At 44.9% G+C, this 72,089-nt stretch overlaps 1 long non-coding RNA gene across 1 annotated transcript; it reads left to right on the plus strand.

Annotated features, from left to right (window-relative positions):
- The first annotated feature begins 7,656 nt into the window (after positions 1-7,656).
- LOC142829204 (uncharacterized) lies at positions 7,657-44,775 on the plus strand. Its single transcript, XR_012903618.2, has 3 exons — positions 7,657-8,310; positions 11,558-11,748; positions 44,093-44,775. It is a non-coding gene; the product is annotated as an uncharacterized LOC142829204 (long non-coding RNA).
- The last annotated feature ends 27,314 nt before the right edge of the window (positions 44,776-72,089 follow it).

Consider the following 72,089-nt stretch of genomic DNA (forward strand, 5'->3'; position numbering starts at 1 on the left):
TGTAATTTCTACATTTAACAAAATTTTGAAACCTTTTGATCTATGTATCCAGATTATCAGTCATCTCTCTCAGGGAATTTTCTGGGAAGTTTTCTTTCTATCCTCCTGCCTCTTGGTGGTCCTTAATGTTGTTAGTTAGAGTCTGTCTATATATCAGAAAATGTACTCTAGGTTCTGCAGATTTACATATTCAGCTACAACATAATGCGCCTTTCAATTACTTGTGTTACTTGTTTCGGTGGGATTCACTCCCATAGATTTCATAGTTAGTGATGGGTGAACATCAAAGACTGATATTCTGAAATAAATCAAATATTATCTAGATTTTTTTGACCTGGAAAATAGGCTGAAAATCTCACGTGTTCAAGGGGTTTTTTTGTTTTTGTTTTTTTTCTAGCATTTATTGGAATATTTATTAAAGGCTGATAATTCAGAAATGTGGCACTCTTTTATAAAAGTTGTAATATCCTGGCTTGTATGTTTGATGATTATACAAGTCCTCATTTACATATTTTTGTCTTTTTTAGGAATAGTTGTTTTCATTTTCTATTGCTACCAGCTCTCACCACAGTATTAGCTGCTCTGTTACAGTGGTAGGCATGCTATAAATATATAAAATATGGGACTTTTATGTGGCTCTTAAGTCCTAGTGAAATTGAAATATGAATATAAATTGAAGATAAACACTTATGTTTATGATTTTAAAGTATTTGCTGAGAATTGAAGGTGCTCTCTAGTATTAGAAACTCTAGCAGCTTCTAAAGGAAGTAGAATGACAAACCAGACAGCCTGGGGCAAAATGTGCTGTCTCAGCTAAACCAAAACCAGGGAGATCCAAGAAGAGAGCCATGTTAACTTCACTAATGATACAGACACACTCCACTGCCTTAAGTCACAATCAGGAAGAGATCCCTTGTACTTTGGGAAGACTCATGTGCTGAAAGTTGTAATGGACAAGGTTTGGCTGTTTATGGTTCAATAAGACATTTCGCAGGGTACGTCTACACTACAGCGCTAGTTCGAACTAACTTAGTTCGAATTAGTTAATTCGAACTAAGCTAGTTCGAACTAGCGCATCTAGAACTAAAAACTAGTTCGAACTAGCGTTTTGCTAGTTCGAACTAGCGCGTCCACACTGATTGGACGCAGGGGGGCATTTAAGGGCAGCTGAAACCGGTTCTGGCAGGGCATCAGGTCAGCAGTTGCTTTGTGTGGCTGCTGTCTGAGGCTATCTGAGGCTCGTGCTTAAAGGGACCCCCCCTGGACAGCCGGTTCTCAGCTTTTCCTGCTTGCTTGCCAACCTCGCCGAGGGACAGCAAAGCGTCGGTCTCTGTGCCCGTCTGTGTCGGTGCTTCCCTTCGGGGGGGCCGCCGCAGGTGGCAACATGGAGCCACGGCTCGCCCTGCACCTTCTGGTGCACGTTCTGGACTTGCTGCTGCAAGCCTGCCAGCAATGGCTCGAGGCTGCCTGGCACCACCTGGGGAACGTCAGCCCCCTGCCTCTCCGCCTGGCCGCCCTGGGGGCCGTGGAGGAGCCGCGGCGGCGCCCCGGCACCGGCGTGCCCCGCCGCATCTGGCGTCTGGACACCAGCAGCGACTGGTGGGACCGCATCGTCCTGGAGCGCTGGGACGACCGACAGTGGACCCAGAACTTTAGGATGAGGAGGGACACCTTCCTGGAGCTCTGCGAGTGGCTCGCCCCTGCCCTGCAAAGAAGGGACACTCGCATGAGGCCCGCCATCCCCCTCCAGAAGCGGGTGGCCATCGCCCTCTGGAAGCTCTCCACGCCGGACAGCTACCGATCCGTCGGGAACCAGTTCGGCGTGGGGAGATCCACTGTCGGAGCAGTGCTCATGCAGGTACGGCGCTCGTCGGCCACCGAGCCGGGGGGGAGGGGGGCTGCGAGGAGGGGATGGGCCGCCCCAGGGACAAAGGGGGGGGCGGGAGGAGGCGAAAGCGCCCCGCACCGGAGGGGTCGGGCTGTCCCGGCCGTACTACACGCCGCCAGGGGGGTTGCTTCCGGGAGTGGGGCGCGGGGCACTGCCAGGGCACGCACGCTCCCAGCCACCCGGGCGCCCCACTGATTGACGCTTTGCTGTGTCTCTCTCCGCAGGTGGTCAAGGCCATCAACCGGGTGCTGCTCCGCAGGGTGGTCCGCCTCGCCAACCCGGATGCCGTCATCCGGGGATTCGGCGCCCTCGGCTTCCCCAACTGCGGGGGGGCCATCGACGGGACGCACATCCCCATCCGTGCCCCAGAACACCAGGCGTCCCGGTACGTGAACCGCAAGGGGTACTTCTCCGTCATCCTGCAGGCCGTATGTGACCACCGGGGACAGTTGACGGACATAAATGTGGGCTGGTCCGGCAAAGCACACGACGCCCGGGTGTACCGGAACTCCTCCGTGTGCCAGCGGCTGCAGGACGGGACCTTCTTCCCCGACCGCCACATCAGGGTCGGGGACGTGGACATGCCCGTCTGCCTGGTGGGGGATGCCGCCTACCCACTGCAGCCCTGGCTCATGAAGCCCTACACGGGACACCTCAATCCCTCCCGCCAGGCCTTCAATAACAGGCTGAGCAGGGCCCGCATCGTGGTGGAGGGGGCCTTCGGGCGACTGAAAGCCCGCTTTCGATGCCTCCTCACCCGTCTGGACCTGGCCGAGCACAACATCCCTCCCGTGGTGGCGGCATGTTGTGTGCTCCACAATTTGTGTGAGCGGAAGGGGGAGGCTTTCTTGCCAGCCTGGATGGCTGAGGCTGACCGCATGGCTGGACACTACGGTCAGCCCCGCACCGCAGCCGTCCGGGAAGCCCAGCGGGGGGCCATCCGGATCCGGGAAGCCCTGCGGGAGAGCTTCCAGGTGGAGGAGGAGGAGGACTGACCTCTCCCTGCATGCCCCACCGGGGCCTTCTTCCACCCTACCCCCCCCTTCCCCTTTCCCCTCCCTACCTACTGTCAAATAAAGACACCTGTTTTTCCAACAAAAACGTCTGTTTATTTCACAGAACTGGGGTGGGGGAGGGAGGAATGAAGGTGGGAGAAGGGAGGGGGAAACCTGGGACGAGGGAGCTGGAAGGGGAGGGGAGGGAAGGGAGGAAGGGAAAGGAAAGCTCAGGGGTGGGAGTCTGGGTGCCTCTCCCGTCTCGCCACACTGCGGGTCCGGGGGCGTCGGTGGGGAATGGTTGTGGAGGGGGGGGCAGAGAGGACAGGGGGTGTGGAGGAAGCAGGAGCGGAAGCAGGAGGAGCAGGAGGAGCAGGGGGAGCAAGAGGGGGAGCAGGGGGAGCAAGAGGGGGAGCAAGAGGGGGAGCAGGAGGAGCAAGAGGGGGAGCAAGAGGGGGAGCAGGAGGAGCAAGAGGGGGAGCAAGAGGGGGAGCAAGAGGGGGAGCAAGAGGGGGAGCAGGAGGAGCAAGAGGGGGAGCAAGAGGGGGAGCAGGAGGAGCAAGAGGGGGAGCAAGAGGGGGAGCAGGGGGAGCAAGAGGGGGAGCAAGAGGGGGAGCAGGGGGAGGAGGAAACGGGAAGCGGTCTAGCAGGCTCTGGAGGTGGCCTCGCAGGGCACGGCCCTGCTCCTCCAGGGCCTCCAGACTCCTCTGGCGCAGCCTGAGGTCCTCCTGGACCCAGTGGTCCTGGAGACGGAGCTGTCGGTCCAGGAACCGGAGATGCCGCCTCTGGTAGTCCTCCTGGTTCCTGGCTGTCCTGCTTGCCCGGGCGCGGGTGGCTGCTGCAGGCGGTGTGGTGCGCCCTGCAGTCCCCGGTGCTGCAGCTGTGGTGCAAGAAGACCAGCGGTCAATTTCCCCAGGGGCCCAGGTGTGTGAAACCTAGCTCCCCTCTGCAAGGCCAGGGCCCCTGCAGGATCCCCAGCTGCTGCTCCGTGGTGGGCAAGGCCCAGGCGCACGGTCCCAGGGCTCCCTCTCGCCCCAGCCCCCCGTACACATAAGGGGAACACGAGGGTACTCACAGGTGGACGCCTCCCCGGCCTCTGATGATGCAGGCGAGCGGCTCTGTGGGGTGCCTCGGGGGTCCCGGGTCCTGGGAAGGCTGGCAGCAGGCTCCTGGCTCTCAGAGCCCTCTTGCTCCTCCTCGGTGTCCAGGAGCGGTCCCTCTGCCCCGGGGTCAATCACGTCCCGGGGGGCAGGGACGGCATGAGGCCCCAGGATGCGGTCCAGGGCATGGAAGTGGGGGCAGGCCTCCGGGTCAGCCCCTGGCAGGCAGGCCCGGGAGTAGGACTGCCGCAAGTCCTTTATTTTGCAGCGCACCTGCTCCCGGCTGCGCTGGTGGCCCCTGGCGGCCAGGCTGGCAGCCATGCGTCCATAGACGGCCGCGTTCCGGTGGCTAGTGCGGAGATCGTGGACATTTGAGGCTTCCCCCCAAACCTCGATGAGGTCCACGATCTCCGCACTTGACCAGGCGGGCGCCCGCCTTGTGCGCCCCCGGGCAGGCTCCCGGGAGCCGCCAGGCTGGTCGTGGGGAGCAGTGGAGGGCTGGGAGCCCTCGGATGGCTGGCTCATGGTGTGGCAGGTGCAGGCTGTGCAGGCACGGGTGCTGGCAGCCTTGCAACTGGCACAAAGTGAGTAGCCAGCCCGTGGCCCTTTAAGGGCTCCGGGGCCGGGAGGGGGGCAATAGAGTTTCCCTGGTGTTGGCCAGAGTGGCCACCAGGGAAACCTGGGAAGCCTTAGCCTCCCACTAGTTCGAACTAAAGGGCTACACAGCCCTTAGTTCGAACTAGCTAGTTCGAACTAGGCGTTAGTCCTCGTAAAATGAGGTTTACCTAGTTCGAACTAAGCGCTCCGTTAGTTCGAATTAAGTTCGAACTAACGGAGCGCTAGTGTAGCGCATAGGAAAGTTAGTTCGAACTAACGTCCGTTAGTTCGAACTAACTTTCTAGTGTAGACATACCCTAAGCTATTCCCATACAGTCTGCCCTATCAGTTTGTCCCTCGTAGCCTGAGGTTTGTCTACAGAAGGAGTAGCACACTGGTATAGGAACAGCAGTGTACCATACTAGCAAAGTGCTCCCAGTGTTGCACTTTGTACTGGTTCAGTAAAACTCGCCTCATTCCAAGCAAAACAAGCTCTGAGTAGGCCAATACACAGTTTTGCCCGTATAACTGTGTCTTCACTAAGGCTCTCCTGGCACTGATTTATCAATCAAAAATCACAGCCAAAACCAATGTCACTATGCTGGCTGAAGTCTGTAGAGTAGACCTGGCTTGAGAATTATGAGTGGGGAATATACTTGGAAACTCACTCAATCCTGAGCTTTAGCCTCGCTTAAAGGAGAAACTCTTTGGTGGTGGAGGATGAGGATGAGGATGTTTCCAGTGGCACTACCCAAGTCTGTGGGGACTGGAATCTCAGAGCCATTCCCAGGCCCGGCTACTCCACCCCAATCCCCATCAGCTTCCTCTTTGAAAGTCCCACCCAGTGTGGAACTCAAGCTCCCCAGTTTTCCTCAAGGCCTCCTGAGGCTAAAAGTTCCAAGCCAAGCCAAGTTAGGGGGAGGAGGACACCAAAGGCTGCCATTTTTATACTTCTAATTAATGTTGTGTTTATTGCTTGTCTTTGCTCGAAGACTCTCTCCCATAGTGAAATGTGATTTATTGCATGTCTCTTCCCCTAGTTTGCGTAGAGACCACAAACCCATCCATTCTCTAATTCAGTATTTTACCATAACAAATACAATTGAATACAGTCACAGGGTACGTCTACACTACAGCGCTAGTTCGAACTAACTTAGTTCGAATTAGTTAATTCGAACTAAGCTAATTCGAACTTACGCGTCTAGAACTAAAAACTAGTTCGAATTAGCGTTTTGCTAATTCGAACTAGCAAGTCCACATTGAGTGGACTCTGAACAGGCCTTAAGGATGTCCGGAAGCAGTGCCGGCAGGGCATCAGAGGAGGACTTAGAGCGTGGAGATGCTGTCTCAGGCTAGCCGAGGGCTGCGCTTATAGGGTCCCGACCCCCACCCCGGACAGACAGTTCTAAGGAGTGCCCCGCTTGCAAAGAAGTTCTGGCTTGGAGTGCCCGGAGTACCCACACTGGGCACATCACAGCACTCGGCCATCAGCCCGGCTGCACTTGCCGCAGGCTGACATCTGGGGAGAGGGGGTAATTGGGGGGCTGCAGGAGAGCTTCCACCCCCAGAAGCCCGCAGAGCCAGCCCAGTCCTCCCCATCGGGGGCTCGTACCCCATTCCTCCCTCACCTCCTTCCACTTACCCTTCCCTAGCCCCCCTTCTTATTGATGTACAAAATAAAGATAACGTTTCTTCCAACATTGACTCTGTCTTTATTGAAAAAAACTGGGGGAGACTGGGAAAAGGAGGTGGGAGAGGGGAAGAGAAAGGCTGGGAGAAGGGAGGGCAACTAACATGATCAGGGGTTGGGAACAGGTCCCAGATGAAGAAAGGCTACAGAGACTGGGACTGTACAGCTTAGAAAAGAGGAGACGGAGGGGGGACAGGATAGAGGTCTCTAAAAGCAGGGGTTGGGTGGAGAGGGTGCATTCAGAAAAGTTCTTCCTGAGTTCCCATAAAGAAGGACTAGAGGACACCAAAGGAAAGGAATGGGTAGCAGGCTTGAAACTAGTAAGAGAAAGTTGTTGTTCTTGACAAAGCAAATAGTTAACCTGCGGAACTCCTTGCTGCAGGAGGCTGTGAAGGCTGGAACTAGAACAGAGTTGAAAGGGAAGTGAGATCAAGTCATGGAGGTTGGGTCCATGGAGTGGTCTTAGCCAGGGGGTAGGAGTGGTGTCCCTGCCCAAAGTTTGTGGAAGGCTGGAGAGGGATGGCACGAGACAAATGGCTTGGTCACTGTCTTTGGTCCATCCCCTCCAGGGTCCCTAGGGTTGGCCGCTGTCGGCAGACAGGCTACTGGGCTAGATGGACCTTTGGTCTGACCCAGGACGGCCATTGTAAGCTCAGGGATCAGTGTCTGGGGTCTCAGTGGACCCCCTTGATTTTCATGCACACCTGCTCCTGGGTGGCCAGGCTGGCAGCTCTCCTGCCCTAGACGGCCACTTTCCTGTGCCTAGTGCGGAGATCGTGGACGAGGTCCACGATGTCCGCACTAGCCCAGGAAGGTGCCCGCCTCTTGCGGTCCACGGCAAGCTCCCGGGAGCCGCCAGCCTGGTCCCGGCAAGAGGGGGTGGGCTGGGGGGCATCGGGTGGGTGGCTCTGTGCCGTGCCAGGTGCAGGGTCTGCTAGCTGGGTGCTGGCAGGCTTGCACCTGGCACGGGCACCGTAGCCAGCCCGTGCCCCTTTAAGGGGTCCGGGGCCGGGAGGGGGGCATAGAGTTTCCCTGGTGTTGGCCAGAGTGGTCACCAGGGAAACCTGGGGAGGGCTAGCCTCCCACTAGTTCGAACTAAAGGGCTACACAGCCCTTAGTTCGAACTAGCTAGTTCGAACTAGGCGTTAGTCCTCGTAAAATGAGGTTTACCTAGTTCGAACTAAGCGCTCCGCTAGTTCGATTCAAATTCGAACTAGCGGAGCGCTAGTGTAGCACCTATTAAAGTTAGTTCGAACTAACGTCCGTTAGTTCGAACTAACTTTGTAGTGTAGACATACCCACATAGAAGTTGTCCTAAATATTTTCTTTGTGAGATTTTAAGAGTGGGGTTTTTTTTTCAAATAAGGACCTGTTGCTGTAGGTTGTTACTGGTGTCTTGCTGATTTCAGTGTGCTAATCGGGATAACTAAAGGCGATTCTTCAGTAAGAGTTGCAAGATTTTCATTCTGATCCTGATTCAGCAAAGCACTGAAGCATGGAACATACTCATAAGCTTGCACTTAAGTGCTTTGTTGAATGTGGGCCTTTATCTATTACTGAATGTGAACATTTTCTTTCCTATTCCTTAAGAAAAATTATAATCTGAGTATAGCTGAAATAGCATTTGTTATAAAACATGTTGCTGATTGTCTGCAAATGTATCCCATGGTATGTATCCGTCTCCTTTTAGGCTGAAATTTAGGCTTAAAGCCTGGATGTAGCTATTCCTGTGTTTTATGAATTAAACATCATTCAGCAATAAAATAACTCAAAGTAACAATGAGCCATTCTAAAAACATTCTTTTTTGGTGGAAATATTTATATAAATCCTATTCGGACATAAATATTTCAAAGATTGCCTAATACTTAAACAAATGCTATTATTCACAAGTTTCTCTGGTCACCTTTTTAACAGTGCTGAACAAAGACACATCAGTCTATCATGCTGGAACGCTGGCCTATAGGAGAAATCTGTCCCAAGATTTCATGAAGCTTTTAAGAGGCACCTCTGGATAAAAGTACTTCTACTATTTCAGTGAGGTATGTCTTTATTTAATTTACAATAGCATCTAGAGGCCAGAGTTCAGTTGTGCTAAACATTGTACAAATATATAATGCACAAAAGACAATCCTGCTTCAAGGAACTTACTTAAGCACTTGCCCAGCTTTAAGCATGAGTCATTTCATTATGAGACAACTCAGAGTTGGGAAGTTAGGCATATGCTTAAAATAGCTTGCTGAATCAGAGCCTAAAGGTTTGGGAGGTGTAAGTGTCTAGCAAAGGAAATTAAGTTTTTCAGGCTGCAGAGCCACAAAGGGACTCAGGGCAGATTATAGTAAAAATGGTTTGTACTAGTGATGCATATTTGCACATGCCTCAGGGCATATAAAATATTTATTCCTCACATGGATGGAAAAGATTAGAGGAAGCACTGAGTGATGATTGTGGTGTTGGAAGATTTGCAAATCTTTGTAAGGACAGAGAAATAATATAAAATAATTTACAGCAGAGAAATTACCCATGTGCAGACAGATTAAAAGCTGAGATTGAATGTGAAGAAACATGCTCAAAACACAGTATTCAATGGGAAGGAGAAGCCAGGGAAAGAGTAATGTTGACTTCAGTGGAGTAACTCCAGAATTACAGTTTCGAAAGATCAAAAATCATGAGTCAGACCCCTAAAAATCATGAAGTTGGTTCCAAAATCATGGCATTTGAGAGATTTATAACAAAATCATGAGTCAGACTTAACTTTAATTGGAAATTGAAGCTCTTGCGATTAATGCAAAAGCTGGCATGTCTGGTCTGACAATAGTAGTATACATGAGAGTGGAATCTAACTATAATGTGCTAGCGTGTTCTGTCACCAGGACTGCTAATTGAAGCACATTGTGAAAATGACAAGCTTCAGTTCACACAGAGCTCTTCTTCAGATCTGTGTAAGTTTGAAAGATTGCCTCTTTCACTAACCTTAGTCTAGTAAAATATATTAATTCACCCACATAGTTTTTTCTAGTATCCTGGGACCAACACAATTAGAACAACAGTGCAATTCTAGCACACAATTTTAGCCATCACGGGTTATGGTGTGTTACAGTAAGTGTGTCCAATTAATTCAGTGAGGAAACTGTGTGGGAAATAATAAAGATATATTATAACTTGAAATAAAATAAGATAAAGGCTAAACAATGTGTTTAGGTTGTGTTTGTGAAATTAACAAGAGTATTTGGTAAACTGCATGTTAGCAAACCATTCTTCAGAAGAGATTATTCAAGTAGAGTGTAAGGTAGAATTATTCTGCTAAATTAAGGATCCAATCCTATCACATTAAAATGAAAGGGAGTTTTCCTGTTGACTTCAATGGGACTGATTCTGGCTCTGTGTGTATTCTTGAAAAATGGATAGAACTTGAGTTGCTGACAAGAGACTGAGTTTGGATATGGAACAGGGTCTATGACTGTAAACAAGAATTTGCTTACACTGAATGTGCAAATACCTTAATCAGCTAAAGTATGTGTGGATGTTTTTACATTATTTCTACATGAGCACATCTTGAGTAGATTATTTCACATGCCAACCAGTCATTTGTAGTGTGCTTTGTCAATAAAATGTGATAATGGTTTATTTTAAATGTTGGTCTGATTCTTCGGTTAATAAACTATGTAAGTTACAAAGGTTGCATGTAATCACGTTCCAAGAAAACTTACTTTATGAAACATGGTGAACAAAAGATTTCATAGGCCAAGTCAACAGTGACACATTACAACGCTGTAACTTTCTGGCTCTGGGGTGTGAAAAAACACTCCCCTCCCCAAGTGCGGCAAATTACAGCACTGTCAAGCACCAGTGTGAACCAGGTTATAGTGCTGGGAGCCATGCTCCCACTACTGGTAGCTACTCCCCTTGCAAAGGTGGTTTACATGGAGCCCTGGGAGATCACTCAGCACTCGTGCCATGGCCACACTTTGGCTTCTTTTGCGGAAGAGTTCTTGTGCAAAAACTCTTCCAGAAGAGAGTGTCTACATTGGCATGTGCTTTTGCGCAAGAGCATCTATGCCAGTGTAAATGCTCTCTTGCGCAAGAAAGCTCTGATGGCGATTTTAACCATAGGGCTTTCTTGCCCAAGAAATTCATGTTGCCTGTCTACACTGGCCTCTTGTGCAAGAACAGTTGTGCAAGAGGGCTTATTCCTGAGCGAGAGCATTAGAGTTCTTGCGCAAGAAGCACTGATTTCATACATTAGAACGTCAGTGTACTTGCGCAAGAACTTGTGGCCAGTGTAGACAGGCAGCAAGTTTTGGCGCAAAAGCAACTGCTTTTGCACAAGATCGCACCAATGTAGACATAGCCTTTCAGTTTAAAGTGTTGCAGGGGCTGCGCTTTAAACTGTTAAGTGTAGACAAAGTCATAGAAAGCTAACCTCTGCCTACCCTGTAATATAGTTATAATTAAGTGGCTTGATGAGTATTTTCTGACAGGAATCAAAGCAACAGATTGGAGAGGGAGGGGGCGGAGAAACTCCAGTGACATCACCTGAATACCCATACACAAACTGATCAATATCAGGTTTGAGTTGTGGCCTTTTCCTTGTTACAAGTCATATGAACTTCTACCTTAAACTCTGTCTTGTTTTGAAATTAAATATGGATTCAGTACACACACACACACACACACACACACACACACACACACTCAGAAAAAGAACTAACTAGAAACAGATGTTGAGCAAAATGCCACACATGGAGCAACTCACTTTAAACAAGCACCTTATTGTAGTAATTGGAGAAGCGTTACTTAGTTGCTATAAACTTGTACATGCTCTTCAGCGCATGACACCAACACCCCTTTAACACAGGCAGTGATTGGCTACCGGATTGATAGTTTTATGATCTTGTATCCATAGTGACCTACTCCTGAAGATACAAAGTGAGTAGGCAGGACAAGGCAACCAGTTTCACATCAGGAGTTTTCCTGCCACCCTTTAATCTGAATCGGACATGGTTATAGCTTTACCTGTATACAATACAAATCAAAGTCATTACCACGTTAGGGAAAGAAAAACGGGACACTGTTGAATTTTAAAAATCACACGTTTGAATTTTGACATAATATTGATGCATGTAACACTTGAATTATTATAGGTGAAGGAGATTAGAGAAAGAAAATATTATTCTCTGTGGTTTTTTCTCCAGTTTCTAATGAGTTTACTTTGTGTATAGAAGGCTGGCTCTTTCTTTTAAGGGAGTTAGTCTCAGCTCTGTCTGTACCGAATTATCTGCTTTCCAGGTGATGCATTTGGCTGAGGCATCAAGCATCAGAGAAGAGGGAAGAAGGCCAGAGGCTAGGGAAGAACAAGGGAAATTGGGTGCAAAGGGCCTGGCAGAGAAACTTAAAGAACTGGGGATCTGATGTCTTGGTGGAAGATTAAAGATGAGAGACATCAGAATGGAGGCTCTTGAAGGTGACCCAGAGTCAAGGTAAAATGTTTTGCCTACCAGCAAACAAGAAAGGCCTGGCAGGACCCAGGAACGGCTCTAGGTTTTTTGCTGTCCCAAGCAAAAACATTTTTGGCTGCCTCGCTGCCCTTTTTCTTGGCTTTTGCACATTTGCACTTTGCAATTTTTTTTTGTTTGGTTTTGGTGACAGAGACAAGATTTCCAGCTCACACAAAGCTCTTTTTCAAGAGTTGGAAATGTACCTTAAATCTCTATTGTTCTTATAGAAATAGGCTACTTTTTAATTGTGGTTTGAATGCATGAAAAACTATTAACACAAATAGTTAAGGAAATATAAACTAAGTACCAAAAATAGAAGGGAGAACTTGTGCCACATCTAAAACTCAAGTAGTTTATGGCTGTACTTAATCAATCTTCAAACCAATTAGAATCAGCTAACAATACCACTCAGTTTTAACAAACTTGTCAACCAATTATGGTAAGTATAGCACATAAGACAGCTAAACTAAATCAATAAATATTTGTATTGTTAAACTAGATTTGTTCTGGAATGCAGTGGCTCCTTATGTGGCTCTAACACATCTACGTTATCAGATAAACTGAGATCAGTGAGTGTGCATGTGTACATTATTTTTGTGTGTCTATCTTGTTAGTAGCCATTATATATTCAAGTTTTTGAGGTGTTAGAGGTAGTGGAGAGTTGTATGTGCCCAATACAACTATAATTCAAGCTTGCCTTAGAGACATCAAACACAAAAGTTTACCCAGATCAACAAAGTTTAATTCTTTAAAGAAATATCTATGAAACAGCATGTGTGGTTCTTTGAAGAGTGTTGAACAGTTAATATTCTGTGTATGTGTGTGTGTGCGCGCGCGTGCTGGATTCTTGTTTAGTTCTACTTCTACTACAAACATGAACAAGAGAAATATACCAGGAACAGACTTCAAAAGGTCTGTGGGGCTGAGGGTGTCGGGGTCTGGGGTCTGGGGGGAAAGGCCGGGAGCTGGGCCAGCAGGCTGAGTGTTTGTAGGTTTGCCAGGTGTCCGGTATTTTCTGATTTTTTTTACCGGACAGTAGGCGAAAATACCAGACACCTGGCAACCCTAAGTGGAAAGGGGGCATCTTAACTGGGATTTCCATACGATGTAGGTGGAGGGGTGGCTGATGGCTTGGAGTGGAGAGGCTCTCGGAGGAGGTCAAACTCCAGGGCCAGGCGCACATGGTGCCAGTGCTGCCTGCGCAGCCGCAGCATCTCCCGCGGCCCTTTAAATCGGCAGGGCGGGGCAGGGCGGGACTAGGTGTTGCCAGGGGAGGGGAGGAGCAGGAGAGGAGACAGGGGTGGTCAGCAGGCTCTGGGGCGCATTGGGCCGCGGCCCTTTAAATCAGCGGGGAGGGGCTAGGCGTTGCTGGGGACGGGGAGGAGCAGGACAGAGAGGAGACGGGGCGTCCAGCAGGCTCCAGAGCGCATTGGGCCACGGCCCTTTAAATCGGCGGGGCGGGGCGGGGTGGGGCTAGGTGTTGACAGGGGAGGGGAGGAGCAGAAGAGGAGACAGGGGCAGCCAGCAGGCTCCAGGGCACATTGGTGCTGCCAGCTGGCTGAGTGCAGCCCCGGCGTTTCCCGGGCAGCAGCCCTTTAAATTAGCGGGGCGGGGCTAGGCGTTGCCAGGGGTGGCACCGGCTGCTTACCTGAAATGCTGCCCGTGGCAAAGTGCCCCCCTAAGCACCTGCCTGATTTGCTGGTGCCTAGGGCTGGCCCTGGCAGGACCCACCTGTACTGAGCAGCAGGAAAAAAAATCTATTCAGGGGAATTAAGTCACTACTAGGACCAGATGTGCTGTTGAGCCCCTGAAAGATGCAAAGAGCTGCCAAGCCCATAGAAGGTGATTATGAATTTCTAATTTGGAACGAAAATGTTTAATGTATATTAAGAATCCTTCCCCAGAAGGGGAAAGTAACAACAAAGCCCCAAATGCTGCTGCTCACTTGGATGCTGGAGAAAGGACACTATGGCTGTGTCTAGACTGGCAAGTTTTTCCGCAAAATCATCTGCTTTTGAGGAAAAACTTGCCAGCTGTCTACACTGGCCGCTTGAATTTCCGCAAAAGCACTGACGATCTCATGTAAGCTTGTCAATGCTTTTGCGGAAATACTATGCTGCTCCCGTTCGGGCAAGTCTTTTTCCGAAAAACTTTTGCGCAAAAGGGCCAGTGTAGACAGCAGAGATTTGTTTTCTGCAAAAAAGCTCCAATTGTGAAAATGGTGATCGGGACTTTTTTGCGGAAAAGCGCATCTACATTGGCCACGGACGCTTTACCACAAAAAGTGCTTTCGCGGAAAAGCGTCCTGCCAATCTAGACGCACTTTTCCGAAAATGCTTTTAACGGAAAACTTTTCTGTTAAAAGCATTTCCGGAAAATCATGCCAGTGTAGACGTAGCCTATGGGTACGGCTACACTGTGTGTGTGTGTGTGGGGGGGGGGTTTGTTGAAGAAGGTATGTAAATTGCATTCACATTTGCATGTCTTCTTCCATTTATTTTCTGGAAGAGGATTTTCTGATATTTGGCCCATCTACACGGGGCCAAATGTTAGAAAAAACCCTCTTTTGGAAGCCCCCTTATTCCTTGTAAAATGAGGTGTACAGGGGGCTTCCGAAAGAGGATTTTTTTCTGACATTTGGCCCTGTGTAGATGGGCCAAATATTGGAAAATCCTCTTCCGGAAAAAAAACTGGAAGAAGATATGCAAATGTGAGCGCAATTTGCATACCTTCTTCGAAATAGAAGCCAGGGTATGTCTACACTACCCCCCTAGTTTGAACTAGGGGGGTGATGTATGCATACCGAACTTGCTAATGAAGCCTGGGATTTGAATTTCCCGGGCTTCATTAGCATAAAGCCGGCGCCGCCATTTTTAAAAGCCGGCTTGTTCGAACCCCGTGCCGCGCGGCTACACGCGGCACGGGCTAGATAGTTCGAACTATGTAGCCATTCTGATCTATCTGTACACCTCGTTCCACGAGGCGTACAGATAGATCGGAATGGCTACATAGTTCGAACTATCTAGCCCGTGCCGCGTGTAGCCGCGCGGCACGGGGTTCGAACAAGCCGGCTTTTAAAAATGGCGGAGCCGGCTTTATGCTAATGAAGCCCGGGAAATTCAAATCCCGGGCTTCATTAGCAAGTTCGGTATGCATACATTACCCCCCTAGTTCGAACTAGGGGGGTAGTGTAGACATACCCCCACAGAGTAGCCTCACCCTGAGGCAGAAGCAGGATCTGATGCTGGATGAGGTACATTTCTTTTATAGCATGTTTTATAGGACTTTTTATAGAGCCAGCTTCACTGTTTCAGCGATGTGGTCAATTTCTCCAGGTCTTGTGAATGGGTCCATCACATAGCAAAGGTTGGAGGAGGAGGGAAGTCAAACAAATAAAAAGGAAAATGTAACTGTCTATCCACAAAGACTGACCAGAGCCCTACAAGCTGGTTTTCACACCTGGCTTACTTCTGCCTCAGTCTTTGGAGAGGATTACATGACAAACTGATGATACCCCTTTACAGTGCCACAAAAATAATTCTGATGCTGTCCCTTGTTTAAGTGGATTCTTAAAGGTCAGAAAGAACATTTTTTCAGCTCCTTACCAAAATAACTGAGGGCAGAGTGTGATTGGCTGTTGTGTAGATGGGCATGGATGGGAGAGAACCAAGAGAACAAGGCCTCTCTACTTCTCTTTACGTGATCTGTGCAACGGTCCTCCTCCCAAATAGTTAACCCTAAAGACTTCAAAGAATACCTATATGAAAACATTTTAGTTGGAGATGATTTCTGAGAAGTTTTGATGAATGTGAGTATGGGATCTTTGAAACTGTGCTTATGTGCCCACCTGGCACTATTACTTTCAAAAGCTAGTAGAACAATATGACCCTAATTTGTTATTTCATGTATTACCTGGCTTCAGACATACCTTCTCTAGTAATCATTTTCATGTTGTAGCCACAGGATCTGTGTATGTTAGGTGAGGACTGTGTTGAAGAAAGCAGCTAATGTGTTATGTGAAACCCTAAGATGACACATAACGTGGTAGTTGAACTAGACTTTCAAAGGGGACTCTCAGAGAAGATAATGAGCAAAATGCTTCCTTTATCATGCTGGAACAGAAGTTGCTCCTTAAAGCATCCTAGAGGCTGCACTCAAAAGGAGACTCAGTCTCTTGGGAAGTCTGTGACAATATTTGCACTGTTGCTATCCTGCAGGGACAGCTTCAGCTTGTCTCCATGCTCCTGAGGAGCTGTCCTGCATGGATCTTGGGAAAATGTGCTGAGTCGGTATGTTTGGCCAAGTTTTTTAGGTAAGTCCCAGCTGGGTCTAGTGGCCAGCTGGATAGCTCTAGGTGGCAAACACTCCTGACATTCTCCCTCTGGGTAGACTTTGTTCTCCTAGCTCTTGTTGGCAGAAATTCTGGAGTCAACTGAGCCCAGAATACATAAAATTCTCATTTATTTGGGCAGCCATTTTCTGTATTTTCATTATAATCACACACATTGAAAGGAAGAAATACTTGGAGATCAAATGGTAGTAGGATTTGCTTGCTCTGAGCATAAAGCTATTTTATTGCTTTCTTTCCCCATTTTCCAAATTCGGCAGTACTCACCTAGCGTCTATGCTTACTTTCTGTGCAGATCTTCTTGACTTGATTGACATTTTTCCCAGTGATAGAATTTTGAAGGCATATTAACTTACACAAGAGAGCCAATTTAAGCATCTCTTGTGTATAAATTAGCCAGAGAATCTCAGAGAAGCACTGCTTATCTGATGGCCTAACTGAAAAGTTTTAAATTATGTTCTTTCAGAACAAAGCTGTCACAAGAAAAGATGGGTGGGGAAACCTCTCTACTGGAACGTCTTCAAACTCAAAGCTGAATTTCTTTTGCATAGAAATTCGCATAGAAATAAAAGCGTAGCAATGAAGCCCATATTCTTTCCACAGAAAAGAGATGCTATTATACCCAGTGGTAATAGGGGCTGTATATTAAAATTATGGTATGTTGTCTGACTATATCAAATTTTGCTATTTTTTCCCCAATTTGTTGCAGTGTAACTTGCTCTTAACTTATGACAAAATTCATTGTTATTCTAAACTCTTTAGAGCACTATACTTAACTGCATTCTGTGGTAAAGTGCTGTGGAAGGCCTTTATTTTGAAACATCTCATGGCACACACATCCAGTATTTCCAAACAGACTATGGGATTTGTACAAGAGTACATTTTAGACAAAATAAACTGCTGACCAAAATCTCTTTCTCAAGTGATTTGAATACTTTAATGTTCTTTTGTGGCCATTATAATATTATAAAAAAGGCATGTGTTTTCTTCACACATGATGCCCTAGTTTAAAGCTGATAGTAGATTGGGTTACATGCACCATTTCAGAAGTTCATATTCTTGAACAGGTATGAAAAATGAAAGGGCAATTTGGTGACATACCTCCACTGGGGGTTGCACATAAAGGGTGGTTGTGTAGTAGGTATATGTGTGATTTGTGTGTGTCAGTGGGGGTGTCAGAGGTACAGTATGGAATTGAGGAAGTGTTATTTACTCCTTCCCACAATACAATAAACAAGGTTCACCCAATGAAATTAATAGGCAATTGGTTTAATAAAAACAGTAGGAAATACTTTTTGTTCATACAGAACACAATTAATATATGGAACTCATTACCATAGACTGTTATACTGGTCAAAAGTAAACTGGGTTTAAAAGAAGTAGTAGATAAATCATGAAGGACAAGTCATCAATGGCTATTAGTCAAGAAAATCAGGGATTCAACCCCATGTAAGGGGTGACCCTAAACCTCTGACTGCCAGAAGCTCAGAGGAGGATGCAGGGGTGGATGTCTCCAAAATTGGCCTGTTCATGCCCCTGGAAGCTTTGTTGCAGGCCTCTGTCAGAGATAGGATATTAGGTTATAAGGACAATTAGTCTGGCTGTTCTCACATGTTTTTGGTATGACTTGGAGGCTGCTGAGGTGAGGAGAAAAACAAATAAACCGGTATGGGTTATCAGCAGGGCCTCAATTCAGGATCTTCAGATTAAAAAAAAAAAGCACAGATATCTATTTGGCAGCAACAGGAAGCTCTTATCTTTGTCCAGTGAATATAAGGAGACTTGACGCCTACCTTCTCAGTGTTGGAAGCAACAAAGGAATGAGCCTAGGTGACTGCTCTCCCGGTCTACCTAGAGTTCCTGCTTTGGATAAGGTTTCTGTGATATTTTCAAGGGGTATCAGACTCATGTCATACTTGGACTGCAGCTATTTGAGGCAGGCATTGTCTCTGTTTGTTGTTTGTAGCCTGATTGCCACAATGATGCTATGATCAGCACTTTTTAGGAATTTTTTGAAGAAACCTTTTATCATTAATTATTTTACAGGGCTATCCCGGCTCCTCTGAAAGCTTTGTCAAAAGGGTCTAGCATAGCTAGTCATCTGCTCTATGTCTACACTACAGAGTTTTTCCGGGATACCAGAGGTAACCCGGAAAAACTCTGCTGTGTCCAGGGAACGTGTCTGCTCTTCCGAAAATTTTTTTGGAAGAGCAGACACGTTTTTTCATCATCCCTGTAAACCTCATTTTGCAAAGAAGAAGGAATGTTCTGAAAAAGGGGTTATTTCTGACATTTGGCCCAGTATAGATGGGCCAAATGTTGGAAAAGCCTCTTCTGAAAAAAGAAAGGGAAAAAGCCACGTAAATTTCAGTTCACAATTTGCATTGCTTTTTCCAGAAGAACACTGTATTGTAGACATAGCCTTGGTGTGTAGGGTATTCCGCTGATGTGTTAGAGATCTGAGTTCATGTCCTTGTGCTGTCTGATTTAGATGAGCCACTTAAAGCCAGATCTCCTGTGTCCTAAACCCAGAACTGTTATGGAGCAACTGGCTCTTTGTGGTGTTTCTGTTGTTTTAAAACAACAATAAAAAGCCTTTGAAAGATCCTAGTTTCATCCTAGAGCGGAACAGAGGAAAAACTTCCAAACTCAGATATGCGTGGGATGGAAAAAACACCTCTCTCTCCAACATTCTCATTCCTGATCAGAGTCCTGTAAGCACTTTCACAACATTACCGTTACAAATATATTTAGATGATTACTGTGTAGGAATGACTGGGACTACAAATTGGCTGGGAAAGTTGGTGCAGGGGCAGGTGAACATGACCTGATTTGAGATGGCTTTCTAGGTCGGTTTTTCTGGCTCTCGATTCAGAGGTTGGAAGAGTGCCCATTCTGGAAAAGGAGGATAAAGTTGAAGCTTTTACAAATGATTTGATAGTTGGCACATAGTTTAGCTTTTAACTTAATTAAAATCAACCATTTAGCCCTCTTCTTAATTATGGGTTTTGGAAACTTCAGAATTAAAAAACCCATAGTGTTAAAATTAACATCAGTCAATGCCACCCCTACACTGGAAACTGCTACAATACATTTGTATACAAGTGGAATCCATTTTTGCCCATCTTACAGCTATTATTGGAACTGTAGAAAGATTGAAATGAAAGCATAACGAGCATTCAGATGAGTTACATGTGGTGTTAGTACGATACTGCTGCATTAGAAGTACTTGTAGGGAACACCTGTATATTGGAGCACACATAAGCTATGACCACTGTGTTGTAAAACATTAATACATCCCTTTGTTTTCATGCTTGGAGATTTATAAAACTTGAGGATTGTGGATGTGTTTGCCGAGATGAGTCTCTCTGGGTATGTCTACACTACAGAGTTAGTTCGAACTAACATCCGTTAGTTCGAACTAACTTTCATAGGCGCTACACTAGCGCTCCGCTAGTTCGAACTTAATAAAAGGAGAGAGACTGAGGAAGGGGTTAGAACTATTATGGGTCTCCCTGAAGAAAGGAAGAGTAAGAGCAAATATGACCTGATCTTGACCAAACCTGGAGAGGACAGAATGATGGGTGAATCTCTATGGAGGGAGCTAGAAAGGCATATGGGAAGTGACTAAAGATGTCACAGCAAGAAATGAAGAAAATACCGTGGGAAGGGAAATGTGAAGGGTTCCCCAATTTACATCCTGGGACTGTGCAACCTCTGTGACTCCTTTAACTCACCATCCTGCATTGTTTGTCAAGCAGCAAAGCCCTCCAGGCCCAGTTATCACTCAGCACAGCATAATATGGAGCACCACGCTCAGCTGTTGGTTGCATGAATGCTCCCAGAGCCACTCATGAATCCCTCAGAGCAAGGCACACGCCAAATTCACCTTCAGCTCCCAGAACTGTATTGCAGGAGCATACTGTCTAATTTATTAATTGATCCACTATTTCATCAATGGAAAGTGGATATATGCCAGCCTTTGTAAAACCCCTGACCCAATTTACCGACCACGTCAGGCAAACTCACTGGAAGGAAAACAATAAAACAAGTTTGTTGACGACCAAAGGTAAGACTGAAAGGGACTAGAAGTGATTGGCAAAAGGTCAGAGTAGTTACTAAAATAAAATAAAATAAAATACAAAATAAGCAATCAGTCTAAACTTTCAACTTTATTAGATTGTGCAACAGCTAGATGAAGCAACTTTTCTCACCCGCCTTGAATAATGCAGTGCTCAGTATCCTCTGTTGGCATCATCAGTCTTCTTTTCAGTGTCCTTATTATTTGTAATGTAGATGGGAGCAGGACAAAGGTGAAACATGGGACCCCACGGTCCTTTTATACCCTCAGTCCTATGTGCTAGGAGTATGCAGGTCCAGGTATGTCTGTTGGCATTGCTGAGTCTATAGGCAAGGCTTGGCAATTACTGCATAAGACCACAGCAATGGGAGTTGTTGAATTGTAACTCCTTTGCTGGAAAATGGCTGTTGTTTGTTATTTTGACTCTAGCCTGGGCGCTTGTTACTTTCCTTGCTGTCATCTCTGGGGAGCTAATATTCCTCAATATATAGCACATTTTAGTGACCACCATACAACACACTAGCATAATTTCATATGCACTAAAGATACACACATTTAGATAAAACAATGATTTTTAGCTGTGTGAAAGGATTCAGCTAGCACTCATGTGCATGTCCCCTGTGGAGGAATAAACCCAAATGTCATGTTATCTTGTGCTGTACAGAGGGATTTCCACAATATAAGCTGCTGACCCTGGGGCTCCATTCCTTGCCTTACAGCTCTGTTCCTGGCCCCAGCCTGGGGCTCCGCAGCTGCCCCCAGCTGTGGCACCAGCTTGGGATGGTGAGCGGTTCAGTCTGGGGTAAGTGTGTGTGTGTGGGGGGGGGGGGTGTGCAGCTTGGCACCCCCACCAGGGCTGTCCCTATGCATACACCAAATTTTGGGGTGTCCCTACACTGCCATGTGTGTTTGTATTCTTCAGGACTGTTCTGTGTTATCTCCACTGCCTGGTTGCTCTCCAGCCCTTCCTCCAAGCTGATCTCTCCTGCGGGTGGCAGGCCTTCTCCCTTTTCCCTCTCCCTCCTGTGCTGCTAACTGAGGTATCCCTCCTGGTCTGCTGGCCCCAAGGAAACCCTAGTAGATGTTGTGCCTGGAGAGAAGGGAAGCCCCAGCCCCGCAGCAGAAGCTACATGGGGTGGGGGATGGAAGCCCCAGGTCCTCGCAGAAGTCACAAGGGGCTCTTCAAGCCTAGGTAGAAGCCACGTGGAGGGGGGGCAGTCTCAATTGCATAGGCTCCCATAAATTCACCCCCAAATTAAAAATTGTTCCAGCACTACTGAGAGAAGATGATAGCTCAGGCCCTCAAAGGAGGACTGTGGCCTAGAAAAGGTGAAGAGTAGCTGATTGGGACTATTTTTTGAAGAAGTTTGTGGTTGGTGGAGGGGGAAGGACTGGTTTTTTTCCTTTCTGAGTTTTGGTCTTTGTTATCCTGGAAGGAGTGGAGTCTTAATTCAGATGGCTAAACAAAACCAACATGTGCGAGGGAGACTGAAGTACTTGTTACATCCGACGGTGATGAGGTAAACCAGATACATATATAAGCAATCCTGAACTGTAAGGAGAAAGTTCTTAGTCATCGGCCTTTTCCCCTCCTCTCTGCCCCCATCCCTATGTTACCCTTCCCAACACCTTTCTGACAATAGGGATTTTAAATTTTGTGAATACAATATTAAATTTGCACAGCTAGTAATTAAAAATGCAGACATTTCCCACAGCTACATTGTACTTTCCCCCCTTGTTCTGATTATGAGTATCATAATAGTTTGCTCCTCTGAACAATATACTTTCTGTCTGAAGAGTGATGGGAGTCCAACTCTAACTTTGATTATATTGTTATCAGATTTTAACTAGAGATGTGCCTGCTGCATCCACAATCAGACTGTGATTTGTTTTTAAATTGTTCCTCAAAGTCTGCGTATAATTTTTACCTATGGATGGGTCACATGCTGTTCAGAATGGGGATTTGTTTATTTATTTTGAGCAAGTTCAAACTGTCAGTGGTCACCTAAAACACGAGATATTACCCCTGCTTCCTGATTATTGTTTTGGTTATTGTAATCAATTTATTTTGGTCAGAAGATGACATTTATTTCAATGGCTTCAAAATTTGGGGCAGAGGAAGGTTTTACACACCTGTAAGACCAAATAGTTACCTTGTCTGACTGGGCAAATAAAAATATGATGTAGAATTCACAAAAATATTTGAGTATTTCCAACTTATGCAGCTCTAGTAGCTGGGGGTATGTCTACACTACCCCGCTAGTTCGAACTAGCGGGGTAATGTATGCATACCGCACTTGCTAATGAAGCCCGGGATTTGAATTTCCCGGGCTTCATTAGCATAAGCCGGGAGCCGCCATTTTTAAATCCCCGCTGCTTCGAACCCCGTGCAGCGCAGCTACACGGGGCTCGAACTAGGTAGTTTGGACTAGGTTCCTATTCCGAACTACCGTTACTCCTCGTGAAACGAGGTGTACCGGTAGTTCGGAATAGGCACCCTAGTCTGAACTACCTAGTTCGAGCTCCGTGTAGCCGCGCTGCACGGGGTTCGAAGCAGCGGGGATTTAAAAATGGCGGCTCCCCGCTTATGCTAATGAAGCCCGGGAAATTCAAATCCCGGGCTTCATTAGCAAGTGCGGTATGCATACATTACCCTCCTAGTTTGAACGAGGAGGGTAGTGTAGACATACCCCCGGGTTACTCTAGTAATGAGCACAGTATAAAAATCTGAAGTCCTTTTCCCCCTCAAATAAACAAATGTTTATTCTGACAATCAAAGAAATAAAATCTTTTTTTCAGAATAGTGCCACATTTTATTTGTTACTGCTAGGATGTGCTGCTTTCTAGACTATCAGAAGGCATTTTATATGCTTGACCTTATCTAAGGGTCTCCATTAATTCAGATTGTGGTCTCTTACAAATTCATATCACTAGATGCTCACTGAAAGCTGCAGGTTTTTTACAGACTTAAAAAAAACACATAGGAATCATAGAATCATAGAGCTGGAAGAGACCTCAGGAGGTCATCAAGTCCAGCCCCCTGCAGAGCCAATCCCAACACAGCAAAAAGCAGAAGCACGCTACACCACCACTGTCTCTCATAGATCATCAGATCAACACTACTGCAGAAGTCTGGGGGAGGTGCAAATGGGAGCAGAGCAGTTCAAGGGAAAAAGGCTTTATGGAGAACATCTACCTCTAGACTGCTTCCATCTGAAATATGGGAAATCAAGATGAGAGGCCTCCAATTGTAACTGTACAGGTATGACAGCAGGGGAGAGGAGATCCACTATTTTGGAAAGTTGGGAACTCTAGGACTAGTTCTACCACTGATGCTACATCTTAACTGCAAGCTTCTTTTGGAAGAAGCTTTTCTGGAAGAGATCTTCTGGAAAAACTTCTGAAAGAGAGCATCCACACAGCAAAAGTGCATCGAAAAAGCGATCTGCTTTTTTGAAAGATAGCGTCCACATCCAGGCACGTTGATTGGACACTATCTCACATTTCAGTTGTGATTACTATAGATGGAGTGGCCACCAGCGCATCTGTGCTTTTTCCTGGAGGCCTTTTCTTTCAAGACCCAGAATATCAACAAGCCCAGACATATATGTAGATACATCCCCCTTTGGAGTGTCTTATTTTTAATAGAAAAGTCAATGCAGAACATAAACAAAATCTTCATTTTAGCTGGGTGACCAGGTAATTCTTATTCTGTCTGTCCTGCCATCTATGTCCAGGGCTGAGTTCCATTCAGACTCTTCATCATGAGTTCTCTCAGCTCAGGTCTCTATCCCTTGAGTTAGCCCTCTTGTCACTTTCAGTGTAGGATCCTTCTCTGGAGTCAGAGGTCTTTGGGAGTCCACCCACAGCAATTCTTCTCTAGGGGCAACACATGGTTCCTTTCAGGCTGGGCTTCTTGCTGGTGCTTGGGAGACCCCTGTGTTGAGATGAGGCTCTTCTGGATGCCTGCCCACTTCAGCTCTCTGTCTAAGACCACCCCTTCCAGGCTCCCCATTAGCTTTCTGACTACAGGATCATTGCTTCTAGGCTTCCTGCTCAGCCTTCCTGTGAGCTCTTTTCCACAGGTGCCTCCTATCTCCTTGCAAGTCTTTTTTTTTTTTTGTTGTTGACTGATCTTGGTAACATTTATTAAGTCTAGGTGCTCATTTGTTAACCACTATTAATCCACCAGCTCAGGCAGTCAGATACTCTCAGGTGGGCCTTCAGAAGGCAGTGATGGGCAGACTGGGTCCTCACTCTCCTTGGGGAAGACTCATTACTCTGTGACACTGCAGTAGAAGCAGCTGTACCTCAGGTCTGGGCTCAGTACTAGGACACCTACAGATGTGTAAGTACCTATTGAATCCAGGTCCTTGTTAGACTGTACAGATTGCAGATTGGTTACAAAGAGGATGTCTGTTAGGAATCTTCCTTTGAAAAGGTTGGTTTCAATATGTATTCTCGGGTCTTCAAAAACAGTCTTTGGATTGTATTAATCTATGATAAACTAAAAGTGGAGTAAGATATATACCCAACAGGAGGAATTCATTTTATCTAGTGTCCACTGGGGTAGTTGACACTGTAAGAGGAGCTTTGAAATGACACCAAATTATTCAGCAAACAGGACTGTTTTGGGGAATATTAATACTTGAGCATCTGTACTCTGGCAAAGGAGTCCTCTCTGACTAGCATGCTAAACTCTGTGGCTCTAGTTACCTAAGCGAAGATGGAATCCAGTTCAGAAGCAACAGTAGCATTGCTGTCTCCTATCTTTATTTCTCATCACAATTAGAAACTTCATTGCTGCAGGGGATTGTTATTTCTTGCCTTTGACTTTGCCCACAGCCATGCTGTGAGATCCGTTCCAGCTGGAAAGCAATGGCTTGACAATCTTTCCCTAGAAGCCCACATATCTTGCTGAGATTCCTTGACAGTAAGTGCACTCTGTGTTCATAACCGAAAAATGATTCCTTTGCTCCTCCTGAATCATAGTCACCAAGTCCAATTTGCCAAGGACTAGTGGAAAGTCTGACTGGATTTGTAGAACCATAATCTGCATGGTCAAAGGGCAGATCAGAAGATACCAAGTAAAAATACCATCATAATTAGAGGGTAAGGTCAAATATACTGGATGGGAGGTTAAGTATCCCTTGAAGGAATCGTTTTGACCTTCACCTAATGTCATCTTAATGACATAGAACAGTACTCAAAATATAGTGATAACAGATGGACAATTACCCAATAAGAGAAAATGGGACTGCATTCCCAAGATACAAATGATGCCGAAAGAAGACTGTGCAGAAACTCAGTTTGAGATAAGTTGACTCCAGCCACATAATTAACATAGCTAGACTTGTGTATCTTAATTCTACCCTCTGTTGCAGTGTAGACCAGGGCTTCGAGTAGGATGAATTCCACCCTTGCTATATATCCTCAGAGAAGCCTTTCAAAAGCCAGGCTTACTATATATCTGGTGCTGTAGCAGAGGGGCAAGGTGCAGGGCTTCATTAAAGGGCATATGCAATATGTAAAGGTATGAAAAGAGATTAAAATCGAATAAAAAATATGTCAATTTATTTATTGCTTAAGAGTTTTTAAATTATGGTGTATCCAGTCTGGTACTGCATAGCACATTTTTTCCAAAATGTCAGTTGTCCTTCACTGACTGGTAATATTTTAATCCACTAGCTTGTCAGAGGGTGGCAATGTAAGTACACAAAATAACCACATTGCCCATTATCTAGTGCTTCCTATACTTCAGAGCAACCAACCTTTCCTGAAAGAGTCACAGCATTCTCTTTGCTTTTTACAGTAACTTTCTGGTTCAGAATAGTGATAGAAATGTAGCTGTGTTAGTCTGGGGTAGCTGAAGCAAAATGCAGGACAATGTAGCACTTTAAAGACTAACAAGATGGTTTATTAGATGATGAGCTTTCGTGGGCCAGACCCACTTCCTCAGAGTTGTGTGAGTGCTATTCTAAACAGACAGGGTGGTCCTGAAACCCCTCCCCCCCACTCTGCTTAAAGACTGCCTAGTATATTGATTCTTATCCACCGGGGGAGAAATATACTGTGCTTATTTTCACTTCAACCATGTTCATTGTTGACTGAATTTAGTTCAGGTCTGCTAGAGAAAATACAAAAGGCTGTCTCATGTCTTTCTTGTTGGGTGTTGTTCCTGTGTCTTCGCTACTAAACTTTTCTGCTCTGGCAGGCCTTTCCATCTTTGGTTACAACTGTATGCCCCTGAACTAATAAAGTTGCAGGGAGTTGTAAAGTACTTGTTTATTTACAAGAAAAGCACTGTGCTGTGTGAACCAGAACATCCTAGAGTGCCATGATCCTTTCTTACTCCCTTTTATCTTCCTCCAGTCATAGTTAAGTTTCTCTCCTTTAATCAAAGAGGACTATAGCCATGATAAACAAGATTAAACCTCCTCATTTCCAATAATAACTTTGTCCTGTTCTTAACTGTATTTATGTACACCTAATATTTCTTTCCTACAAAATATTTTTATGGACAACTGTGCTAATCATGACCAGGGACAATGAGGGATTAAAATAGATCTGAATTCTGAGTTTTCTGAAAATATCTGAAGTGTAGTAAAAATATCTGAAGGGGCAACTCCATATCTGGATTATGCACACATGTATTCATCCTTTTGAGAATGTGTATTTATAATAGCTAAAATGAGGACAGATTTCATGAAATAATTCTTTGCATTCTTACAGAGACTAACAAGTCTGCATTCTTGCATGGTTACTTGTACCACTAGATGGTGCTAATATACCTTGATGTCTCTTTCAGCATACTGCAGAGGCACAGAATTAGCTTTGTATATTTGGTGTATGCTTGATCTCAAATATGTGCAGTTTGCAAAGCTGCACAGGCTTGTGGAGAGAAATGTGGAGCTGCACTACATCATGTTTGCTGGGATTCCCCACTCCCTCTCCCCTTCAATTTCACTGACACTGTAGGAATTCGATGCCAGTGAGTTCCATAACATAGTTGTGCCACACTAATGTGAGCGAGGGCATCATTGCACAAATACACACAGGGCTACTGGAGGAAGTTCATGGGCATACTTGGGCAACCTGTAGAAAAAAATGTTTGGGGAAAGTGTCCACTATCGTCCTTCAGGATGAGGAGTAGAATTGGGTACGTGTGGCAATAAATAAATATTGCTTTTGATGACCATATGTATATATATTGGCAAAGCAGAGTGTTGTCCTTAAAACAAATTTCACATTGACCACAGTACTGTTGGTGAGCTGCAATTCACTCTTATCAAGCAGCTGATTTGCACTAATCCTGGTGCACCTTCCAATCCTTGATTTTGTTTTGTTTTGTTTGTTTTTTTAAATTTTAACCTTTTGAACTAAATGACAGTTTATTATATTTGTATCTTTAGATATTTCATTGCTGTAACATTCACTTGCTTGTATTTCCTCATCTGATATATAAAAACATATATCTAGGAATAAAGCATGCAGGCCATACTTTTAGAATAAGGGTCTTCTATCCTGGGAAGCAGCGACTGTGAACAAGATTTTGTGGTGGTTGTGGAGAATAATCAGCTGAACATGAGCTTTCCGTGTGACAATGTGGCCAAAAAGAGGAAATGTGATCCTGGGATTCATAAACAGTGGCATCCTGAGTATGAAATACGAGTAGAGATGTTCTATTACCTCTCTGGATTTGGCAATGGTGTGACAGTTGTTGGAATACCGCATGCAGTTGTGGTGCCCACAATTCAATAAGGATGATGATAAAGAGGCAAAAGTTCAGAGAAGAGTCATGAGAACGATCAGAAAACATGCCTCATAGTGACAGTCTCAAGGGGCTCAATCTATTTAATTTAACTAAGAAAAGGTGACTTGATTACAATCAGCATCTATCACAGAATCATAGAATACTAGAACTAGAAGGGCCCTCAAGAGGTCATTGAGTCCAGTCTGCTGACCTCATGGCAGGGCCAAACACCATCTAGATCATTCCTGATAGGTGCCTATCCAATCAGGGGAACAAATATTCAATAATGGGCTTTTCAATCTAGAAGAGAAACACAGTCCCAATTAATATTATCTGCTGGCTGAAAGCTGAAGCTGGACACATTCAGGTGTTAAATAGGGAGCAATCTTTTGACAGTAAGGATAAACCAATGGGATAGCTTACCAGTAGTTATGGTGGATTCTCCAGCACTGACAATTATTTAAATCAAGAGTAGATGTTTTCTCTAAGTCATGCTCTAAAAATTATGTTGGGGAAGTTCTATGTCCTGTGTTACACAGGAAGTCAGACTAGATGATCACAATTGTCCCTTCTGCCCTTAGAATTTGTGAATCTTGATGTCATCCTCCATGCCATGTCTATTTTATATTGTACAATTTCTTAGAAGAGTGATTCCTCTACATATCAAGCACCCTGCATACTCCTGGGACAGTATGTACCAAGTAATGGGTAGAGGGTGTGTGTGTGTCTTGGAGGTTCTGTGGCAAGGCCAGGGACAACCTGTTCTGTTGTACATTATAGTAACTGTCCTGTGACAAAAGGGTCCATATGGGGTATGTCTCTCTTAGACTAGCTAGAGGCTGATGGCGAAATGTTCCTGAGCTAATATGAAAGTTGAAAATTCTTAGATCCTAAAATAGAAACCATATAAAGGTGAATAATATTCCTTTGCTTTCTCATGTCTACTGAAAAATCTCCAAGCATTCAGCAGACATTAATGAACTAAGCCATCATGTACCTAAGAGGAAGTTCAGTAGCGGTATCCCACTGTAGGTGGATCACTTGTCTGAGAAGTCTGTTGCAGCACTACAAATGGAGAATAAATCTTCTATAATGCCTATATCTTAGCTGCAAGTCCACCTTTCCTAATATTGGTACCCAATAAAGGAAAGATATTTAGCCCTAGAAAAAAAAGTGGGAGATTGGTCCTTATTAAGAAAAGAATCACTGCTGATGTATCTAATGGAGGCTAGGAACTTTAAGCTGTACTCCTCAGTAGACAGCATGTCTACATTGCAATTTTAAAAAGCCCACAGTTGGCTCATACCAGGTGATTTGGGCTAAGGGACTGTTTAGTTACAGGTTGGGGTTGAAGCCCAAGCTCTGGGACCTTGCTGGAGGGAGAATGGCCTGAGTAAGCAAGCATGGGTCAGCTGCAGGTGTCTAATTGCAGTGTTTACATACCTGTAAGCATCTTAGGCCAGGGACTGTCTTCTATGTCATACATGATGCCACACACACACTTGATACTTAAGTGGAAATGATAAAAGCAGGATGCCCTTTAATAATTAAAACTGGGGGTGTGATGGATAGGCGGGGTGCTGGCCAGCACTCCTTGTAGTCTGTGTTCCTGGTTCAAAATGATCCCACCACTCTGCCACCATGTCAGGGCGGCTCCCCACTCTGGCACTCTGAGTGCAGAAGGTTGGGGACTGCAAAAGACCTTAAATACCTTGCCTTTATAGGCTCTGCTTAACAAACAAACAAACAAACAAACCACAAAACCCTCCCCAGAGTCACAGATGTACTGGCTCTGGAAGGTAGGCTGCCACCATCAAGTGATTTTTAAAGAACCCTGAAAAAACAGGAAGGAACACTTGAATTCCTTCCCCAGAGGTACCCGAAGCACTTCTGCCACAAGAGAGCTTAAAAAAAGAAATGAAAGAAAACAAACTGTGTCTTTGATAGCTGACCTCCCGGGCTAGGCAAGCACACACACAGACCTGTTCTCTTCCAGGACCCAAGAATCAAATCATTGCCTTAAAAAAGATTATTTTATTAACAAAAAGCAAAAAGGATTTCCTTAATGAAACATACTTGGTTGCTAGCTGTTACAGAGCAATTGAAAAGAGCAAATTAAAACACAGAGAACATAGTATCTCTGGGTACAGCTTATATAGTGAATGCGGGGGAAAGAGCACAAGGATTTCACACAGAGCAGTTTAACCAAACAACCAAAACAAAGAAAAATACCCTGATCGTGTCTAAATAGACATTTTCCCCTTATTTACTCACAATTCCTTCATGATCCGGTCCACTTCCATGCCCTGAATTCCTTGGAGGCATGCTAGTTCTGATTACTGCATGTTGCTCCCTCCAGCCCTTAACTTAGAACTTACACAAAGGAAGAAGCAGCTAGGTATCTATATACAATTCAAATTTTAACAGTCTTTCCCATTGGCTTTCCTGGCTTTCTGCCAACACCCCCGCTAGCTACCTGAGTTTAACCCGTTAGTCACCAGGTGCTGAACAGCACTCCTCCTATCCATCACAGAGAGTTTCACACAAATTTGTTCACATCTCATCAACCCTGAACAGCATATTTCTTAGCAGACACCCATAATTAAGTAAGGATGATTACACTTGCTTAGAAAGTATAGTTGTGGGAGAGGAAGAAAGGGCTTACAGTAAAGCTTTCTTCTGCCCCCCCCCTTCCCTGCATGAATATAAGTGTAGTTGTATACTTTAGAGAAGGAGGAGGTTAATAAACTTCATAGTTGTATCACATTCTTATAGCTTAAGTGAAACAGAAAACATTACTAAAAGTACAAAAGTTGTTTATATGAGCTAAAGAAATAATTATCAGATTATTCATGGCTTTGTAAAGAATGGGAATGATAAGCAGCCTAGCCATTGTGATGTGATTAATATTAGCTAAGCATTGTGAAGCTATAAAGAGCTCTATAAATGTTAACCATTATTATTATAATTGTTTAGAGTGATGGAAGGAACAGTGAAACCCACTTACCACGTGCAGTGCAAAGCTCTCAGAAATAGCAGTTTAGAATGGAGAGATTTACAGATGGGATAAAAAGCATTATCAGCTGGTGAGTTCTCTTTATTGCTCCTCTCTGAGGTTTGGGAGATTGGCCACCTGAAGAGACATGTTTCATAGTTATTGCCAGAATTAAAAAATACTGTACATTAGAGCTACCAACATTTGTCCAGCTGTGGGCCTTAGGGTTTCTTCAGACTGCCAACTGCTGTAAATGTAAATGTTTTAATGCTATGTAAGGAGACGTAACCACGAAAACTGCGATCCCAACATGCAGTACTTTTTTTTTTAATCAGATTGACTTTTGAGTTAAATCAATATGGAGAAATACAGCCTGGAAATAGTAACTTTCCCTTGAATATCCGGGCCACAATGGATGGTGTTTGTTCACGGACCATGTTTCCTATATGTGCTGAATAAAATCATATTGATTCCCTCAAGTATTCCCCTAGTAGAACTGAATGGAAACTGGAATATCTGCTTTGAGGGAAATGTTAGTATCCCAAATTTTTTAGTTCCAATGGGGAGAGAAAAGACAAAACATTTATATTTGGGACCTTGGAACTGTTCTGTTTTGATAATGCTCTAATGTTTGTTTTTGTTTTAACTCTTGATTCATTTCAAGTTTATTATCTACATAATAACTATAACAGGTATTAAAAGCATTTTTTTAAGTCACAACAAAAGCAAAGTAAAGCATTTAATTTTGACAATGTGGACACATTTTGTTTAGATTTTTCCCATTGGATCTTATCAAAATTGTCACATTCCTGTGATATGCCTTGATTTTTTGGCGAGATTACGTCTTTCATGGAAAACTGCATCTTTAATGGAGAGGCTAGTGTGTCTGCTACTAATTAGCTGACTCTTGGCTTAAGAGAAGGCACCTGTCTTCTCAAGAGAAGCCAGCAGATCAGAGTGGCTGGGGCTGGGTGAATCAGACTTGGTGAGGCCTGTGAGTAGGTTACAAAAGGTGCGCAGAGAACTAATATGGGACTTTTTCTGTCTGAGGGAGAGAGAGAGGGAGAGGGTATGTCTACACTACAGAGTCAATTCGAAATAACAGACATTATTTCAAATTAACTTTAATAGCTGTCTACACATATAAACCGCTATTTCAAAATAAGTTTGGCTGACCTGATGTCCTGCTGGAGCCGGTTTCAGCTGCCCTTAAATGCGACCCAGTGTCCAATCAGTGTGGATGCGCTATTTCAAAATAGCAAAATGCTATTTTGAATTAGTTTTTGGGTCTAGATGCGTTATTTCGAATTAACTTATTTCGAACTAACTAATTCGAAATATGTTAATTCGAAATAGTGCTGTAGTGTAGACATACCCAGAGAGACTAAAGAGAGGTCCCAGTGGTGAGGGAAGGAGATTCAGGAACAAGAGGAAGGCCCAGGAGAGTGGTGCTGTGGCCACTGTCCCACACAAGGGTAGGGAGCTAAGAGAAAGCCCGGAGGCACGTGAGGCTTTCACTGAGGCCAGGATGGATGGATTTTGTGAGGCCCCAGTGAGTTGTAAATCATGATGGCCCCCCTCTTACACATGGTGTCTGCATTGGGAAACATTCATTTGCCTTTCGGCATCACTTTTGGTAAAACTTGGTAGGCAAAACCATCATTGGTGAATGAAGACCTGTCCAGATTCAAGGTTGATTGTGACATCATGGCTTGTAGTATAACACAGTCAGAGCTTTAGACTTCTTTATTCTTTCTTTTTCAAATTATCGGACTGTTCCGTTTTAAATTTGTACTAATAGGAAGAGACCCATCCTAATTTTAGCTTTTATAGTTCCTAGGGCAAGCAGTCACAGCTTCAGGAGACCATAGAGAGTTGTGAGAATTTGGATGGGGCATTATCCTTGTTTCATCTTTCAGTTTTGTTGCCAAAAATTATGACTGAAACACCTATATTTGATTATTATACATGTAGGACCACAGGTCTGGATAATGCTTCACAGATACAACAAGACAAGGCCCCAGCCTTGAGGAGTTTTCAGTCTTAATTTATACAGGAACCATAGTTGAAATCATATCATAGAGGAAGGAGAAAACAAGAGGAGTAAGGATATTGGAGTATCAAATTAGCATACAGTACATATCCAGTGGCATTTGAACATAATTTAACAGATTATAGTTTAGAAATTTCAGTTTACTGGGAACTGACTTGCAGAGTAACAGCATTGTAATGATTCTTAAAACAGTTCAGAGACAAACTCTGAAGTGATTCAGTGGATGATTCATTTGTCATATTGATATTAAATCATCAACAGTAGCTAACTGTGACACATACAGCATGTACAGAGAAGACAAAGCCAAGACTAAATTGGGATTTAGCATGCATTTATGATTTAGTCATCTGGATAACAGAAACAATGTAGCTAGAGATTATAATGACCCCAAAATAATTTCCAAATATTTTGATACTTTGAAATGACGTACACTCATATTTGGAGAAGAATTTCTATGGCCACATAATCTACCTGCTAAGATCAACTAATGGAGATGCCCATTTAAATTTGTGATCTTTGTTTCTCAGCTAATTTGTTGTTGGAAGCTAGGTTCCCCAAAGCTGAGCAGCCGCATAGCTTCCCAGTAAGCCTGATGGAGGAGCTCAGGGCAGCAGCAGGAAGAGATATCTCTTCCCAAGTCCTGAAGCAGCTGGCCCCAGCACAGAGCTGCCACTGCTGGCAGAGGGGAGCCCCTCCCTGCTGTCCGCAGCATGGAGCTGCCATAGCCAGGGGAGAAGCTCCTCCCTTGCCATCTCCAGCAAGGAGCTGCACAGGTAAGCCCAAGCCCCAACACTCTGCCCCACCTTGAGCTCCCACCCCACCCCGAGCTCCCTTCTGCCTCCCAAAGCCCTCAGCCTTGGCTGCACCCCAATGCTGAACCATCCCCCCTTGCACTCTAACCCCCAGTCCTGAGCTCCTCCCCAAACCTGGAGCTCCCCCTGCACCTCAAACCATTCACCTTCAGCCTCACCCCAGAGCCTGAACTCCCAGCCCCAACCCTTGTACTGCCCTGAGCCCTTCAACCCCAGGCCCCCCCTAGAGTCTACATCCCCAGCCTGAGCCCTCACACTCCTGCATCCCAACACTCTGCCCCACTCCTGAACCCCCTCCCACACTCCAACTCCCTTGGCCCCACGCCCACTACATGTATTTTGTTATGTACAACCAATACGAAGGTGATGTGCCTCGCATCACCTCCACATTAGTGCACATAAGAAAATTCATTCTGCTCAGAGGTGAAAAAAAATAGAGGGAACACTGCTTATGAGCAACCAGTTTAATTAGTCTCAGGCCTAATCTGTACCTACAATTTAGGACAACATAGCTACAGCACTCAGGGTTGAAAAAATCCCCACTTCTGAGTGCTGCAGCTATGCCAACCTAACCTCCAGTGTAGCTGCAAATAGGATGATGGAAATATGCTTCTGTCAACCTAGCTACTATCTCTAGCTATCTCATAACTGAGGGCTAAAGCGCTGCTAGTCAATACAATGACTTGTATTGGTTTAGATGGCAGGTGAATGCAGCTATAAAAATAATATATAAAAATGAAAGAAAGGAGAATTTGATAGTAATGACTATAAGTAAGTTAGGAATTATAGAAAATTGTTAAGGGAATAGGGTTGCCAGATGGTTTCAACAAAAATACTGGACACACTTGACATTACGTCACAATCTACATTACATCTTATTTAGAAAATATCGTTCATTTATATTTTCTCATTTATATTTTCTCAATTTATTTCCCGAACAGAAGGCTCAAATCCTGGACTGTCTGGTTCAAAACCAGACACTTGGCAACCCTGTAAGGGAAGCAATGGGACACAAAGAGAAATCTATGGCCCACAGAGTTAGGGACAATAAGAAGGAAGTTTTAAAAATATATTAGGAGCAAGACTAATACCTGACAATATTAACTAGTCCATTGCTAGATGGAACTGATAGAATTATTAGTAAAACTACAGAAAAGACAGAGGTGATCAAAAACCATTTTTGTCTGTGTGAGGGGAAAACAGAAATAACATAGTCTCATCATATGATTGTTACACTGTAATTTTAGTGCCTTCTTGGCCAAGATGGAGTATGCTCTGTAGGTAGCTCTGTCCAAGAAAAGGCATGCACAAGAATGCAGCAGGGAAAGTCCCTACAGTTTCAGAACCCCTGTTTTCTGCAATGCTACACAGAAGCAATTTTTCCAAACCCACTAAGGCCATATTTATACTTATACTAAATCGATCTTCTGGTATTTAATTTAGCAGGTCTAGTAAGGATCCACTAAATCGAATGCTCAGGGCACTCTCAGGTCACACCACTCCCGTCGACCTCCTACTGTGGAGATAGGACCAAGTCCAGCTTAAGGTACATTAACTCCAGCTACATTATTTACATAGCTGGAGTTGCTTAAGCCAATCTTCTGGGGATAGTATAGACCTTGGTTAAATGGTCACAGCCACATTGACAGAGTACAATGAATATGGGGAATGGAAATATTATATTTACAGAGGTATAAAAGGAGAAAAACAACAGGAGGAATAGTAAAGCAGGGTTGCATGCAACACAAGGGCCCTCGGTATCACCACAGTCTAGAGGGGAAGACACCAAGCAGAGTTCAGGAGTCCTGGGCAAACTTTCAGTCCAGTGATGAGTCTTGGATGCTCCTGCTCATGTTCCATGCCAATAACTTTCTCCGTGGCCCAATGCTCCTCCTGGTGCCTGTCCTGGGGCAGCCCCAATTGGTCACTCTGTCCCTCCCAACAGGGCTGTCCCTAGGCTGAGCGCAGGGCTTGGAGTAACCTCCCCCCAATGCCTCAGACATAGGACTCGGGGCAACCCTCTCCCACCACTGAAGGCCCTGCCCTGACTCTGCTCTGCCCCCCACCCTGCCCCCACCTCCAGCTTTTCCCCAATCTCACCCCTGCTCTCCCCCCTTCCACCGCCATTGCTCCCCTTGCCTGAAGCCCCTTTCCCCCTGAGCAATATAAGCCTGGGCATTATCCGAGGGGCCTGGCACAGGGCAGCAGCACAGCAGCAGGGGTTCCCCCCACCCCTGACACTCCACAGCAGTGGGAGCCAGTGCAATCCCAACTATATATACAATGTGATGGGGACTAATTTAGCTACAACTACTCAGGAGAGAGATCTTGGAGTCACCGTGGCTAGTTCTCTGAAAACATTCACTCAGTGGCAGACAAAAAACAAATGGAATGTTAGGAGTCATTAAAAAAGGGATAGAGAATAAGACAGAAAATATCAAGGAGCTGATAGAGGAGGTATCTGAGCCTTTAGCTATGGTTTTTGAAAAATCATGGCAGAGAGGGGAGATTCCAGAAGACTGGAAAAGGGCAAATATTGTGCCCATCTATAAAAAGGGGAATAAGAACAACCCAGGAAACTACAGACCGGTCAGTTTAACGTCTGTCCCAGGGAAGATAATGGAGCAGGTAATTAAGGAAATCATATGCAAACACTTGGAAGGTAATAAAGTGATAGGGAATAGCCAGCATGGATTTGTGAAGAACAAGTCATGCCAAACTAATCTGATAGCTTTCTTTGATAGGATAACGAGCCTTGTGGATAAGGGAGAAGCGATGGATGTCATATACCTAGACTTTAGTAAGGCATTTGATACGGTCTTGCATGATATTCTTATTGATAAACTAGGCAAATATAACTTAGATAGGGCCACGATAAGGTGGGTGCATAATTGGCTGGATAACCGTAGTCAGAGAGTTGTTGTTAATGGTTCTAAATCCTGCTGGAAAGGGATAACAAGTGGAGTTCCTCAAGGGTCTGTTTTGGGACCCGTACTGTTCAATATCTTCATCAATGATGTAGATATTGGGATAGAGAGTACGCTTATTAAGTTTGCAGATGATACCAAACTGGGTGGGGTTGCAACTTCTTTGGAGGATAGGGACATAATTCAAAATGACCTTAGCAAGTTAGAGAAATGGTCAGAGGTAAACAGGATGAGGTTTAATAAAGAGAAATGCAAAGTGCTCCACTTAGGAAGGAACAATCAGTTCCATACATACAAGATGGGAAGCGACTGTCTAGGAAGGAGCATGGCAGAAAGGGATCTAGGGGTCATAGTGGACCACAAGTTGAATATGAGTCAACAGTGTGACGCTGTTGCAAAAAAAGCAAATATGATTCTAGGTTGTATCAACAGGTGTGTTGTAAGCAAAACTCGTGAAGTCATTCTGCCGCTCTACTCTGCACTAGTTAGGCCTCAGCTGGAGTACTGTGTCCAGTTCTGGGCACCACATTTCAAGAAAGATGTGGAGAAATTGGAAAGGGTACAGAGAAGAGCAACAAGAATGATTAAAGGTCTAGAGAACATGACCTATGAAGCCAGGCTTCATGAACTGGGCTTGTTTAGTTTGGAAAAAAGAAGATTAAGGGGGGACATGATAGCGGTTTTCAAATATCTAAAAGGGTGTCACAAGGAGGAAGGAGAAAATTTGTTCCTCTTGGTTACTGAGGACAGGACAAGGAGTAATGGGCTTCAAGTGCAGCAGGGGAGGTTTAGATTGGACATTAGGAAAAAATTCCTAACTGTCAGGGTGGTCAAATATTGGAATAAATTGCCAAGGGAGGTGGTGGAATCTCCCTCTCTGGAGATATTTAAGAACAGGTTAGATAGACATCTGTCAGGGATGGTGTAGACGGAGCTTGGTCCTGCCTTGAGGGCGGGGGGCTAGACTCGATGACCTCTTGAGGTCCCTTCCAGTCCTATTATTCTATGATTCTATGATTCTATGATTATTGCCTCTATATAAAACCATGGTAGGCCCACATCTTGAATGCTGCGTAAAGATATGGTCGCCTCATCTCAAAAAAGATATATTGGCATTGGAAAAGGTTCAGAAAAGGTTGAGAAGAGGGCAACAATGATTAGAGGTTTTGAATGGGTCCCATATGAAGACAGATTAAAAAGACTTGGACTTTTCAGTTTAAAGAAGAGGAGATTAAGGGGGGATATGATAGAAGTCTGTAAAATCATGACTGGTCTGGAAAAGGTGAATGAGGAAAAGTTATTTACTTATTCCCACAATAAAAGAACTAGGGATCACCAAATGAAATTAATGGGCAGAAGGTTTAAAACAAACAAAAGGAAGTTTTTCTTCACACAGCGCACAGTCAACCTGTGGAACTCCTTGCCGGAAGGAAGGAGCAGGGCTGGGGGCAGCCAGGCCTCAGTGCCGCCCGGCTGGAAGCACATCCCCTCAGCCCTCAGCACTGCCTGGAGCACACACCTTTTGAATGGCTGGTCCCGGAGCAGTTATTTACTGGGCGAGATGGACCTTTGGTCTGACCCAGTACAGCCGTTCTAATATTTTTATGTTCTAAATGGCCTGGCATGGTCCCACCCATGCTCCACCCCAAGGGTGAGTTCCCATCATGGCTGGGACAAGATGGCCTGCAGCCTGGGAGTGGAGAGGCCTGAGCTAGCTGGTGTCTGTTTTAGGGCTGGGGTCAGGGGCCTTGTGGGGACATGCTGTAGGACTGGGATCTGGGGGGCTGCAGCAGTACTGATAATCCCATGATGCAGGGCTGGGGTTGAGGGGACTGGGGTTGGAGGCCCTGGGACAGGAAGGTAAATAGCAGTGGTGGGGTGCTATAGGCAGGAGAAGGGGGTCAAAGGGGAGTAGGAGGGACAGGATCTTGGGCAGAAGGGAAGGGACCAGTGGTTAGCCTGTTCCAACAGCCAGTTCACCAATGCTAGTATCTCAAGATGATATTAAACAGAAGTTTCCATCTCAAACCCAAATACCCCTACCCCACTTCCTTCCTACCCCTTCTTTGAGGCCCTGCCCCTGCTCCATCCCTTCTCCAAGGCCTCGGTCTGCTCACTCCATCTCCCTTCTTCCCCCATCCTCACTCACTTTCACCAGACTGGGGTAGGGAGTTGGGGTGCAGGCTCTGGTCTTGGGCCAAGGAGTTTGGAGTGTGGGAGGGGCTCCAGGCTTAGCCCAGGGCAAGGGATTGGTGTCTAGGAGGAGTTTCAGGGTGCAAGCTCTGGGAAGGAATTTGGGTGCAGGGGGACTCATGTCTGGGACATGAAGTTGGATGTAGGAGGGGTTCAGGGCTGACACGGGGATTCAGGAAGCAGGATCTGTCTGGGCACCGTTTAACTGAGATAGCTATCAGGTGGTGGAGCAGTGGGGCCACTTCCAGGAGCAGCAATTACCACAGGGATAAGTATTCCAGCCATGACAGGTTAGGGTTTCAGAACTCACTACTCAAAGAATTAAATTTAAGCGTAAGAGAGAAATGAAAATTATGAAATGCACAAACCAGTCAGAAACCAAAAATAATCCATTTTGCAAGCAGTAACAGAGGTAACAACAACCCTCCACATGTGTGTTGGGTCAGGAGATGAGAGTAAAGAACAGTGTGTACTTGTGAGTATGACAGACACACACACAGTGTGTGAGAGGACAGAGATTTGCTTTGCCAAGCTCTCTCCATCCCCTTCTCTCTGTGTGATGATAGGATACAGAAGTGGGGGAAGGACGAACACCCTGACATCAATGTCCCCCCTTCTCTCTCCCATACCGTGCACAGCAGCAGGAGGCTCCCGGGGGGCAGCTCCTAGGTAGAGGGCAGGAGCAGCATGACAGTGGGTGGAGGGGCAACTGAAGAGGCACTTGATAGCTTCCTGCCCAAACCAGTCAGGATCTCCTGTCAGAGGCTCCACGATCTACTAGTAGATTCCAATCTACTGGTTGGTGACCACTGTTCTAGAGCCGTATTAAAAAGGGAGGAGCAAGAGGGGAGAGCCCTGTTATGTCCCTGTTTCTAGTTGAAATGTGGGAGAAATAATTTCATTAGTTGATACTGAAGTGAGGAGAGAGTTGTATAATACATTGACCCAATTCAGGAATATTGGTCCAAATCCAGTTTTTTTTAGGACAATCATCAGATAATGCCTTTCAGCCCTATCAAAGACTCTCTGCATCGAGAGATAAACTATAGAGGGAACATCAGATATCTGAGCTTGCTGGATTAAGTGAGTGATTTTTCTCATATTATCAGCAGCTAATCTTCCTTTAATGAAACCAAACTGATCTGCATGTATAATTGATGGGAGGATGGCAGTCAGTCATATTAATGTTTACAATTATTTTGCAATCTGTGTTTAATAGAAATATGAGACAAAAGTTGCCTCAGTTGCATCCATCTTTGTTCTTTAATAATAAAGTAATTAAAGAAGTTCTTATAGTATGAGACTGGTTCTTTTTGCGGTGTTTTAGTGAAGACCTTTGAAAGAGTAGAAGATAGTTCATTACGAAATGTTGTGTAGAAATCTGCTAGAAAAGCATCCATCCAATGGGCCTTGTATAATCTGTCTAATCTCTTGCAGTGTTTATGGAGCAAGCTTTCACTGAACTTGTTCTGAAGTTGGAGGATTAAAAGATAGGCCTTCAACAAAATGATCAAATTCATTAATCAAACTGATTTTCTGATTATTATGAAAGCTTGATAGAATTGCTTAAATTGATTGTATCTATTGGCTCAAGGATGGCACCCCCATCTTCTCGTATTAAGGAAGAAATATTGTTGACTGCTTCCATAATAAGTCTTCTACGAAGAAGTTTATTTATTTTGACTTATGAGTTCTTTGGGCCTTATTTGAACAGTTTAACAGATGCTACAGGTAGTGTTCCTTGTCTATGCTAGAATTTTAAAATGTTAGTTAAAGTTTGTTAGCATAACTCTTAAATTCCTATGCTAGATAAAACCTTAGGCACAAATGGATTTTCAGATTATATTGGCTCACTTGAGTGATCTAACTTAATTAACCCCCCACCTTTTTTGTTTCCAGGTAAATTCCCAGTGGGCCTCTTGATTTCCCCTCATGCCATTCCCATTCACTCAATAATCTCTCTTTTAGTTCTTGCAGGGGTCTTTGTAGGCCTTGAAAAATTAGACTTACTCTTCCAGAATATGTCTGAACTCTAGGGCTCCTATGGTACTACAACTCAGGGCATTGGAACACTTGGGCTGGCAATACTGCACACACACCAATTTATACATTATTTACGAAATGGTAGGCCACAGTGTCTGTTGCAGTGTAACATGCATGAGTGGGTGAATAAATATCAAACAATAAAGGATTCTTACTCGTGAGAAACCAATCTCTTGAAAGGAATTAGTCTTTCCATCAGAAAGCAGAAAAACCTTTAGAGCTGGAGGGGACTCTCCCATGACTAAATGCCTGAGACCACCGGGTAAAGTCTGGGGCTTTCACTTTTAATCCTTTAAAAGTGAACCCTACTTGAACCCCTTTTGTGAGAATAAGTGACCTAAAGAGCATGCTGTCAATAGCCGTGAATAAAACAAGACATACATGGGTGGCAGGTGTAATTGGCTGGCTACCCTGTTGCAGCTGCAGCCACTGCATGTCCAGTTGCAGGTTTGGTATCAGAAGTTTTTGCTTCATTATGCTCTGTGCAGGTTCTGGGGCAGCTGGGGAGGTGGTATGTGCTATTCAGCATACTGGGTTCATCAGTAATCTCCTGGGAGATACCTCCATCTCCTCAACAGCCTCAGAACCTGCATGGAGTGTATCAAAGCTCAGGTATTTCTCTGGGAAGAGATGCTCTTCCTGTGGTGTGACTTAGGGTCCGGGAGTGAAGCATGGTGCAGCTGCCACTGGCCCAGAGCTTCTCTGGCTGTTGAGGATTCAATGCTCCAGCCAGTCCGGGGCTCCTGCAGCATAAGGGAGTACTCAAGGGTCCTCGGGGCTGTGTGTGTAGGGGAGTCATTTCTCTGGCTGCAGGGGAAGGCTCAGGGCTCTGGCTTCAGGGGGGTGCAGGTGGAAGGGGCAGAACTTGGGGCTAGTCTCCCCACATGGGGGCTCCATCTCCCTCTACCCCATGAAGAAGTGGATAGTTAGATCAGAAAATGGAAACTCCTGTTTGGAAATGTTGAGCCAAGAACCAAGTTTCAGCCCTATTTCTACTACCTGGTCCATGAGATTAGGCTCCTATTCCCATCCTATGGATTTGAGTGGCACGTAAGAATTTGCCCATGCAGAGCAGCTTGCAGGATGAGGGCTCTAGTTTCCTCTGATTGACCAGAGCCAGTAGCTACTGCCAGTAGAGTTCTGTAAAGAAACATACACGAAGAAGCACTTTAAATATAGCTCTGTAGTCTCTTTGCTTTTGTAGTCAAGGTGCGTCTACACTGCATTGTAGCTCAAAAGAAGATACGCAATTTGAGCTATGCAAATTGCATGTCTCATTTTGATCTTATTTCAAAATAACCCACTATTCCGAAACGTCCCTTACTCCTCATGGAATGAAGTTTACAGGGATGTCGGAATAGTGAGCCTGAAATAACAAATGGGCTTACTATTAAGACGCAGGATAGCTATTATGGTATCCCGAAATGGCGCTGCAGTGTAGACATAGCCTTATCCTTATAAGAGAGCCAAGTCTTATCCTTAGTGCCCCATAAAGTTCTTTGGAATAATTGTACAGCATAATGACAGTTATCAAGTCACAGGTGTCCATGTAAGGTCCGTGTATATACAGGAATGAGAAGCACAAGCGTACGAACATAACATCTTGTTTTGCTCCATATATGTTTTATGAACAATACAATGCTTTAATGCAGGGGTGGGGAACCTAAAGCCCAGGGGCCGAATATGGCCCCTGGCTTCCCTGGATCTGGCCCTCGAGGTTCAGTGCTCTTCCTCAGGATTTTGGAGTCTGTGCTGGTACTCGCCCCCTTCCTCATCTCTGCCATCTCCCCACAGGGCTGGAGCACACAAAATCTACTAGTCTGGGTCCCCCAAGGCTCTGGAATGTGAGGGGAATGTGGGGAGAGTTTCTCTTCTTCTCAGTTGGGAGCCATGTCAGTGAAGGATTTTGTTTTGTTTTGTTTTGTTTTGTTGCTTATCACCCAACTGATTTTTCTGTGGGTCAGCAGTCTCCGACCCAAAAACAGGTCCCTATCCCTGCTTTAATGCAGGAAAGCAAAAAGGAAGAGTTCAGATTGGTCTTACATTAACACAGGTTTTTTTTTATATAGTAGACTATCTTGTAGTTTCTTATTTTTCATTCAGTTTTTTGAAGTGGGCTGCAAAAGTCATGTGATCTCTAACACACAGCATCCCTGGGCCACTTCTCATATGCCCTTTCTTTATGTAGGTCATGGAAGACCTGGTGAGTTGCTCCTTTTTTTTCCAGGCAGAATCTGGGTGACCTGTTTTCTCTGTGCTTTCACTGCACGCTGATTCTTTCCTCCTTCCCCAGCCCTCCCAATACACAATTAAATGCACCATGGAACATGCCTTCATTTTACTAAACTTTTAACAAAGATGTACAATACTTCAATTCCCAGTCCTCCTCCTCTAGAGTTGCTAAGTGCCTCCACTTTGTGTTAAGAGAGCTCTTGAGAGGTGCTTGGCACTTCACAGTATCTACCACAAAGCCCAGTGTTTTTTCACTAGTTATCCAAAGGTAAAATAAGAATCCAAGAGCCAGATCTCCAGCATGAGTAAGCAGTAGTGCTTCCACCAACCTCCATAGAACTACGTTGATTTTTACCAGATGAGGCTCTGACCCAGTGTTTTCTAATGAATTGCAATCAAGTGGTGTTAACAAGGCACAATGTAGTGTGTGCTAGACATGTAAGCCTCCACTCTGGATTGCTGAGTGACAGGTAAAAAAAATTATGTGTTGCACAAGGATAGGATAAGAGATTAATTCAGTAGTAGGTGAGATAATTGAGGCTATATTAAAAGGGCAATAGACAATAAAACCAGAGTCCTCAGCTTAATTTCTATCAGGACATTTTTATTATTATGAAACTTTATGTCTTGTGCATTTCTGAATGTATTTTATTTCCAAAATATCGCCAAAAAGATCCATAGTTTAGCCTTGTTATGAAAAATAATCCTAAAAATGATGGGTTTAACAACAGAAGGAAAATTGCGAGAGGGTGACAGTTTTAAAGATGGTTCTCACCATCTTCGGTGCATGACTTGCCAGCTTTGAAAAGAAATAAAACAGAAGCCAAAATTCAAGAACAGAAAACAAATAATACTATGATGTTCATTTGTATTTGTTCATCTTTTGCAGAATAGAAGAATTCTACATTTAACTTCTCGTCATAAAATGAGAAAGAAGAAAAATTAATAACAAGCAAGTCTAAGCGCCAAATCATGGCAAATAGCTACTGTCCTGCATTTGTTTACAACTGACCCTGTGAAAAACAAGACACAGCAAGACTGTGCAGCCTGCTCCTTTGGGTACTTAGCCTTTTTTGCATGTTGACATGGAAAGCAGAATATACTACAGCCCTGCCTCCTCCTGGTCCCTTTGCAGTGCCATCCCAGCTATTGCCCAAGAGGAGCAATTTCTTGTGCGTTCCCTGCTGACTCTCTATGAAACCACAAATACTGGTCATAAGACAGAAAACAGAACTCCAAGGGTGTGTCTATATAGCAACATTAATTCAGAATAATGGCTATTATTCCAAAATAACTATGCGAGCATCTACACAGCAATTGTGTTATTTTGAAATAATTTTGAAATAACGGGTGGCTTATTTCGGCATTTGTAAACCTCATTGTACGAGGAATACTGCCTTTGCAATAGCTATTTTGAAATAGGGGCTGTGTAGACAGGGCAGCTGCAGTTATTTCAAAATAGGGGGTCTCCAGCCCTTCCTAAGGTGCCCTGCTGACCGCTCTGTCTACACTCAGCGGGTATGTCTACACTACCCCCCTAGTTCGAACTAGCGGGGTAATGTATGCATACCACACTTGCTAATGAAGCCTGGGATTTGAATTTCCCGGGCTTCATTAGAATAAAGCCGGCTAGTGCGAACCCCGTGCCGCGCGGCTACACGCAGCACGGGCTAGATAGTTCGAACTACATAGCCATTCCGAACTATCGTTCCACGAGGAGTACAGATAGTTTGGAATGGCTACGTAGTTCGAACTATCTAGCCCGTGCCACGTGTAGCCGTGCGGCACGGGGTTCGCACTAGCCGGCTTTTAAAAATGGCGGCGCCGGCTTTATGCTAATGAAGCCCGGGAAATTCAAATCCCGGGCTTCATTAGCAAGTTCGGTATGCCTACATTACCCCCCTAGTTCGAACTAGCGGGGTAGTGTAGACATACCCAGCCATACTCTACAGTCTCCTTTTCCCCTGGAACCCTCAAAACTGCAGCCTCAGGGGAAAGGGTTTGCGACATGCAAGAGGCCTTAACAGCCCTGAGCCAACCAGCAGCTGCTACTGCCATGCATATTGCCCAAAATGTTCCAGTCTGCTGCTCCCAGCCAACCCTCCACTGCTCCCAGGGAGCAATTGACCCCAAATAAAAAAAGAGTTTATTTTTTCAATAAAATATCTGTTGTATTGTCTCTACAGGGGAAGGGGGAAAGGGACAGGTGTGAGAGGAAAGGCAGTGAGGAGAGATGCACAGGCCCTTAGTGGGGAGGCCCTGGGGAGAGTATCACTGGGGTTCTTGTGAAAAACTCTCCTTCGGGCCTCCTGGATGTGCATGGCCCCTTGATGGGCCTGCTGGATGGCAGTTGTGCACAGCTGTTTGAAGGCCCTGCTAATGCAGTCAGCCTTTGCCCCCACCCTGGCAGGAATGCCCCCTCCCCTTCTGCTTACAAATATTGTGGAGCACACAACACATAGCCACCATGTGTGGGATGTTTTGCTCTCTGACATCCAGCTGGGTGAGGAGGTATCTGAGCCGTGCCTTCAGAAGATGCCTGAAGGCACCCTTGACAAGTATGCTGGCACTGAACTGTTCACTAGAGTGGTTAAGGTGGCTGGCGCAGGGCTTAATGAGCAAGAGAGGGTGGGCTGCATCCCCCACCATGCACATGGGCATGTCCACATTCCCAATCCTGATGGTGCAGTTGGGGAAAAAAGTTCCAGTGTGCAGTTTCTGGAACACACTCGAGTTGCGACTTAGCACACAACCCAGTAGATGGCATGTCCCACTGGCTAGTTTAGGTGATTGCCTTCCTACCATGCTTGCTTTTTCTGGGGCCCATTTTAAAAAGGCCTGTCTCTCCCCTAACTTAGGCTTTGTGGGTCGCAGTGTTGTTCTTCTGATTTTCTAAGTGCCATGATGCTCAATGTTGCAATAGGAACATAAGGTAGGTACCTGAGTCCTAGTTGTGAAGGGAGAGCATGTCTCTGCCTGATGATCCATAAACCAGAGCCAGCCAGCTCAGGCGCCTCAGAGGTTTCTTGTGGGAATGAATTAAGTGCTTCTTACAATATGACTGGAGGAAGAGGAGTGGTGGTGTCCTCCTTGTCACTTTTAGTCTATTGGTAAGTCTAGTGGTCACTTGAATTTTAGGATAGCCAGAGGTGGGGGAGGGAGAAGATTTGAATGGGGTTTCTGCACCTCTCAGGAAAGTGCAGTAACCACTGAGCTATGGTATTGGGGCTCCCTCATTCATTCCTGCTCACGGGCAGCCAGTATGCTAGCTGTGGGAAGGCTCTGCCTTTCCAAACTGTCAGCCGGGCCCCGCCCACACTCCACCCCCAGAATGCCTGCTGTAGGCATTCTGGGGGCGGCATGTCGCTGCCCCCAGCACCTGCCCTCCCCATGCTCCAAGGCTAGGGAGGATGGAGCTGTGCACCTGCCCGCCCTCCTCCCTTCCCAACACTTCCCCTCCCCGTGGTGGTGAGGGATGCACACAAGTTGCGTGCTTCCTTGCCTCCGCATGGTGGGAGGGGTGGGAAGGCGTCTTGGCTCCTTTAGTGGAAGGGCCTCAGCAGAAGAGTCGGGGTTGGGGGTGGGGCTGAGGGCTTGCCTTCGCTTACTGCACATAGTCCTGGTGAAGTTGTTTCACTATGGATAAATAATTCAAGGGACTGGAGCAGGAGGACTGAACTGTAGGTCTCCTACCTCTCTGATGGGTGCTCTAACCTATAGATTTGTTCTCACTTGGTCTCAAGCCTAATTGCTAGTAAGCATTTATCCACAGTGGAACAGGGAGTGATTCAATTGCTCTCCTCTCTTCAAACTTTGACCTTCTGCTGCCAAGTCCCTTGTGGATGCCACCCGACCACACCACCGCCTGAAAACAACATGAGAGTGAGCAATGAGATACAAGCAGCTTAATGAACTCTAAAAACCCTCTTGGTTTGCAAAAGCTCTATTACCTAGAAATGATCAACTGCAGGAGCACGGGAGCAAAGTAGTAGTGAGCAAACTAGACTGTGAAAGTGCCTTTCCCACTGCATGTAAAATGAGTCTGTGATTAAAGTCCACTGAATAAGGAAAAGTGCTTAGGTATAAATATCTACTAACCTGGTCTTATTAGAACCCACACGTGTCGGTTGGGATTTTTCGAAGCATTTGCTTTTGCCTACTTCCGCTCGCATTGTGTGAAACTTGGAAATGCCTATTGACTTCAGTTGGAACAACAGAGTTACGCCAATGTTTAGTGTGTTTGCAAGTCCTATGGTAAGATGATTTTATTCATATCATCACTGAAAGTGTGATAAATGCATGGGCAGCTGCAGCTGGTGATCCAGCTGCCCAGGGATCCTGGCCCCCCAGTCTCTCCCCTTGTGCCCGAGGCCCCACTCCTGCCCTTCTACCCTCCTCCCTTTTGCTCTCCTTTCCCTGCAGGAAACTAAAGTAGCCCTACCCTGACCTCTAGCCTCAGCCCCAGTTGAAGGGGCGAGGCTCCAGCCCCAATGGTGTACCACAGCATCAGTGCCCTCAGTCCCTGAGCAGTGTGGTCACCACCACCCCAGCCCTGGTTCTCAGTCAGGCAGTCAGGTGGTGTGGTCACAGCGCCCCGCTCCCCGGGGTCCTGGACAGACTTCAGTCTGAGTGCTTGGGCAGCTGGGCAGCATAGTTACAATGACCCTGACCCCATCCCCTGGCTTTGAGCAGCCAGGCAGTGCAGTTGTTGCACCCCAGCCCCAGGCTGCTCATCAGGCATCATTGCCCAGCACCAACCACCCTAGTCTCTGCAGCAGGCATGCTTACGTGGGGGCTTGGTGAGGCACAGCCTGCTGCTCATGTGTAAATGGTTTACATCAGGGGCTCTCAACCTTTCCAGATTACTGCACCCCTTTCATGAGTCAGATTTGTCTTGGGTACCTACAAGATTTCACCTCACTGTGGGTATGTCTACACTACAGCGCTATTTCGAATGAACTTATTTTGAATTAGTTAATTCAAAATAAGCTAATTTGAAAAAATGCATCTAGACTCAAAAACTATTTCGAAATAGCATTTTTCTAAATCGAAACAGCGCGCTCATATTGAGTGGACCCTGAATGGAAGGTAAGGCTGGCCAGAACCAGTGCCAAAAGTGCATGAGGGTCGGACTTAGTGTGTGGGGCTGCTGCCTCAGGCTAGCCGAGGTCTGTGCTTAAAGGGACCCTACCCCCATCCGGGACAGACAGTTCTCAGGTTTCTCTGCTTGCTGGTCTACCTCACTGAAGGACAGCAAAACATTTGTGTCTCAGAGTGCTCTGCTTGCCCTCACTCAGGACACCACAGCACTCTGCAACACGGAACCAGACCTGCCCCCAGGGACTCTGCTGTGTCTCGTGGACACGTTGCCAGCAGCCTGGCTGCACTGTCTGCAGGCTGCCATCCGGGAGGACCATCAAGGGGCTGTCAGGATCCAGAGGGCCCTGCGGGAGAGCTTCCACCCTGAGGAGCGCTAACAGTCTCCCTGCTCTGCCCCACTGGGGGCTTGTGCCCCATTCCTCCCTCTCATCCTTCCACTTACCCTTTCGGAGCCTTCCCTTCCTGATGTCAAATAAAAGACACGTATTTTAAAAAATATAACCTGTCTTTATTTAACACAACTGGGGAGGGGGAATGAATCTCTGGGAAGACGAGGGAAAGGAGGAGGGAGAGGGTAGGAGAGAGGGTGGGAGAGGAGAGGGGGAAAACTGGGAGGAGGGAGCTGGAAGGGGAAAGCAGGGGGAAGAAGGAGGAGGGGAAGCTCAGCACTCAGGGCTGGGGGTCTCGCCGGGCCAAACACCTCCCAGCACTGCAGGGGAGGGGGCTTCGGCGTCCCTGGGGGGATGGGGAGGAGGGTGCAGAGGTTGAGGTGGGGGGTGTGGACATTGAGGAGGAGGAAAGTGTGGAGGTTGAGGAGGAAGAGGTGGCGGGGGGGCAGGAGTGGGAGGAGGAACAGTAGTTGGGGGGCAGCAGGCGCAGGACCAGCACGGGGCAGCATGCTCTGCAGCAGGGCCTGCAGGTTAGAGTTCATGGCTCGGTCCTCAGTAAGCTGCTCCTGGCAGAGCTGCAGATCCTTCAGCATCCAGGCATGGACAGTGTGGTGCAGGGCTCACAGGCCTCCAGGTGCTGGTCCTTTTAAAATCAGGAATAAGGGATCTTCCGGAAAAGGCTTTATTTTCTGAAAGATCCCTGTCTAGACTGGTGCTTTTTTCCGGCAAAGTCCCGAGCCGGAAAAAAGCGGCAGCCATGTTCATGCAAATGCCGCGGGGAAAATTTAAATCCCCACGGCATTTGCAATTCCGAAGTGTCTCATTAGCATCCCTTTCCCGGAAAAGGGTGCCAATGTAGACACAGCCTCCGTGTATAGTTTATAGAACAGTATGAACAAGTCATTGTCTTATGAAATGTTAGTTTGTACTGACTTCGCTGGCTTTTTATGCAGCCTGTTATAAAACTGGACAAGTATCTCAATGAATTGATGTACTCACTGGCATGGGCGGCAGGTTTGTATAATTTTTGGTGGTGCCCCCATTAGCCACGCCCCCTGGACCTTCTTAGCCATGCCCCCTGACTCTCCCCTCCCCTGTTAGCCACGCCTCTGCTAGTAACACACTCAGGGTAAGATGGACACATGACCAGAAGTAAAAGGTGTCATGTCACTCCTCTCAAAGGGCTTTTCCCACCATCCTCCTACCAACAGGGATTAGTTTGCCACCCCCAACCATATCCCCCCATGCAACTATCCTGCAGTTGCATTAACCCAAAGTGTGTGACATTAGCTCGGGGGCAAAGAGGCTGGGGAAAGTGTTCTCTCTAAGGCTATGTCTACTCTTACAGCTTCTTGCGCAAGTACAGCCGTTCTTGCGCAAGAACCCACAGAGCATCCACACTGTCCACCTGCTCTTGCACAAGGAAATTTACAGTATGGCGTGGTAGGAGAGGGTGTCTTGCGCAAGAGCTATGCTCTTTTCTAACAGGTGTAAGCTCTCTTGTGCAAGAGGGCAGTGTGGATGCTCGGCAGGGATTTCTTGCACAAGAAACCCCTATGGTTAAAATGGCCATTGGAGCTATCTTGGGCAAGAGAGTGTCCACACTGCCATGGATGCTTTTGTGCAAAAGCACAGCTCGCATATGGCAGTGTGGACGTGTTCTCCCGCAAGACTTCTTGCACAAGTGTAGACATAGCCTAAGATCTTTTTTCCATGAGCAGAATGGATTTTCTATTGTGCACCAGTACTGAGTTCATGTGGCTTGTTTGGATGTGCCACTGTGGCACCCAAGTTATTAATAAATATTTTATAAATCTCTACTTTTTCTCTCTGCTGCCATGTCTCCTCCCCTTGTTCCATCAGCTCCCCTGGTACCTGCTGCCCTCCACCCCTCATCCTCCTCTGCTGTCCTGACTCCTGCCCTTCTCACTACCCTCAGCCCTCCTGCAACCTGCCTCCCTCCACCAGCCCTTCTCTCCCCCTTGTGCCCACTCCTCCAGTAGCCCCACTCTGATCATTTGAGCTACCTCTCCTCATCCCCTCTTCTAACACCTCTACACACATGCCCTGCCTCTCTCCTCTGGTTCTGGTCCCTCTCCTGCAGGTGTCTGCCCTTCTGCTTCACCCCCAGAATCCCCTGGCACCTGCACCTTCCCTTACTCCTTCACCCTCTTGGTGCCTCCCCCTTCCCTCACTGTCCCTGCCCTCTTTGCCCTCTTTTTCCCTGATGCCCACCCCCTCACCACCCTCTACCCCTGTTCCCCTCATGCCTCTGTGCCCTCACATATGCCGGCCTTCCTCATGCCAACCTCTTCTTTCAAGCCTTCTCCCAGCACCGCCTCCTCCAGCCCACAATGCCCTTACCCTCTCCTCTCCCAGCATCACCCTGTCCCCCTCCCACTGACACCTCCCCTCCTGCCCTTTTCCTCATTGTCTGCACTTGGCCCCCTGGCATTTGTCTCTCCTGTACCCTGTATCTTTGGTACCTTCCCCTTTCTTCCTCCTCTCCTCTCCCCCTCCACACCAGCCCCTTCCTCTCCCAGCCCTTCCCCTTCCCCTACCTTCTGCCTTCCACTTTGTGGGGCCGGAGTCTGCACTCTGTCCCTGGACTCCAAACCCACAACCCAGTGCCCAGCAGTTTTAAAATCCTGGGCCGTGATGTTATGTCACTCCCGGGCATCTCCAGGCCCACCTGTTTGAGCACACTGCGCATGGTAGCAACAGCTGGTAAGGGGGAGCTCAGTGAAGGTTTCACACGACAGGGCCGGGCTGGGGCCGGAGGAGAAACGCTCTGGGGCTGGGGTGGAAGGACGCGTGTGGGGGCCGGGGCCCGCTCCAAGCAGGGCTGGAGAGACCCAGCTCCAAATATTGGTGGAGCATGGGCACCACAAGCACATACAACACGCTGCCCATGCTCACTGGAAGACCTCTGCATAGCCCTGCTTCAGAACTACTTCATTACAGTACAGCTACTGCTTTACTTGGTCCTTGTCCCCAAAGAATCCCTGATCTAACTTTTGAGATGATGCAACAAGTGTAAGTAACACAAACAAGGAATCATGAGATGAAAAAAACAGAAAAGTTACCGTTATAAAATGATAATTGCCCAGTTATGGCATGCACACGCCTTACTGATGCCATTAAAACAGCTTTTCTTTTACATAGTGAATGAGCTCATGTACTTGTAAGCAATAGGTGGATGCAATTTACATTATTATCACCAGGAAAAACTACTTTCATGCCAAATAATCCTGTGCTCTGGTACTGTTTCTGCTTATATCTCATGTATCATGAAGTTCAGGCGGAATTGAACTTTTGGGAGGTGCTATCCCAGAAAAAACCTAGGCAGAGTGTGCCTGCCATGATCTAGCCTCGAGACAGAGCTGAAGGCTTGCAAATCAAATGTCTATAAAGTGATATTCTCAAACGGGAGAAGCAACAAAGATATATTTTTCACCAACAGGGATCCAGAAGCATTTCTAGTGCAGACCATATGTGCAAACCAAATAATTAGTTTTCCTTCTAGCAACTCACATGAAAACTATTCTTTTAAAATGGAGATGCTTAGTAACCTTTGGGGACAATTTATCTAGGAATGTGGTAAATTCTCAAATTCAGTTCTAAGTCATTAAGGGAGGTCTAGACGTCTTTCTAAAAGTTATGTTCAAATTCAACTACCGTAGGTGACAGCTCTGTGGATGCTGCAGGGCTGGAGCACCCACAAAGAAAAATTAACTGATGGTCAGCATCTACTGGCAGCCAAACTCCTCCTCCCACTGCCTCGTGCCTAACTGCAGCCCTGTTGTTGTTGTGTGTACATATGCTGTATGTATTTTTAAACTAAGTAAATATGCATTTTTGGTTTTCTTTCTTGCTATAGTGAAAAGTGTAAATTGACGGGAAAGTGATTATTTATCACAATGCCTTAGGACTGCAAAGGGTTACAAATCTAGAGATGGAATATATAATGGCCTGCCAACACCTCATCATTCCCAATTAGTCTGAAAAATTGGCATGATTGTGGCTTAATTAAAGTTATGAACCAAAGACATTCATGTAACTTCCTCATACTTTGCCTATGCTACAACAGGAAGCAGTGTGCCCTTTTTAAGAGTGGCAAGCTTAAAAAAAAGTCTAAAAACATTTTTTAACTGGCTCATGTTTAAGGCAATCCCTGGCAATAAAGGTTTAGAACCTAGGAAGAAAGCAGCAGGAATAAAAATATTCAATAATGCCAAACCTGTCCTGAAATCACAAGCTATGGATCATGTGGGCATGCCCACCTGATCTAAGCAGATGGTTCCTGACTCAGTGCACTCGAGGAAGGCAACATGTCCTGAGGGAAAATTCTTTCTTGGCCACAGACTTGGCAATCAGTTAACTTTGTGCATGTGAGTAAAAAACTACTATATATCTAGGCTTATTTATACGTTGGGATTTTATTTGTACCCTAGTAATTTTCCATTTTCTTTTCTTTTTAGTTTATATAGTGAACTCTTCCAGTGCCTCCCTGTGCATAGATTATTTTTAATGGATTGATGACTAATTAAATACTTGGTTACACTACCCTTGTGAACAGGTAGAGCTGTTCAACAAGACATTTCTCAAGTGCCTTACAGTTTGGATAAGAACATAAAAATGGCAATACTCTGTTAGACTAATGGTTCATCTATCCCAGTATCCTGGCTTCTGATAGTGGCCAATGCCAGGTGCTTTAAAGAGAATGAACAGAAAAGACAATAATTGAGTGATCCATCCTTTGTCATGCACGCCTAGCTCCTGCAGTCAGAAGCTGGGGATGCCCAAAGCGTGGGTTGCGTCTCATGAATGTGGGCTCACAGCTATTTATGGGTCTGTATTCCATGAACTTATCTAGTTCTTTTTTTTAAACCCAGTTTTAATTTTGGCCTTTACAAAATCCCCTGCCAATGAGCTCCACAGGTTGACATTATGTAGTGTGAAGTAGTACTTCTTTTTATTTGTTTGAAACCTGCTGCCTATTAATTTCTTTGAGTAACCCCTATTTCCTGTTTTATGTGAAGAAGTCAATAACACTTCCTCCTTCAATTTCTCCCCACCTGTTATAATGTTATAGATCTCAATCACATCCCCCCTTAGAGAATATCTACACTACAGACTCAAATAGACCCTTCAGTAATCACTGTGGTGCCTGATGTCTATACCACCCTTCTTCTATCAATGGTGTACATCCTCACTGGGAACCTGGGGATCTCAGCCCTGTGCAGCTCCCTACCAGGAGCCCAGCTTGTTCCCTGGTCCCAGCCAGAAGTAAGGGGCAGCCACCCAGGCTTCTTGCCCATCTCCATTTCCAACCAGGTGTGGGGGCCAGCCTTCTGGGCTTCTCAGCTTCCTGAGTAGGAAGGGATGAGCTGGGGGGCAGAAAGGCTCTATCTGCCTGGCTTGCTGGAGCCTAGACATTGACAAACCAGCCAATGGCCAATGTAAATAGTGCAGTCAGTGTCTACATAGACACTGCAGTACCCTGACTATTCTGACTTAAAATCTGCGACTCTCATGGGGCATGTCTACACAGCGGTGTTGTTTTGGAATAATGGTGAGCTGGAGGACTTCTTATTCTGACTCCCATAAACCTCATTTTACGAGAAGTAAGGGAAGTCGAAGGAAGACCTTCAACTTCCTGCTGTGTAGACCGCACCAAAAGCCGAATTCAGCTCTTTCAACTTCAGCTATGCAATTGATGGAGCTGAAGTTGCGTAACTTAATTCTACTTTTGCCTTGCTGTGTAGATGTGCCCATGGATGTGGAGTTATGATGTCAGTGTAGCAGGGTATTTACTGGGACAAGGCTGTTGTGTGTACACTGACATAATTTTGTCAAGGTAAGGCAGCTTACATCAACGTAATTGTATAGTGAAGCCAGGCCTTAGTCATCTCTCTTCAAACTGAGAAGGTCCAGTCTTTTTAATCTCTCCTTCTGCCAGGGGGGGTCTAGGTAGTAAAATAGAAAATTGTTTGGGTTGGTGGCCACTGACTCTCAGAAAAATAGTCAGGGAGTGCACACAAGTGAGAAGCAACACCAGAGTCTTGGAGGACCCAGGCTAGTAGATTTTGTGGGCTTCAGCCCCTTGGGGAGACGGTGGGGGGCTGAACCCCAAGCTGTTGGGACTGAATCCAGCCCCTGGGCCTTAGATCCCCCATCCCTGATCTAGACCTTTTCTAATGGATCTTAACATTTTATGAACTTTTTTGGCTGCAGCTGCTCATTGATCGGTTGTTTTCAGTGAACTATACATGATGACTCCAAGATCTTTCTAGAGTGGTCATAGCTAATTTATATCCCATTATTTGATATGCATAGGTGGGGTTATGTTTTCCAATGTCCATTACTTTGCATTATTGATTTCATCTGCCATTTTTTGCCCAGTCATCCAGTTTAGTGAGATCCCTTTGTAACTCTTATTAATTCTTTGTTTGCCTTTTAGATAGCAAGATGATATTTCTATTGCAAATATGGGAATGAGATAAATGTGCTTATTTTGATTAAAATTAGGAAAATGTCCGATTGGGAAAACTACAGGCAATAGGAGAATTTTTTCCTGACTGAGTGGGAGTTAATGAGACTGAAGACCTGGTAGCATGATGTACTTGTCTTTGATAATTTGAAAACACACTTTCATTACGAAAGTGGGAGGATTTACTTCTACCTAGTGATTTGATGTTAATTACATATGCTGAAATACTACTTACAATAATGATGATGTTCTGATTCTTTAACACTATGTAACCTTCATGTGTTGTGTGCAGTATTTTTTAATGAGGCTCATTGTGTTCCTGAGAAATTATAGAGAGAGTCTTGTACCTAGGTGAAATAAGATAATTTAAAAGTAACATAAACATATAAGAAACTCTTCAACCATCATTTGACCAAAACTGAATTACGTTGTTGATGGTATTTACAAAATATTTGTGGCAAGTACAGTGTGTCTGTGTTAAAGTAAATGAAGCATAGAATGAACAGGACATAATCACATGAGACTTGAATTCATTCCAACTTCTACTCTGGAGGGAAAAAAATTACTCGGAAGACTGCAGTGAGGAACATGTGATTCAAAGTGAGGCCTGCTAAGGTCAGGCCTGCAAAAGCTAGTGGCAGAAGGCCTGAAAGCAGTTTAAACCAGGAATCTTTGAGGGTATGGTAGTTCAGAGAGTGTCACATGCAGATACACATAACTTTTGAATGAACGCCAGCCTAGAAGAGAGCTGTCTCATGATGACAATATAACAAGGTGCTTTGTTTGACTGTAAACTCTTTTAAGAAGATAATGACTTAAACCCTGGAAAACTGAATAGCCCTTGTGTCAGAGTTATGGAGCTAACTGCATCTCCACATCTTACCTAGTCTCACTGAATGTACCCCTTTAGGTGTTTCACATTCTGCCCTTAATCCCTTAGGATGAACTCTAACAGTTCTTCCATTCTAAGGGCTGGCTTTTGGGGGAAGACAGACTGGCATAAGTTTAAGAATATAATTACTTAATAAGAGTAATTATTCTGAAAAAAAGTCCTTTGTCTTCGGAAATAGTGGCCACACAGGGAGGTTTTTTTTTACTAATCTAGCTGTCATGGAATTATTTTGCTCTACCTACACTGGTCATCTTCCCCATGTAGACAAGCCTTTAGACCTAGACTTGGGCTCAGTATTCCATATATATCTATCATTTCCCTCCCTACAGCTCTGACATGTTTTCATTACCTGAATTACCCTCCTTTTGGAATCCATGATGTAGGGACCACCAGCCTTCCTACAACTAAGTATTTTTATTAGTTGGATCAAAGCTTTAAAGAAAAAGGATTTGAAAACAACCACCAGCCTATACACATTTCGGGTAGGTCTAACTTCCAAGGACAGTTTGTTCTAAGCTATGCAATTTGAGTTATGTTAGTAGACTAACAAATCAACATAGCTTAGAGCTACTTACCATTGGGTCCACATCACAGGGGCTCAACAGAAGAAACTCCCCTTACTCATCTTATTCTGATGGAAAACTGAAATCAATAAGGGTATGTCTACACTACAAAGTTAGTTCGAACTAACGTCCGTTAATTCGAACTAACTTTCATAGGCGCTACACTAGCGCTCCGCTAGTTCGAATTTAATTCGAACTAACGGAGCACTTAGTTCGAACTAGGTAATCCTCATTCCTTACTAGTTCGAATTAAGGGCTGTGTAGACCCTTAATTCGAACTAGTGGGAGGCTAGCCCTCCCCAGGTTTCCCTGGTGGCCACTCTGGCCAACATCAGGGAAACTCGTCTGCCCCCCTCCCGGCCTCGGCCCCCTTAAAGGGGCACGGGCTGGCTATGGTGCCCGTGCCTGGTGCAAGCCTGCCAGCACCCAGCTAGCAGACCCTGCACCTGGCATGGCTCGAGCCACCCACCCGATGCCCCCCAGCCCTCCCCCTCTTCCCGGGACCAGGCTGGCGGCTCCCAGGAGCTTGCCCGGGACTGCAAGAGACGGGCACCCGCCTGGGCTAGTGCGGACATCGTGGACCTCGTCCACTACCTCCGCACTAGGCACAGGAAGGTGGCCGGCTAGGGCAGGAGAGCTGCCAGCCTGGCCACCCAGGAGCACGTGTGCATGAAAATCAAGGGGGTCCTGTGAGACCCCCGACCCTGAGCCCTGAGCTTACAATGGCCGTCCTGGGTCAGACCAAAGGGAGAAATGTGGTACAAGCCCCTGATGGAGAGGACTGGGCTGGCTCTGCGGGCTTCTGGGGGTGGAAGCTGTCCTGCAGCCTCCCAATTGCCTCCTCTGTCCAGATGGCAGTCTGCGGCAAGTGCAGCCGGGCTGATGGCCAAGTGCTGTGATGTGCCCAGTGTGGGTAGTCCGGGCACTCCAAGCCAGGACTGCTTTGCAAGCGGGGCACCCCTGAGAACTGTCTGTCCGGGGTGGGGGTTGGGACCCTTTAAGCGCAGCCCTCGGCTAGCCTGAGACAGCATCTCCACGCTCTAAGTCCTCCTCTGATGCCCTGCCGGCACTGCTTCCGGCCATCCGTAAGCCTGGTTCAGGGTCCACTCTGTGTGGACATGCTAATTCGAATTAGCAAAATGCTAATTCGAACTAGTTTTTTAGTCTAGATCCATTAGTTCGAATTAGCTTAGTTCGAATTAACTAATTCGAACTAAGTTAGTTCGAATTAACGTTGTAGTGTAGACGTACCCTAAGAGAGTGATTGACAGTCTTTTCTAGATTCACTAAATCTATTGCTGGTTGGTTGATTGCTACCATGTGGATCCATTCCGTAGTGGAGGTAAGTCCTCGGTCTCATCTTACACTTCCTTACAAGCTTATTTGAACAGGCTTCTCTCTCAAGTTATAGGAACAGAAGAGAGTCTCCTAACTAGATCCTCCTTTGTGACTCTCAATTTGTGTTTGTTAGTCTGACCCGCTCTATTCAGACTGGTTGGGGTGTTCATGAAAGAGAGCAGAAAAGAGCCATTAAAGCAACAGTTTTGGCATTTTCTCAATGACCCTTAAATCTAAGCTGTCCGTCAACCTGTAGAAAGGATGTTTTCTCTCTTCAGCTACTGTGAAATATCTACCCACATTTATGTATGGTACAGACCCACCTTGCTAGTGACAACTCCAGTACTAGTAATTATTGAAGAACATTAATTTTGTCCCTCATTGGAACATATGAAGAATGTTAATATTTAAAATGTGCCAGCCATTATTCTAAATTTTTTTTCAACAAACACAAAAGGTTTTTAAAAAGGTAGAACTCTATTGACATTTCAACAACAGTTCAAAATCCCAGCGAACTTCTGAAAATCAGAAGTAAAAGCAAGTTGAGGCAGATCATATGGATTTGTCTTAGAAAATTTGACATAGAAGAAATTGGACTATACAAATATACACACCAAAGAAAACATTAGCCTCCACAGTCAAAGGTATCACTAGATGTCAGAAGTGGGGATTAGGTTATGGGCTTTCTGTCATGAAGATACCACACATAAAATAGCTGGGTGCCTGCCCAGCAGCCAAACACATGCTTCCATATTATCCTTCTAGCAGGTCATGCTAACAAAAGCTTCTCTCTGTGCTGGGGCATATGAAGGGGGACCTAAAAACAAACATGTCTGGAGCTGAAATGCTGAGGAAAGCTAGAATGCAGGTGCCCCAGTACCATTACACGCATGAAAAGTTCAAAACGTAAAATTAATCTTGTGCAAAAAATGTTACATTAGTAGGGTATAGACCAGATTTCTGGTGTCCAAGCAACAATATTATGTGTAGTTACTGTATATGTATGCAGATGGCAAGTAGGCAAATTATAGGAAGTGCCACTTGCTACTGAGGAACATGATAGAAGAGACCATCAAGATGACAATGTAAAGTGGTTATAGTAAAAGAGCACCGGCCTTACTTTATGGATAGCATGGCTATTGTAAATATTGGAACTGTAGCCTGGATTGAAGTTTTTATATTCCGTAGCTCTGCAAATACATTATGAAATCCATGCATATACAGCTTCAAAATAGCTCTTTAGACTAGTGTTATAACTTACAGTCCAATCATAATGTAGGTGCCCTGTTTTAACTATCTGAACTGAAAACTTCCTTGCAATTAAGAACCAGATATTGCAGTTTAGTGAGTAAATGCAGTGCTTTCTTTACAAGCTTGACTTTTGGATTTTTTCTTGTTTTTTGGGGTGGTGGTGATGGTGGAAGGTGGGGTGCTAAATTCACCATGCTGTTTTGTACCTTTTTTTCCCCTTCCACCTTGCATGGGAGTGAATTTTACCTAGATGCATGGGGCCTGCTCAAGGTCCAGTGCAACATTTCAGTCTCCCTTAAGAATTTTATATCAAGAACTTTAACTGGTGAATAGGCCTTATGTTGTCCTTCGGCATAATGGTAAATTTTACTGATGGCAGAAATAAACTTGTTTCAATTAATCAAAGCATTTTTGCTGAAGAAACAAGCCCAACAAAGTCATATTTTCATCAAATCCTGCCTGCATCTGGGACTGAAACCAGTGGACAAATCTGTGAAACACTAGATACATTCAGCAGCATAGCACTTTACATTTGGCAGTAGTGAAAATGTGAATTGACATTTTGCCAATGTCAGCATGTTTCTATTACATTCATGGGGTCATATGTGTTCACGTTAGTGGCTAATGTTACATGAATAGCTGAGTCTTATGAAAGAGCAGGGGTAGACAGCTAAAGTTATTGGGTCAAACTTTTTTTTCACTTGCTCCCATGTAGACCCACTCAGTTTAGTGGTAATCCAACACCAACAAAATTAGAACTTCTGAATACTGCATGCAAATGTGTAGTCTAAATTATGTCCTTTACTATGTCAGGAGAAGCCAGTTGGGAGCAATATTATAATTTTAAACTTTTAAAAAATGTACATATGAAGAAGCTCCATTGAATTCAGTAGATACTGAATTCCTCTCTGAAATCAATTGGAACTTCTGAATAATAGTAGATGGTTCAGTATGGTAAAAAGCATTAGGGTATGTCTACACTACCCCGCTAGTTCGAACTAGCGGGGTAATGTATGCATACCGAACATGCAAATGAAGCCCGGGATTTGAATTTCCCGGGCTTCATTTGCATAAGCTGGCCGGCGCCATTTTTAAATGCCGGCTTGTTCGAACCCCGTGCCGCGCGGCTACACGCGACACGGGCTAGATAGTTCGAACTAGCAAGCCATTCCGAACTATCTGTACACCTCGTTCCACGAACTATCTAGCCCGTGCCGCGTGTAGCCGCGCGGCACGGGGTTCGAACAAGCCGGCATTTAAAAATGGCGCCGGCCGGCTTATGCAAATGAAGCCCGGGAAATTCAAATCCCGGGTTTCATTTGCACATTCGGTATGCATACATTACCCCGCTAGTGCAAACTAGCGGGGTAGTGTAGACATACCCTTACTTAGGAATAACACCAGTGTAAGTGAGATTAATGTCTGTATCTTTGAACTGAATGTGTTTGCAGGTATATAACAGAGAACAGGATGAGCCTCATGGACTTTTTATAGAAAACATCAGGATGACATTTTGCAAAACAAACCCAGAATATCCGTTTACATGTTGTTTCTAAACTTGCATGCACAGTTAGCACAATTGCTTGTGGAAATAAGACATATGCACATGGTACTTGGATGTATATCCCCTTTTCTATGCACTTTCCCAGCTGGCATGAACAAGTGTAGTAATTTCACATGCATTTTAGCAAAAGGACCTTAAGCCTCCTTTGAAAGGTTACTGAATGGTTAAATTTTTCAAATTCTGGGAAAGATTTTGATACTTCTTATTTACAATGAATTCTGTGGTACCCCACAAAGAGTCCTGTTGACTTCAGTGAAACTACTCATATAGTAATTTATTTTCAGTCCCTCACTTTAAGGATGATCTCTACCATGGATTTACATATAGGTCCTGAGCAGTGTTCCCTGTAAGCTGAGCACTTGTGTGACCACTCAGGAGAGATTCAATTGCCACCCAGCTGTTTAGCAGAGCTAGGTTTTTGTTTCTACTGGTGGTGCATATTCACATTTGCCTTGGTGCACATACAATTATTCTGTGCATAGATGAAAAAGATTAGAGGGAACATTGATCCTGAGGTGACTCAGGAGTCTGATCTTGGAACTCTGCCTGCAATAGGTACTGACATTTTGTGGCAAGCCAGTTCCGTGTTTGGAGAAAGTGCTTTCTTTTTCCTTCCTTTTCTCTGTCTGTTCAGCTTTGAGGGCAAGGTGCTTCTCCTCAAAGTGGACCACTGCCTGATGGGGGATGTGGCACCCTGGGGGTCAGCTGGTGGATTGCTCCTTCCATCTTGTAATGTCCGTATCAGTTTTCTTAAGATATGCTCTCAGTGTGTCTTTGTAGCATTTCCTCTGAGCATGGGCAACCTGAGAATAGAGGACTTGTTTTGGGAGGCAAGAGCCTGGCATCCACACACAAAGTCCTGCCCAGCAGAATTGGTGCATGAGGCTCACTGCTTCAATGCTGGTGACATAGACTTCAATCAGGATGCTGGTATCAGTGCAGCAATCCTGCCACTTGACCTCTTCAGAGACTCTTGAGGTGCTGTCAATAGGTAACCCAGGTTTCGCATCCATAAAGAAGTGTGGGAACACAACTGTCTCGTAGACCTGGATCTTGGTGTCCTGCCATAGGTCATGGTCTGTGAAAACATATTGGAGCAATTTCCCAGAAGAATCACTTGCCCAAAGGATCCTGTGCTGGACCTTCTGTAAATTTTTGCATTTTGAGAAAGTTGGCTTCTGAGGTAGCAAAAGTGCTTGCCTGTCTCCAAAGTCCATCCCTTGATGGTGATTTAGGGTGGGATTTATGCATGGCCTGAAGCAAACTGATCAAGCATGTTAGTCCTCTGAATATTGAGTGAGAGTCCCAGGCTTTGGTAAGCTTGTGCGAGGAAATCCAGTATGGACTGAAGGTCATCATCAGTGTGAATGAAAATGACATAGTCATCAACATACTAAAGATCAGTAATGGATGCCCTGAATACTTTAGACTTTGAGTGGAGACATTGAAGATTAAAGAGCTGCCCATCCACTGGATATTGACTCCACTGGGAAGGTGATCTTTAGCGAGGACCAAAATAACTGCTACATAGATGGAAAACAGGATTGGAGCAATAATGCATCCTTGCTTAACCACAGTTTTGATGATGAAAGGTTCCATCTCAAGGCCTTGACAGAGAATCATGGCAGTCATTTGATCATGGAGAAGCCTTAGGAACTTAATACGTTTTGGAGGACAGTCAAATCTGACCAGCACCTTCCACAGGGCTTCATTATTGACAGTCAAAGGCCTTACTAGTAGTAAGGGAGTATCAGAATCTGACCTTTAATGGTAGTATTTTAATTTGAATGGATAAGTGTCATGGGGCAGACTCACCACCATGACACCTCCTGCTGGTAGCACTGGGAATAGGCTCGTATCTGCCCGCCGGACTCCTCCCTCTGGCTGGTGTCCACAATTGTTATCTCTCATCCCACTTCTGGCAGGGTCAGGGGATAGTTATCGGTCTCTGCACTCTGGTTTTCTCCCCTCCCCGGGAACCCCCAATTCCCCTGTATCTACCTTGCCTCAGTGACCCATGGACAGTCTTCATCTAGCCTCTGCCACAGGGGAAAAACTGCAGTCTGAGGTGGCCACTGATCATTGGCAAGGGGGTGTGGACCTGCTGCCTTTTCCTATCCTAGCTGCTCCCCTGCAGCCCGAGTACTCTCAAGCCTTGCAGCCTGGGAGTGAGGGCAGGCCAGAGCTCCCCAGTCCTGCCTGCCTTTCCCCAGCACTGCTCTGTCTTGGGAAGCCTCCAGATTCCTTAGCAGCCAGGTCCCTCTTGCTCTCCAGCTAGAGCAAGGGTGTCTCTCTTCCTCCCTCCAGGATCCCTTATTTATACAGCCCCCAGTTGGGACCTAATTGGCTGTCTGCCTCAGCTGCGGGCTTTGCTCTCAGACCTCTCCCAGGGCTGGGTTTTAGCCTTAAAGGGTCAGTGTGGGGTCGACTCCCCATCACAATAAACATATTTCAGGTATTTGTCCAAACAAAGTAATAAAGTGGTATCTAGTAAAAAACAGATTGGTCAAGAAAATGGCCAAATTAAAACTGAAAAGCTCTGCATGTATTGTATGAGTTTGTGATTAAATTGCTCAGTGTATTTATAACAAATAATTTTGATTCTAGCAGATCTTTAATTCTTAATTCCCAGTTTTGAATTGCTTCTTCATTTGCTCCCCAAAAACTCATGGGGCCAGATTAGGGCATTTGGCACAGCTCTGAACTAGTAGCGGTAACTTGAGAAATCAGCATGAAATGATGACAGCGCATGCACACTTTGGGTGTGAAAGCTAATGAGCGTGCATGTGTATGGTGGGGCAAAAGGGGATGCATCTTATTCACTGCCTCTATCCTCAGAAGCATAAACAGAAGAGCAAAGCCCTCTTGATCCTGTGCACCCAAATCTAAGGGCTGAGTAACTGATATAAGGAAATCCTGCTTCTTTTTCCTTGTGTTGGTCTGTAATGAAAGTCCTGCAAATAAAAGGGGCTGTAATTCTATTGCATGCACAATGGTCAAGTGTGCATTTGCTGAATGGTTTCGGTTGGCTTTATATTGTTTTGACTAATGTGGTCCTCATGGGAAAATAATTAGCCATTTAAATATCCAGATTAAAGAACATGCAAACGGGGCTACTATGAAACTTTCATTCAATGATTTTCAAAGCACTTTATAAAAATTAATGGACTAAGACACTCAATAGCACTGTCATTCGGTAAGGGAAAGATCACTTCACCCAAGTCTGAAATGTAGCCACTGCTATGATGGAATGTGGCAACTGGGAAAACGCTGAATCCTGCTCCAGTGACGACAATGGGACTGTTGCCACTGACTTCATACCAAAGCAGGCCCAGGTATCAAGAGGGCTCAGAAATGCCACACAGCCATTTCAGAAGTGTAGAAGACTCTTATATCCAACTGATTCTGCCAGCGAAATCCAGGTCAACAGATTGAAACTTTCTGAGCTGGCATTTTTCCAGGAAATGTGGGTTAACATCTTCCTTCTTATAAAACTGTGCCATGGGAGATTTATAGACCACAAGTGGCTAGGACCTCCATTTTATAGGTCAGCTGAAAAATACCTCTTCTGTTTCTCCTTCACCATAAAGACCACAAACTGAAAAAACTAGTAATAGCTAGTTACTCCTTGGGAAGTGCCAATCCAACTATTGATCCACCCCAATCCAGCTTAGTTTATGAGAAATGACAGGATCAAAACACAATTTGACATTGTTGCAAACTTGGATTTTAATTTAAGGAAGGATTTTTACATTGTAAGGAAATTCACTTTTTTTTCCTGAGTAAGAATGAGGCCATTCAGGGCTAGATCTTTAGTGACTGTAAATTGGCATAGTTCCACTGAAGTCAATGGAGGTTTGTTGATTTATATCAAATGAAGATCTGGTCCTATAATATCTGTCCTATAATATCTGGTGCTTTGCCAAACAAACTGAACAGGAGCACAAGATGAGTGAAAATGGCAAAATGTCAGTCCTGCAATGTATCACTGCAAGTGTGAACTAGTGTGGGGCAAAGTTTTCAGGAGCAGAGTTGTCTCATTTGGGTGTCTTTTATTAACAATCGCCTTGAAATGCTGTTGACCTTTTTGGCTTAGTACACTTCAAAGAGAAATGCAGGGTGCCAGTCTAATTCACTCAGCTCTAGAATAGTTCAACACATATCCTTAAGGCACACATCCTGTGATTTGGTTTAATCTTATGATCAGAGAGGTGTCACTTGATGTGTTAGGTTCAAATGTCTTAGAAGCAGATTGACCTATTGCATAATTAGTAGATTGCTTATGCTAAGAACATAGGAAGTAAGGAGGGAATTTTTTTTTAAATCTAAAAGGATACAATGCTCACATCATTTAAATAGTAGGAAGAAAGCACCTCGAAATGCTGTGGTTTTACATGGGAACAGTTTGCATTAAAACTGGGTATATCCCAAGCAAGGGTAGGTAAAAAGCAGCCTGCAAGCTGGAAATGATTTGCGATAGTTAGCTCCTGACAGTTTGTTTACCTGAGCATCCACAGGTACAGCAGCTTGCAACTCCCATTGGTTACAATTCACCGTTCCTGGCCAATTGGAAGCTGCAGGAAGCAGTGGCCTGGAACTTCCTACTTTCCATAGCTCCCATTGGCCAGGAATGGCAAATGGTTAACGGGAGCTGCAAGAAGCTCTACCTGTGGACACTCAAGTAAATAAAGCACCTGGCAGCTCATTGGGGCTTACTCCGGTAAACCACATCTGGCCCATGAGCCACGTATGGTCCACCCCTGCTATGAAGTCTCCATTTTTAAAATGAATCTGGGGATGTGTTAGAAATGCCACCTTATGGCTCAGAGCACTTTCAACTCTGTGTGGTTTTTTGGGGTATCTCTGCTCTGCATTTCATTCAATTAATAATAGTATGTCATTATCTCAGCACTGCTACGGCATCATTAAGGCTATTTCAGATCAGCTTTGTTCTCATGTAGTGAACTTTCTGAAAATCAAAATGGCTAATTGTCTGACTGCCCCCCAAAACATTTTTTTTTGGCATCAGTGGAGTCACTTTGAAATGGCAAGCTAATAGGGAAAGAATATGTGCTTTTTATTTTGTTCGCTCAATCTAATTGCTGGATTGCCTGCAGATATCTGAGCTTTTCATTTTCAGATAGATTGTCAAACAGTTGTATGGATAGCTTTTAATATTTGCATGGTTTTGAGATTTATAATAAATGTGGTGGGCGCTTATTGCTCCATCATGCATCTCTATAATTAAGTGCTTCAGCCGCTGCTCAGAAATCAACTCTCAACTGTTTGTGATTAAATCAGGAGATGTTCCCATGGTATCACAGTGGAGGAAGTGGGACTAGTTCCCTTCACTCTACATTCTCTGCCCTGGTTTGGAGCACCATGTTTTTAAAGACTCATGCATCGAGAGAGAATGTAAGCTTAAAGACGGGGAATGACACTATATTGCTGTTTCTAGACTCATCAACAACACTTGAGGAAATATCGCTGCTCTTCAGAAACTCTGCTAGGGTTTTGTCATAATTATCTTTCACGTTTTAATCTGGAGATTTTGGTTTTCTCATCTTACTATGCATTTTAGAAATGTGTGTCTGCCTGTGTGTCCTTCTGTCTGTCTGTGAGTCCATTTATTCAAGAACTTCTCCTAAACAGTCTGAGCTAGGAGCACCTAATTTGCTACGCAACTTCCTCTTATCATAACTTTAAGCAAGGTAATGGTTTGGTTGTGCCAGGACAATGGGATGTGCCGAGAATTCAATTATTTCTCATAAAATGGAAAAGAAAAGGTCTGGTGGGAGGGACAGTTATACTGTAGAATGACCATAGGGGGGATCAGGACAGCTATAACCCCATTGGGCCAGCAGGGGATAGAGGTGGCAAAAGGGACAGCTATCTCCTATAGGTCTCAGAGAGTTTGTCTGCTGGTGTGTCTCTTTGTCTGTGTGTCTGTCTGTTTCCCACCTGCACACTTCCCCTGGCTTCTTACCTGGCTCTGAGCTACTGAAGTGAGAGAGGGCTAGGATTGTCCTCTCTCCTCAGGGCAGTCTGCACAGTGAAACCCCTCATCTCCAGCCCCACCCCAGAACAATTATTTAAATGAAGAAAAACAAAACTTATTTGAGTAAAGGACCCAACTAGCAACGGGTGCTAGATGCACCAGGTGAATCTTCTAGTGTAGACATAACTGAAAGTGCACTTAGATGGAAAGCTACTGGCATTAAATCACTCATCTTGTACTCCAGGTATATCAGAAGTGGGTATCAAACAGGCATTCTAGATCTGAGAATGCTTGAATTTTGTAGTTGTTAGGATCTAAAATCTTCTCTTTTCAACTTGGTGGTGGCCGCCCACCAGGAGCTAACCCTGGTGAACTGGATCCTGCCCACACGCTGCTATTTGCCCACAGCTATGCTTGGTCCTGCTATGAGTGCAGTGGTCTGGTCTTAATGACCTCTCAACGTTCCTTTCAGTCCTTGGATTCTGTGGCTCTGTAATTATGTTAGCATCAGAAAGGGCTTGAGGCATCTCTGTTCTACAGATGACGCATAGATGCATTAACTATTAATACAGTTCTGGCACTCAAATCTTGATGCTAGACTTATGCCTATCATTTATTTGGCCTTCAGTGAATTCTCTCACCATAAATATATTGTGTCCAAAAATCTATTGAGAGTTGAAGTCGCAAAGTGAAGCACTTAGAAGCTAGTAAATACTAGAATTAAGGTTGCCCATACAGCCTGCTACTGATTGAACCTTGTTCAATGTTTCCATTCTTCTTCTTTCTTCTTCTTTTTCTTCTTCTTCACTTAAAAGAAATCACAAATGTTTTATCTGTCTGGAAATATTTAAGAGAGTTATGCAGGGTTGTCAAATAGTCCTGCTATTTGTAGTATTCATGATTGTTAGGTTGTCAATTTGTTTTATCTAGTTTGTTCCCTCAAGATATTTTTCAAATTAACAGAAAATTGTCTTTGAGTGGGGATTTCTCTGTGGTTTCCTCATGTAGTAGCTGGGACCCTCCAGACTCTGTTGTGAGTCTGGTTTTTGTTGATCGTAGGATTTTCAAAATATAAAAACAAATTGCAACCAGTGGAATTTACCCTTTCACCTTCATTCCGCTTCTCTGTGAGACACAGGTTTCTTTCTTTCTAAGTAAAAGGCAGTTTTTGCTGGTGGAAACTGCTTTTGAGCTTACAGTAGAAACTTGCAAAACTGTACTGGCAAAAAGCCAGAACTCACTTGCTGTAGTGCAGAGTGAAGGTGTCAGGCTGCTTATAAAAAGGAAGTGACATGAGCATACTGTCACCTGATTCTAGTGTGACCTGGTAGTGTTGGGTCACCTTGCCACTCCAGGCACAAGCCATGCATGTTGCAGCTCTTCCCATGTTAGTCATGGTCCGAGTGCTCATACAGAAGGTCACCTGTGCTCCTGGTTAAAGTTCTCATAATCTGAGATCAGCACTCTGACTAATATTGGAAACATCCAACAAACAGTTCACCAGAACTGTTTCAGGAAAGACTTTTCAAAAAAGAAATACTAGTGTGAGGGCTAATATCAATGAGTTTACTATAGTAATTTGAGGAGCAGTAAGCAGTCTAAAGATCTTCTCCCTTGTGAACCTTATGAGATAGTTGTTCTTAAAATGTCCTATAATAGTGGGATTTAATACTCTAAAATGTATCCGTGTCACATTTTTTAACCTATGAACAATTATATATTATTGTTTTGTGGTAGCACTTACCAGCCAGAGCCTCATTGTGCTAGGTACTAGATAGACATAATGATCAGATGGTTTCTGCCTTAAAGAGCTTATACAGGCAGTCCCCGGGTTACATGGATCCGACTTACATTGGATCCCTACTTACAAACGGGGTGAGGCAACCCCGCACTAGCTGCTTCCCCCCAGCAGACCAGGGAGACGCGAAGCTAGCACCCCCCCCAGCAGATCAGGGAGACGTGGAGCGGCTTTTCTCAGCAGACACCTCAGCTTGTGAATAAAGGACTGAGGGAAGTGAGGTGTGGGAGAATAAAACTGAGCTCTGGAGAAATGTTTGGCTAGAGTTTCCCCTACAATATGTACCAGTTCTGACTTACATACAAATTCAACTTAAGAACAAACCTACAGTCCCTGGGTATGTCTACACTACCCTCCTAGTTCGAACTAGGAGGGTAATGTATGCATACCGCACTTGCTAATGAAGCCCGGGATTTGAATTTCCCGGGCTTCATTAGCATAAGCGGGGAGCCGCCATTTTTAAATCCCCGCTGCTTCGAACCCCGTGTAGCGCGGCTACACGGGGCTCGAACTAGGTAGTTCGGACTAGGGTGCCTATTCCGAACTACCGGTACACCTCGTTTCACGAGGAGTACCGGTAGTTCGGAATAGGACCCTAGTCCGAACTACCTAGTTCGAGCCCCGTGTAGCCGCGCTACACGGGGTTCGAAGCAGCGGGGATTTAAAAATGGCGGCTCCCCGCTTATGCTAATGAAGCCCGGGAAATTCAAATCCCGGGCTTCATTAGCAAGTGCGGTATGCATACATTACCCCGCTAGTTCGAACTAGCGGGGTAGTGTAGACATACCCCCTATCTTGTACGTAACCCGGGGACTGCCTGTAGTTTAAATATAAGACTAGAGACAACAGGGGGATACAACAAATAGATGGGAACAATGAAAAAATCTACTCATCTGGTGTATTGCAGTGGGTACACCTATGAAAAATTGCCTATAACTACCACTGATTTCCATGATCTCTAGATCTGAGTCAAGGCAGGAGTATGGGATAAGCATCACGCAGGATCAGCTTATTATAGGTATTTCTCTAGCGAAAATAGATTGTGATTTTCAGCTATTGTAAATCCAGCTTTGAACAGATATTAAATAGCTTTTGGCTTGGTCCGACAACTAAATGCAAGCCTTAACAAAAGATTATTTTTAATCATGTGACAGTGTTTTTGATACAATTGGAGATCTCCTCAGGGATTTAATGCTGTATATAAAACATTCTTCTGTCTAGACAAACCACTAAGGCTGATGCTTCCCTTTTGACCTTGGTAATTAAAACTTATTCATAGTCACTTCTAATAAAGCATTATTGGAATTGGTGTCTAAAATTAAATTTGTGTGCGCACATCCGAGGCAATAGAATTGATAATAAGAACGGCACTGTCAAAGCTTTTCCCAAGTAAAACTAACCTCTTCCCCTTCATACATCAGCCTCTCATTATACATATGTCATGTTATATATTAACTGGAGTAGAGGGTAATTATGAAAAACTCTTGTCCTTTGAATTGAAAGAGTGGCTGTCTGTGGGAGATGAGGCCTGAAGCTACTAGTAGAGGGCATTATTACCCATACGAGGTAATTTTTATTAACCCAAGAGGGAATAGTTCTATTAATAAATTACAAGCCATAGGCTAAGACTTTCAAAAGTGTCTAAGACATCTTTAAAAGGTCTTAAAAAAAGGTAGGTGCTCATTACTGTTTGAAAACAGGCCTTTTTAAGCTTGGCATTAAGACAACCAACATTGATACTTTAAAAAATCTTGCCACATGTGTATGCATGTGTGTGTTTGCAAAGAAAGCCTTCCAAACATGAATTGAGTATCACTGATGCAGTGACATTTTCCTGAGTCTGCAGACAAACTGTGACAATAGTTCTGAAGGGTGTGAAATGATCTTTCCTCTCCAGGGAGTTCTTTTAAGATGCCTAATGAATAACAATGTTAACATTTAAATTGGCAACTGTTTCACTGCTGACCAGAATGGAAAAGGATCAGATTATGAGGGGGTGGAAAATCTATTGAGAGTGGCATCTCATTAGAGTAATGAGTGAGCACAGTCTGGAAATATTGTGAAAGCCTTTGTATTGGATAACAGGACAGTCCACCTTAACTCCAGGTGCCTGAATGTGACCTTAAGATGACCCTTATATTTATAGGCTGAAGAAAATATGTGAAAGGGAAATGAAGGGATACATTAAAAATGCTCTTATCTGCTCACAAGTTCAAGGATAGTATATGCATTTTTGTATTGGTATAAAGGATTGGGCAGTGGATTGGTTAAGAAAATTATTCATGGCTGCTGTAATTTTTTGTTATAATTTACAATAAGAGGCATCATATTTCTTTAGGTTATTTTGGTCACATGGTGTTGTATGTCATAGCAGGTGTAACACAATGTGATAAAATGCAACCTCCTGAACCGGGATGTGAAAATTAGAAGAAATAAAAGCTTTGTCTCACTGTTCTGCCAAAGCCCTAGAGTAGCAAATACTCCCTCAAAAGCTCCCAGGCAGTTCTCATGTAAATGTAATCCATGCGTAGGTGTTTCATAACCATTTAAAGCCATGATATTGTAAGATAGTGCATGCCAACAAGCTTGCACTTCAGCCAGTGAGAATTGAGGGTGTTCAGCACTTTACAGTAGTCTCTTAATGCCTCACAGGATGGGACCCTCTACTACACCCTATATTATATTACCTAGTTCCCATGAAATCCCTGCAGATTTCTAATGAATATAAACACTTAAACAATAAATGCAGATACACAATGGACTTGAATGAAATGTTTTTTTCCCACAACCAAGAAAAGATCCCATAACACAGACTTGAACAGAATTCTATTTACTCACCAGATGGTTTAAAATAGCTTGTTATATACTATTGATATTTGAGTGCTCTTTTACACATAGAGCTTATGGAGAGCTTTTGTTTAGCTGACTCCTGTGTAAAGATAGAGAAAAGTGATGTGATCTGACTGCCTAATTTTGGGTTTAGCCAGGATTGCAATTGCTAAGACCCTAGAACTGAAACAGCAATAGCCAGAAATTTGTGTTGGTAGGGCAGTATGTGTTTATTAGGAGCAAGAAATTCAGAAGATCTGATGGAAATCTGGATCCACCTGGGTGTGTGTGTGCCAGTAAATGGACTTACATATTCTGTTTAACTAAAACATATAGGGTACGTCTAGACTACATCCCTTTTTCATAAAAGGGATGTAAATTAGACGTATCGCAATTGCTAATGAAGCGGGTATTTAAATCTCCCCCGCTTCATTAGCATAAAAATGGCTGCTGCTTTTTTTCCGCACGGAGCTTTGTTGGAAAAAAGCGCCAGTCTAGACACTGACCTTGTGGAAAATAAAGCCTTTTCCGAAAGATCCCTTATCCCTCTATAAAATCTATTTAAATCCCCACTTCATTAGCAATTGCGATACATCTAATTTAGATCCCTTTTATGAAAAAGGGATGTAGTCTAGATGTAGCCATAATGAGTATAAATCGGTTCTCGGGGC

This window comes from Pelodiscus sinensis, chromosome 1 (genome assembly GCF_052426305.1).
Source record: "Pelodiscus sinensis isolate ZL-2025 chromosome 1, ASM5242630v1, whole genome shotgun sequence".
Taxonomy (NCBI): domain Eukaryota; kingdom Metazoa; phylum Chordata; order Testudines; family Trionychidae; genus Pelodiscus; species Pelodiscus sinensis.